The sequence below is a fragment of the Nerophis ophidion genome, linkage group LG09 (genome assembly GCF_033978795.1).
Source record: "Nerophis ophidion isolate RoL-2023_Sa linkage group LG09, RoL_Noph_v1.0, whole genome shotgun sequence".
In the NCBI taxonomy this organism is placed as follows: domain Eukaryota; kingdom Metazoa; phylum Chordata; class Actinopteri; order Syngnathiformes; family Syngnathidae; genus Nerophis; species Nerophis ophidion.
Window position 1 is genome coordinate 22,365,865 of NC_084619.1, and position 72,089 is coordinate 22,437,953.

Below are 72,089 nucleotides of genomic sequence, written 5' to 3' on the forward strand. Positions count from 1 at the left end.
CGGGAAAGACATTTACAGTAGTACTCTATGCTGTAATTTTTGTTTACAGTTGTTTCCATTTGCTGACACACCATTTTAATGATTGTGTTTCTTTTTTCAAAAGGATATACACACTTTTGCCAACACCACATTCAAGTTTATTGAATTCCTAAATTTGCAAAATGGCACACTTCGGTCAAAACAAACTATGCCCATTCATCAAAATAAATAACCACTTGAAAAAATGCAGTTTTATTGTCATCTCACTCATACAGACTTCAAATGATAAAATACTATTGAAGTTTGATCATATTACGCCTATACTGGCTCACCTGCACTGGCTTCCTGTGCACTTAAGATGTGACTTTAAGGTTTTACTACTTACATATAAAATACTACACGGTCTAGCTCCATCCTATCTTGCCGATTGTATTGTACCATATGTCCCGGCAAGAAATCTGCGTTCAAAAGACTCCGGCTTATTAGTGATTCCCAAAGCCCATAAAAAGTCTGTGGGCTATAGAGCGTTTTCCGTTCGGGCTCCAGTACTCTGGAATGCCCTCCCGGTAACAGTTCGAGATGCCATCTCAGTAGAAACATTTAAGTCTCACCTTAAAACTCATTTGTATACTCTAGCCTTTAAATAGACTCCCTTTTTAGACCAGTTGATCTGCCGTTTCTTTTCTTTTTCTCCTATGTCCCACTCTCCCTTGTGGAGGGGGTCCGGTCCGATCCGGTGGCCATGTACTGCTTGCCTGTGTATCGGCTTGGGACATCTCTGCGCTGCTGATCCGCCTCCGCTTGGGATGTTTTCCTGCTGGCTCCGCTGTGAACGGGACTCTCGCTGCTGTGTTGGATCCGCTTTGGACTGGACTCTCGCGACTGTGTTGGATCAATTATGGATTTAACTTTCACAGTATCATGTTAGACCCGCTCGACATCCATTGCTTTCGTCCTCTCCAAGGTTCTCATAGTCATCATTGTCACCGACGTCCCACTGGGTGTGAGTTTTCCTTGCCCTTATGTGGGCCTACCGAGGATGTCGTGGTGGTTTGTGCTGTGGTTTGTGAAGCCCTTTGAGAGACTAGTGATTCAGGGCTATATAAGTAAACATTGATTGATTGATTGAAGTGAATTACCCATAACAGTGATAAATACAAAACAAATCTGTAAAAAACTCTATTTTACTATAAGAAATCACATGTTTGGGGCATTTTGCCCAACCTTTTTAGCGTATGTGATGAAGTCAGGTAAGGTAAAATATCACAGTAGTCAACAATGTCATGCAGTAGAAATTTAAAATCTGAGACAAATAAAAAGGTTTGAAAAAAAATATGGCGATAAATACAAATGGCCGCATAGAGTATAGGCTACATGTGCAGACTAAGGCAACAGCAACTCTATGAAAGAACCTACTCAAAAGCCTCAGTTACCGAATCTAATCATCACCTGCCCGTCGAGCTGGATCAGGCCATAGTATCTCATCCCCATCACATGTGCAAGATGGGAACGTGTGTGTAAAGCATTTTGTGTAATATTTCGCAAAAACTGTGAAGCATAGTCCATTCCTGATATTAGGCAAATCTGCACAGTGGTTTTGTTTACTGTGTGTAGACTTTTAACTGTGTGAAAATGTAAAAAATAGTGTGTAAGCAATTGGAAAAAACTGTATTTACAAATTTTTTTTAAAACCTTTTTATTTGTGTCAGATTTTAATTTATATTGCTTGTCATTGTTGACTACTGTGATGTGTTACTTAGTACAGTAATCATTCATCACATATGCTAAAAAGGTCAGGACAAACGCCCCAAACGTGAGAATGTTTCAAAATTTCACCAAAAAAAATATGGGTTTTTACAAATGTGTTTTGTATTTATCACTGTTCTAGGTAACTCACTCCATTTGAAGTCTGTATGAGTGAGATGAAAATAAAACTGCCTTTTTCCAAATGCTTGCTTTATTTTGATGAATGGGCATATGTTTTTACCGAAGTCTGTCATTTTTTTCATGTTTTAATTTTCCTGAGGGAACTCTCCTGAAGGAATCAATAAAGTACTATCTATCTATTTAACAAATCTAGGAATTAAAAAAAATGTAATAAGTTGTTTAAAAAAGTGTGTGTATTGTTTGAAAACAGACACACAGTTAGTAAAATTGTATGTAAGCAAATGGAAAAAAATATAAGAGAGAGGTCCAGCTGTCACAAATGGTGGGTTTGTACTAGATTAAAACATGGACGTAATATATACCCATCCATCCATCGATTTCCTTCCGCTTATTCCCTTTTTGGGGTTGCGGAGGGCGCTGGTGCCTATCTCAGCTACAATCGGGCAGAAGGCGGGGTACACCCTGGACAAGTCGCCACCTCATCGCAGGGCCAACACAGATAGACAGACAACATTCACACTCACATTCACACACCAGGGCCAATTTAGTGTTGCCAATCAACCTATCCCCAGGTGCATGTCTATGGAGGTGGGAGGAAGCTGGAGTACCCCGAGGGAACCCACGCATTCATGGGGAAGACATGCAAACTCCACACAGAAAGATCCCGAGCCCGGGATTGAACCCAGGACTACTCAGGACCTTCGTATTGGGAAGCAGACGCACTAACCCCTTTTCCACCGTGCTGCCCCCATAATATATACATGTATGTACTGTATATTTTATTATTTAATTGTTTTCAATACCACTATATAATTGGTGTTACTCATACAGGCTTCGTACACCTTTTCCATGGCTAATTTCATGCACTTTTTAGGGACTTTCATGATCAATTTTCCAGTTTTCCAGTACCCTTCAAAAGGCGAAAACCAGTGTGAATCAATACTTAGCCTTGTTGTTTGAGGTTACCAAATGCTGTCCGTAGGAAAAATAAGGAAAATCTGCTAAAACCTAAGCCTAACATTGAACTAGCAGTTATCATTAACAGAATGGGACATAGAAAATTAAGCAGTGTTTCCGTAGTCTATTCAATGTCATTGGTGTTTGCAAATGTTGTTTACTTGTTTGTTTGTATCATCATCATACATGTATATATCATTCTTTATAAGAAATAACATTAAGTATTATTGTTTGCTTGTTTGTTTGTATCATAATTCATGCATACATCATGTTCATTAAAACGACAACCTCCCGGCATGATGGACCGATGCACCACTGTCCTCTTGGGGGCGACACAGAGCCTTATATAGATCTCTGGCATGACAACAACCTAATGTAAGGGCTCGTGCAAACCCAACAGATCAAGCGTGTAGCATTAATTTTTAAGGAAACTTATTTAATTTTTTTCCATTTTATAATCAGCCTATTGAGTCAGACTGCTGAGAAATATGTTGAACATTTCCATGCATTTACAAGCACTTCACCCAATATTCACGCATTTTTCAAACCTTGAAAATACAACATTAAAATCCAAGCATTTTCAAGGTTTTTAAGCACCCCTACGGACCCTGGTCATACAATTATGCCACATTAATTTTGTTTGCTGACTATTATAATTTTAAGGTCTGCCATCAGTTATTTTCACACTTTTTTCATTATATGAAACAAAACTTAGGGCCCGCGCAACGAAGGGACAATGTAGAGCACCGCCAGGGCCCTATGGAAATTCCTGTGTTTCTCCTTCTATACCAGGGGTCGGCAACCCAACATATTGAAAGAGCAATATTGGACTAAAAATACAAAAAACAAATCTGTCTGGAGCCGAAAAAAGTTAATAGCCTTATATAAGTGTTATAATGAAAGCAACACATTAGGTAAGTAAGTGTCTAAGAGGGTGAGATAACCTCTGGAAATTTCTGACTTAAAACTGTCAAAGGTATAGATGTGTGTGCCCATGTTAAAGGAAAGGACAAGATGTCTTCTTCTAATGGATTTAATACAATCTTTGCAAGCTGGGTAACATTTGCTGTGGTCTGGAACAACATGGCACACAATCAGAAATGCAGCCAAAATTACATACAAATAATGTGTCATGAAACATGCAAATATAGATTAAATACACAGAGGACATAAGTAAAGGAATTTAAATGAGCTTAAATATACCTGCAAACGAGGCATAATGATGCAATATGTACACACAGCTAGCCTAAATAGCATGTTAGCACGGATTATTACAACTCCATGCAAGTCAATAACATAAACAAAGCTCACCTTTGTGACTTCACGCACAGCATAAAACATTTGGTGCACAAACTGAGACAAAGAAGGAGTGGCATAAAACACATGTTTCTGTGGCAGCATCGGAGAAAGTTGTACATGTGAATAAACTACAGTGAGTTTAAGGACAGCCAAAATTAGTAGGACAAAACGGCGCTGGGCAAATACTGCCATCACTGGAGCATAAACACAAACATACTAAACAGTGAGCTTTTTAACAATACGGAAGGTTTGTGTTATGTTTCTCCTCCTACAGAAACATTATAAAAACACATTTTTATTTCCCCCCCCCATCCTTTTCCATTTTTAAAAAGCTCCAGGGTGCTAAAGAGCTGCATGCGGTTTGAGAGCAGCGGGTTGCTGACCACCGTTCTATACGTATGAACAGCTTTTTGAGGCCCTAAACATGCACCAAAAGTGCACCATATATTACAGACGCGTCGAGCATGGCGAAAAATGTTATATTTTTGGTGTCCCGAAAATTCAATTTAAAAATTGTCTCTCTAGCGCCACCTTTTAAATGAAAAAGAAAATCAGCCCCTGATACTACCAGTTTCACATATTGACATGAAAATTGCAGAAGACGTCTATCATAACAGGACGCACATGAAAATCTCAAGAACCCACCTGTAAACGAACAGGAAGTCAGACATTTTTCGGCATCAAAATGGGGTCCTTTTTTAACAAACTTCTCCTCGGGAATTTGACTAAAGGATTCACGGTTATAACTTCAGATTCTACACACGCAGGTGATGACAAATTGCGAACACTTTTTGCCTTTGCCATTAGATGTGGGCATGGCACAGCGCCAAATTTGCCTCTCATGGTTTTTGGCCATTTAACAAACTTCTCCCAGTGACTCTGACCAAATGAGTTGGGGTTAAAATTACAGATACAGCACATGGAGGTGATGACAATTTTTTTTTTACAAATTTTGCCCACGCCATAGGATGTGGCTTGGCAGGGCGCCAAAAAACATGAAATGTTAATTACTCTGCTCCACAAAATTATATATTGACCTTATTTGGTAGAAATGGCAATGATAACACGCTGATGGCTTAGAACCTTTTCCTACCTGCTATACTTTTTTTCATTTGCATTTCAGTTTTTGTTTGTATTCCATTCATTAGTGCAGTGGTTCTCAACATTTTTTCAGTGATGTACACCCTGTGAACATATATTTAATTCAAGTACTCCCTAATCAGAGCAAAACATTTTTGGTTGGAAAAAAAGAGATAAAGCAGTAAAATACAGCACTATGTCTTCAGTTTCAGATTTATTAAATTGTATAGCAGTGCAAAATATTGCTCATTTGTAGTGGTCTTTTTTTAAACTATTTGGAAAAAAAGATATAAAAATAACAAAAAAATAGTTGAAAAATAAACAAGTGATTCAATTATAAATAAAGATTTCTACACATAGAAGTAATCATCAACTTAAAGTGCCCTCTTTGGGGATTGTAATAGGGATCCATCTGCATTCATGAACTTAATTTTAAACATTTGTTCACAAAAAAAGAAATCTTTAACATCAATATTTATGAAAAAATATAGCTGTCAACACTGAATATTGCATTGTTGCATTTCTTTTCACAGTTTATGAACTTACATTCATATTTTGTTGAAGTATTATTGAATATATATATTTATAAAGTATTTTTGCATTGTTGCTATTTTTAGAATATTTTTTTAAAATCTCACGTACCCCTTGGCATACCTTCAAGTACCCCCAGGGGTACGCGTACCCTCGTTTGAGAACCACTGCATTAATGGTCAAACAATAGAATGTAGGGTCAAGGAGGATCAACATCTTAATTTCCCAGGATTCTTCTTGTGTGGTCAAACCCTGTCTGTGTGCATCAGTGTCAAATACTTAGGCCATATCATCAATGACCAGATGGAGGATAATGCTGACATGCTTAGACAGAGAAGAATGCTGTATGTCCAAGCCAATTTGCTGGTGAGAACATTTCACTACTGTTCTGATGAAGCGAAGGTGTACTTGTTTAGAGCTTACTGCACCCATAAAGGCCTACTGAAATGAGATTTTCTTATTTAAACAGGGATAGCAGGTCCATTCTATGTGTCATACTTGATAATTTGGCGATATTGCCATATTTTTGCTGTAAGGATTTAGTAGAAAACATTGACGATAAAGTTCGCAACTTTTGGTCGCTAATAAAAAAGCCTTGCCTTTAACGTAAGTAGCAGACGATGTGCGCGTGACGTCACGGGTTGTGGGGCTCCTCACATCCTCACATTGTTCATAATCATAGCCTCCAGCAGCAAGAGCAATTCGGACAGAGAAAGCGACAATTTCCCCATTAATTTGAGCGAGGATGAAAGATTTGTGGATGAGGAAAGTTAGAGTGAGGCACAAAAAAAAAAAAAAAGAAAAAGCGACGGCACCAGGCGGTGGCAGTGGGTGTAATTAGACACATTTACTAGGATAATTCTGGAAAATCCCTTATCTGCTTATTGTGTTAATAGTATTTTAGTGAGATTACTGTCATACCAGAAAGTCGGATGGCTGCGGTGAACACCAGTGTCTCTTAGAGAAGCCAATGGTGGAGCCAAGATCACAGCTGCCTTTTTGACAGCTACAGGAGGAGGTCCCATAATCCACTCAAGTCTCCGGTAAGAGCCGACTTAATATCACAATTTCCCCATCCAAAAACTTGCTGGTTGACGTAGAGAAACATGTTTGCTTGACCGCTTTGTGTTAAAGTTTCACAACAAAGAAATACCGGCTGTGTTTCGGCGCTAAAGGCAGCTGCAATCCACCGCTTTCCACCAACAACATTCTTATTTGACGTCTCCATTATAAATTGAACAAATTGCAAAAGATTCAGCAACCCAGATGTCCAAATTATTGTGTAATTATGCGATGAAAAGAGACGACTTTTAGCTGTAAGTGGTGCTGGGCCAATATGTCCGCTACAACCCGAGACGTCACAAACACGCATCATCATACGCGTCATCATTCCGTGACGTTTTCAACAAGAAACTCCGCGGGAAATTTAAAATTGTAATCTAGCAAACTAAAAAGGCTGTATTGGCATGTGTTGCAATGTTAATATTTCATCTTTGATATATAAACTATCAGACTGCGTGGTCGGTAGTAGGGGGTTTCAGTAGGCCTTTAAGCTGAGTACAATTACTGTGGCCCATACGGACCAGAGCTGAGAAACAGATATTTTTGGATGGCCCCACCAGGGGGCGCTCGCAGTCCAATTTTAGTGAAGGAACACAGTGATTCTCAAAGTGTGGTAAGTGTATGCCGGCTACATCTGATGGTGCACCAATAAAATTATTTGATTAAATATTCAAACACAGTGATACTGTTCAAACTGTGTGTAATGATACAGTGGCCAAAATATTAAATATACTTGTAAAATAAAACTTCTGCATTGTTTATAATGAAAATTATACGCGTTGGACCCGGGGGACGGCGTGGCACAGTTGGTAGAGTGGCCATTCCAGCAACCTGAGGGTTCCTGGTTCAATACCCAGCTTCTACCAACCTAGTCACGTCCGTTGTGTCCTTGAGCAAGACACTTCACCCTTGCTCCTGATGGGAACCTGGTTAGCGCCTTGCATGGCAGCTCCCACCATCAGTGTGTGAATGTGTGTGTGAATGGGTGAATGTGGAAATAGTGTCAAAGTGTTTTGAGTACATGCGAGGTAGAAAAGCGCTATACAAGTATAACCCCTATTAAGCCCCTATTACGCTACTGTATGTTAATCTTGGTCATTATGGTGGTACTAAAATCGGTGAAATCATCTCAGAGAGGAATATATATTTCAGAAATGGGAACTGTGAACACTCCCACAGATTCGGTCATGTTTAATTTAACATTATGCATATACCACAGCTGTAAGGTTTCCTCTTGTGCTGGATTGGCACTGCATATGATTTTATTAGAATGCCAAAATAAGCTCATATCCACCAGATTTATAGCCATATTGTCCTATTAAGGGGGATAGAATACCTGCCTTTGGAGGAGTTCTCAAACAGATTTTTTTTTAAATATTCTCTTTATAGCAAAAATAACAAATGCATATACCATGGAATTCGCAAAGCACGACAACACTTTCTAACAAGTGTCTAGTCCTTTAACAGATCATTCTTTGTGTTTGTTGGTTTGGTTTACCTGAGTACATGTATACATCAACTTGATTGTAGGGGCAAAAGATGAAGATTAGCCACTGGCTGCAATCTGACTTATCATATATGTGTTATTTAGCATGAACTGTTGAAGTATGTACTGTTTGTGTATTTTCCTGATCCAAATAATTTTCCAGCCAGTGCAGTTACAGAACTGCAGTATCCACTATGTACTATTCAAACAAGCCACTAGAGGTCAGTCTTGCAATTCTCAAAAAGGGAGTGCAATTTCAGGAGTCATGTTGAAAAGGACGTTTTAATTTAATATTTTGCCCTAAATGTTATATTTGCAGGAAGTTAGCATTTTCTGAGGTACATTGTTAGAAGGTGTTTGTCAAAACTATCAATTACATTTTCTGATGGTTTTGACTAAAAAACTGAAGATTATGTCCATATTGAAACATCAAAATAATGCACAATTTGGATGTAGTGTGTTGAAAATGACCACAATATCAGGCAATTACAGGCAACAATATTATTTATTTATTTTTTACATTTAAAGACTTACTTCAATCTGTTTTGTTGCATTTTTGTGCGACATAGTAAAGCAACAGCATGCGACTGTGAATTGTTCCTGTTTGCGGATGACTCGGCCCTGCTGGTATCCGGCAAGGACAAGTCTCCTTAATATGTGCACCTGGCTCGCTGACAACAAGCTATCCATAAACTTAGGCAAAACGGAATCCATCCTATTTGGGTCCCATATCAACCTTAAGAAAGTCAGTGACTTCACTATAAAAGTGGGTGACATTGTTATCACCAGGAAAGATGAGATCACCTACCTTGGTTCCATTCTAGAGGCTAATCTTTCCTGTGATAAAATGGCAACCAAGGTAATCAAAAAGGTCAATCAAAGAACGAGATTCCTCTACAGAATCTCCTCTCTGGTCAACAGAAGCACCTTGAAGATTCTAGCGGGAACTCTCATTCAACCCTTTTTCGATTACGCTTGCACCTCCTGGTACCCCAGCACCTCCAAAACCCTCAAATCTAGACTGCAAACATCCCAGAACAAGCTAGTCCGGTTACTTTTAAACCTCTACCCCAGATCACACCTCACTCCAACCCACTTCACCAAAGTGGGCTGGCTCAGGGTGGAGGACAGAGTAAAACAACTTGCACTGAGCCTAGTCTATAAAATCTGCTACACCACCCTGATACCGGAGTACATGTCAAACTACTTCCTTAACGTAAATGACCACCATAACCACAACACTTGGGGGAGCTCCACAAACCACGTTAAACCCAGATTCCGATCTAACAAAAGTCTTAACTCATTCTCTTTCTATGCCACATCAATGTGGAATGCACTCCTAACAGGTGTAAAAGTAAGTGCATCTCTATCCTCCTTCAAAACTGCTCTAAAACAACACCTCCAGGCAACTTCAACCCTTTACTAATACCCTCCCCCATTCACATCCCATCTCCCTGAATTGTAAATAACCTAATGTAAATAATCAAATGTACTTCTAATGTATATACTTGTTCTTATGCTATCTGAACTCACTATGTTCTCTGCTCGCTGTACATATCTTCCCAAGTAAGACCTACACTGTTTGAATGTCCATTTCTCTGTTGATGCAATTGTTGATGACTGAAGTACTGATATCAAACAAAGCTCCCCATCCCACCCCCGGATTGCAAATAATGTAAATAATTTAATGTATATACTATGATGATTAACTTTTGTGATGACTGTATTATGCTGATAGTATATATTTGTACCATGAATTGTTTAACGTGGACCTCGACTTAAACAAGTTGAAAAACTTATTTGGGTGTTACCATTTAGTTGTCAATTGTACGGAATATGTACTGAACTGTGCAAACTACTAATAAAAGTATCAATCAATCAATCAAAACTGTGACTGTCCACATGGGTTTTAATAGATCTTGATATTGCTGTATCTAGCTTGGTTCTTTTTCTAATCAAGACTGGGGATAGGTTGATTGGCAACACTAAATTGGCCCTAGTGTGTGAATGTGAGTGTGAATGTTGTCTGTATATCTGTGTTGGCCCCGTGATGAGGTGGCAACTTGTCCAGGGTGTACGCCGCCATCCGCCCGAACGCCGCTGAGATAGGCTTCAGCACCCCTGCGACCCCGAAAGGGACAAGGGGTAGAAAATAAATGGATGGATGGACTGTACTCATCTCAACTGTTTGGTAGTGATTAGTTGTTTTAATATTATTGGCAGAGTGTCATGATCTGAGCTGCCATCTGTCAGTTTTTTGTAGCAGTGTCTGGTTTCAGGGTCACGGGACAAAGCCACCACCGCGCACACCTGATTCCCATTTCCTTCTGGCTGCTTAAGCTCTCCAGTCCATTCACTCGGTGCAAGTAGATTCCTGATGGTTCACCCTTTCAGTCATCATCTCTTCTGCTTTGGCTCCACTCACGCTTCTCGTTCCTCTGACTCTGCCCTGCGCTGCGGTGTTTCCCTTCCACACATTTTGTGTGCATTGTCTCTATTTTTGCACCTTTTGTTGTGTACCTCCCTAGTCATTTTTCCTCACTCCTTCTTTAGTGCGCTTTTTGTTATTAGTTTTATCATTTATTTTCTGCTTTGGAGTCCAATTCCGGCAAAGCCCATCGTCACACAATGTTTTTTAATTTTGTTTTTGGCACATCTTATGCACGAAAGAAAAACATTTTTACCCAACACTGTTGGCTTTATTTGAATCACACTGTGTGTACAATTGTTAGTGCCATGGTTACAACACAAAGAAAATAAACTATGGTCAGTTCTAAAATGGCACATAATTCTTGTAGGTTTGATATGTTTTTCATAGCCCACAGGAGGATCATAGCAACATAATTACAGCAAGCAACATAATGATCTATAGTGAGGTTCACAAGAATATATTTCTCTTAAGTGGTCCCTCTGATTGTCTCGGCTTGTATTTAGAAACACTAAATAAGGAACAGCACAGCAGGAGTGTCTCCTTAAGCTACCATTTACTGTAGTTCTCCTCAAACTGCCCTTTAGATTGCTGAAATTCTAAATTGGGTAAAAATATGCAATTTGTCGCTGTCATGAATTAACTGGCTCACATTTTCAATTTCAAGGTACTGTATAATGTTGATACTTTTTTTTTTTACCTCCTGCTGCCTACCAAATACTGTAGATCAGTGGTTCACAAACTTGTTTCTCCATGAACAACCATATATTAAAATACAGCAGCACAGTACGCCTAAGTGGTCATTGAAAACAAAGCACAGGTTGTATTTAGCATTTGTATCTAATATTTTGGCCATTGTTACATTATACACAGTTTGAACAGTGTGTTTGAATACAGGAAAATGAAACACTGTGCTTAATTCAAGTGCTTCTTTGGTGTACCATTAGATGAAGCCCGCGTACCGTAGTGTTGAATGTACGCGTTTTTAAAAATTTTGGAGCTTATTGGGAGTCGGCTGATAGATCATGTCACCATTATGTTATGTTGTTATTTTCCGGGGTCTTTATTTAGAAAAAAACACTTATTGAAATATGGGGTAACTAGATTTATTATATATGTGTGTGCGCAGGTTCAAACCCAGGACCTTCTTATTTGAGGCGGACGCACTAACTTCTCTTCCGCCGTGCTGCCCTATACATACATATATATATATTTATATGTATATATTTGTACTGGTTCAGCCTTCCTGCTATCCTGAAGGGCTGGATGGACCGTGTGCTCACGCTTGGATACACCTAGTCTGATGCCAAGCGATACAGCCAGGTGTGTGTATATATATATATGTCCAAGGTGTACGCCGCCTTCCCCCTGAATGCAGCTGAGAGGCTCCAGCAATCCCCCTCCACCCCCCACCCCCCACCCCAAAGGGGAAAAGCGGTAGGCAATGGATGGATGGATGGCTATATACATGTCCATCCATCCATCCATCCATCTATGTTGGCTCTGCGATGAGATGGCGACTTGTGCAGAGTGTACACTTCCTTTCGCCCGAATGCAGCTGAGATAGGCTCGACCACCCCCCCGACCCCAAAGGGAATAAGCGGTAGGAAATGGATGGATGGATGGATATATATGTATATATATATAAATATATATATATGTCTTGATTGGATTATCCAGAGAATAGTGCTCGATACCGTGGTAGAGTGCAATATGTAGGTGTGGGAAAAAAAATCACAAGACTACTTCATCTCTACAGATCTCTTTCATGAGGGGTTCCCTCAATCATCAGGAGATTTTAATGGAAGCATTCACATACAATGGTTTATATAGAGCACAGAGTGGGTGGGTACAAGCAGGCGTAGGGTGTGGTGATTGGCTCATGTGTTACCTAGGAGGTGTTTCCGTCTATGGCGGCATGTTGAAATGATTTCACTGCGCTTGTTGAGAGATGATAGATCTGGATGATATATAATAAACAGTTTCTCTTTTAAGCATAGGTTGCATCTTTTATTACCACTGTTGTAAGGTGTGCTGGATGCAAGAATTTGCCATGTTATTGAATATTCAACATTATTGTATTGTATTATTGGTATTTACCGTGATGATGGACTGGCAGTGTGCCGCGCCTCGCCAAGGAGCAGCGAGAACACCAAGAAGCGCATATGCCAAATCTTCAAAGAAAACGGCCTACGGATCACGATTGAAGCCAACAAGCAAACCGTCAACTTCCTCGACGTCACTTTCAACCTGAGAAATAACAGCTACCAACCATTCACGAAACCCAACACAACACTCCAATACGTGCACCATGACAGCAACCACCCACCCACCACCACGAAAAGAATACATACCGGAATTAATAAAAGACTATCGATGCTGTCATCCAGCAAAGCTGAATTCGACCAAGCAACCCCCCCGTACCAGAAAGCACTTGATGAAAGCGGATACAACTTCACCCTCACCTATGAACCCACCCCAGGAAACCAACCAAAAAAGAGCAGAAAACGAAACAACATCATCTGGTACAATCCGCCATTCAGCAAAGACGTCTCAACCAACATCGGCCGCAAGTTCCTCACTCTGATCGACAAACACTTCCCCAAAGGCAACACCCTAAGAAAAATATTCAACAAGAACAACATTAAATTGAGCTACAGCTGTATGAATAACATGCAACAAATCATTTCAAACCACAACAAAGCAATTGCAAAAGGACTGCCTACCCCCAGACTAAACGACTCTGAAACCAATAATGAATGTAACTGTCGCAAGAAACCTGATTGCCCTCTCAACGGAAGGTGCTTACAGACATCAGTCGTTTACCAAGCAAAGGTAATACGCAAGGACATTAACACATCCGACACGTACGTAGGATTAACCGAAGGAGCGTTCGAAACAAGATGGAATAATCACAACGCCTCCTTTAGAAACCAGACTTTGCAGAATTCTACAGAACTCAGCAAACACATTTGGAACCTCAAAGACAATAATGTTGAATATTCAATAACATGGCAAATTCTTGCATCCAGCACACCTTACAACAGTGGTAATAAAAGATGCAACCTATGCTTAAAAGAGAAACTGTTTATTATATATCATCCAGATTTATCATCCCTCAACAAGCGCAGTGAAATCATTTCAACATGCTGCCACAGAAGGAAACACCTCCTAGGTAACACATGAGCCAATCACCACACCCTACGCCTGCCTGTACCCACCCACTCTGTGCTCTATATAAACCATTGTATGTGAATGCTTCCATTAAAATCTCCTGATGATTGAGGGAACCCCTCATGAAACAGATCTGTAGAGATGAAGTAGTCTTGTGATTTTTTTTCCCCACACCTACATAAATATATATATATATAATTTATTTTTTTCTACCACTTGTCCCTTACGGGATCCCGGGGGGTGCTCGAGCCTATCTCAGCTTGTAGAGATATATATATATATATATATATATATATATATATATATGTATATATATATATATATATATATATATGTGTTGATTGGATTATCCAGAGAATAGTGCTCGATACCGTGGTAGAGCGCAATATTTAGGTGTGATTGAGGGAACCCCTCATGAAACAGATCTGTAGAGATGAAGTAGTCTTGTGACTTTTTCCCACACCTATATATATATATATATATATATATATATATATATATATATATATATATATATATATATATATATATACGACGTGACCCTGTTGTTAGAGTGGCCGTGCCAGCAACCTGAGGTTCCTGGTTCGATCCCCAGCTTCTACCACCTTAGTCACATCTGTTGTGTCATTGAGCTAAGACATTTCACCCTTGCTCCTGATGGGTCGTGGTTAGCGCCTTGCATGGCAGCTCCAGCCATCAGTGGATGAATGTGGAAATAGTGACAAAGTGCTTTGAGTACCCTAAAGGTAGAAAAGCACTTTATTGATTGACACTTTTATTAGTAGATTGCACAGTTCAGTACATATTCCGTACAATTGACCAGTAAATGGTAACACCCGAATAGGTTTTTCAACTTGTTTAAATCGGGGTCCACGTTAATCAATTCATGGTCAACAATATACACGCTATACAAGTAAAACCCATTTACCATATACATACATACATACATACATATATATATATATATATATATATATATGTATATATATATATATATATACATATATATATATATATATATATGGGCTTCACGGTGGAAGAGGGGTTAGTGCGTCTGCCTCACAATACGAAGTTCCTGCAGTCCTGGGTTCAAATCCAGGCTCGGGATCTTTCTGTGTGGAGTTTGCATGTTCTCCCCGTGAATGCGTGGGTTCCCTCCGGGTACTCCGGCTTCCTCCCACTTCCAAAGACATGCACCTGGGGATAGGTTGATTGGCAACACTAAATTGGCCCTAGTGTGTGAATGTGAGTGTGAATGTTGTCTGTCTATCTGTGTTGGCCCTGCGAGGAGGTGGCAACTTGTCCAGGGTGTACCCTGCCTTCCGCCCGATTGTAGCTGAGATAGGCGCCAGCGCCCCCCGCGACCCCGAAAGGGAATAAGCGGTAGAAAATGGATGGATGGATGGATATGTATATATATATATATATATATATATATATATATATCCATCTTTGCACTGTTTCAAGACCGTACAATTTTTTTTTTTAAATGTTTATTTATAAATTTCAACAATTACAAACAGTAAGTCAAATAACAATACAAAACATTATACAACATTATGCAAACAGTACAAAACAGTGCCAGGGGGTTGTAAATTCAAATGAACAAAAATAGAATACAAACAAAAATATATGTATAATAAACAAAGTGCAAATTTAAGCCATACGCTCATTCAGATTCATTAAATAACTTTTGATTGATTGATTGATTGATACTTTTATTGGTAGATTGCACAGTACAGTACATATTCCGTACAATTGACCACTAAATGGTAACAGCCGAATAAGTTTTTCAACTTGTTTAAGTCGGGGTCCACGTTAATCAATTCATGGTAACTTAAATTTGGAACACAGTATCATCGTTTTCAAAGTTTTTTTGTTGTTAGAGGTAGAGAGCTTTTTAATGTAAAGTTCAACATCTTTTTTAAAGGCACAAAAGATAGGTCGAGTATTAAGAGTTCAAGACCGTACAACTCATAGTTTATATCAGGGACAGTGACGTCATTTCAGAAGCGGCGCGCGTGGGTCACGTGACACAATGCCGACCTCTCTCACTTCCTTAGCAACGCGCGGCTGTACCCGGAAGTGCTTGGAGACGTTTGTAACGAACCGGCTAACGTTGACAAGTGACAGTTGGAACTTTTACGAGTACAATCATCCTTCCTTTGTGCGCCGTGTCGCTTATGGAAGACTAGTAAAAGTAAGTAGGTCGTCGTTATTTGTGCTTTTAATGTCGGCAAACTGTTAGCTTGCATGCTATCGCAAGACAAATACTACAAGCTTCCCACGGTTGCTTACAGTATATTGTAATATTGTAATATGTAATATTGTAATGTGTAATATTGTAATGTCGTAATGTTGCAATGTGTAATATTGTAATATGCAATATTGTAATATCGTAATGTGTAAAATTGTAATAGGCCAGCTGGCTTTGTGTGGATAAAGACTTATGGCAAAGTGGTGTAAAACACGTGATTAATGTTGCACGCATTGAACGCTAACATAAAGTTTATCCACACCGGAGATGTGCGATGCATGTTTTAAAGCTTTGAGATGTCACTGTCGCCTATGATATTCATTATGACGAGTTGATTCAAATGACATTTATGATGTTGTCTTCACAGGAGTGCTTCCCCCCAAAAAGTTTTGCCACACAATTGTGTGTAATGGGCGATGACAAGTAATGCAGAGGATATGGAAAGTCCTCAGAAGACTGCTGCAGAGCAGCAAACACCATTATTCAAAGACACTTCATGGCACAATACACGAGACTCAATCCAGAATCATAAGCTAAGTGTCGGTGGATTTGTTTTAGTGCATGCAGGTAGGTATATGCACTCTATTCAGTCATGTTAGGAAAAAATATTTAACATTTGTGGTCTGGGTTGAAGGGGAACTGCATTTTTTGCGAAGTTTCCCTTTCATTCACAATCCTTATGAAAGAAAAGAACATGTGCATTTTCTTTTTTATGCACTCTTAACTAGTAAATACAGTGGGGCAAAAAAGTAGTCAGCCACCGATTGTGCACGTTCTCCCACTTAAAATGATGACAGAGGTCTGTAATTTTCATCATAGGTACACTTCAACTGTGAGAGACAGAATGTGGAAAAAAAAATCCAGGAATTCACATTGTAGGAATTTTAAAGAATTTATTTGTAAATTATGGTGGAAAATAAGTATTTGGTTAACCATTCAAAGCTCTCACTGATGAAAGGATGTTTTGCCTCAAAATTTTGGTATAAACTAAACTCGGATACAACTCAAAATGGATACATGGATGATACAGCAGAGGATTGGGAGAATGTCATGTGGTCAGATGAAACCAAAATAGAACTTTTTGGTACAAACTCAACCCGTCGTGGTTGGAGAAAGAAGAATACTGCGTTGCATCCCAAGAACACCATACCTACTGTGAAGCATGGAGGTGGAAACATCCTGCTTTGGGGCTTTTTTTATGCTAAGGGGACAGGACGATTGATCCGTGTTAAGGAAAGAATGAATGTGGCCATGTATTGTGAGATTTTGAGCCAAAAACTCCTTCCATCAGTGAGAGCTTTGAATGGTTGACCAAATACTTATTTTACACCATAATTTACAAATAAATTCTTTAAAATTCCTACAACGTGAATTCCTGGATTTTTTTTCACATTCTGTCCCTCACAGTTGAAGTGTACCTATGATGAAAATTACAGACCTTTGTCATCATTTTAAGTGGGCGAACTTGCACAATTGGTGGCTGACTAAATACTTTTTTGCCCCACTGTACATGCGAGCAATGGAGCCTACGGAAGTTAATTTGTTCTGCTATAAAGTGTTTTAAAAACATCCTAACACATCCATTGTCAAACTTGGACGTGGGTTGTTTTCCCAAGGTGCGAAGCAAATGGAGTGGAAACGGCGATGGCGTGAAGGTAATGACATCTTTATTTTAACACTAAAACTAAAAACAGGAACCAACAAAAAGCGCGCACAATGGCGGTACAAAAACTAGGCTATGAAAACAAAAGACTAGCACAAAGGCATTTAACTATTAACTATTAACAAAAACTTACCTGCCATGGAACTGTGAACGAGACATGGATCTTTGCAAGGTGCGTAGCAGGTGGTAAACATGAGAAGGTGATATTGCCAGGACGAAGAACATAAACAGAATGGCAAATAGCAGTGACATGATCATTGAAAACAGGTGAGCGAGGCAAAACGTGAGACAGGTGCGTAACAGGTGAAAACTAATGAGTAGTCATGGTAACAAAAACAAACCAGGAAGTGTCCAAAAAATAAAACATGACATGACCAAAACAAAACATAATCCATAAGCGTGACATCCATTAACATTGTATAACCAATGTTTTAAGTATATAGTAATGTAGTAATGTAGTAACAGGCACATCAGAACCAGAATCACTTTACTAATCCCCTAGGAGAAATTAAGATTTTCAGCACAATTCCATTCAAGAGCAGACAAAAATTACAGGGAGACAGAACAGGATCGCTGACGGGTCTGCCAACTTCCGGCGCCCCTTACAAAAAAGGTGAGAAACGGGTAAACGCAGGTAAACGGCGAGGCCAAGGGAAAAAAACTCATAGCCATAGCATACATAAACATGTGTGTAACAGGGAAACATCAAAGAACACAAAGGGCATTCAAGACAATAAAGGAGCAAAGCTGATGCGACCAGCTGCCTCTCCAGCAGTGCCACTTTTACGCACAGCCACAAAAGTAAAAAAAAACAAAAACATATATGCTGTGGTGGCCTCTGCTGTATTCCACGCCATCATCTGCTGCATGGCCAGAGACAGGAGCAGACCCAACAAAGCAACCAGTGTCCAGTCCGCATGGATGAGCGAGGATACGTCCGAGGAGACAGAGGTGTCCGATTCATGCTCATTCAGCCAAGACACTGTGAAGCTTGTCAGTCCCGGCGTTCAGCGCTAGCTCCGCAGCACTGTCTCTTTATCCCCATCTCCTCTGGTCTCTCCAAAAGAACTATGGACACACCAGCTGGTCTCCATGGTCAAACGGCTCCCGGGAGGCGGATCCAGAAGTTCACAAAAAAGCACCGCAGAAGTCACGAAAGTGCCACCCCTTGTCACACAGTCCCAATTCAATACATTCATAATAACATGTAGTATTTGCGTATTTTGGTCGTTTTAATCATACAAGAACACATTAATATCGCAAACAAATCACGGCGTTAGCTTTTTCCTTTAACAATCCCTGATTAATCACTTACTGTACAATGTCTGCTTTTACTGGAATGCCAAAAAGAACAGTCATTAGCAATCCTGGCGGAGAAAAAGTGGAACAAAGGGTCTTTTCGAATGTTTTTTTTTTACATTATCATACCTCAGTTTTCAGTTTAGAGGCATGATTTATAATCTAGAATTAACTTGCACAAGCTCCTAGGCGAAAAAGCAGCTCACCGGCGTATGTTGCAGAATGGGGAAATTGCCTTTCTGAACGATGCGCTGTTAAATGTAGGTTCTTCACATTAGCGCTTATAATAACAATATATTGCTAATACTTTGTTAATATTCAGGTCACGAAATGCAGATAGACTGTTGTTGTTGTTTTTTGGATGGTTATTAAGTGGGGTTTATGGTCAAAATAGCCATGAATACCATGAATTGATTAACATGGACTCCGACTTAAACAAGTTGAAAAACTTATTCGGGTGTTACCATTTAGTGGTCAATTGTACGGAATATGTACTATACTGTGCAATCTACTAATACAAATGTAAATAAATCAATCAATGACGTCATGACTCCCATTGGCTCCATTACAAGCGGACTTTTATTTACAAAGTAGAATGCATAAAATAAAAAATGTGTTACTGTGTCTCATAGGGATTGTGAAATATAAATAACATACCAAAAAAATGCAATTCTTCCTAAACTTCGACTTGGTTATTAGTCTATGAGGGTGATGTTAAGTTCAGTTCAGTTTCAGTTTATTTCGAACATGAATATGATACAATCTAATGCATCACATATTTCCAGTTTCATTACAGTGTGCTTGTTTGATGGTGACGAAATATCTGCAGGGCATATTGCTTTTAACCTATTGTTGTTTTGAAAAAGTAATAATTAAACCATTCATCCTTTTTTTTTTACCGCTTGTCCCTCTCGGAAGTGTGGGGGGCCGCACAAGTACACCTTAGACTCTGCGACCGCAAGAAATACAAGCGGTAACAAATGGATCGATTTTTAGGTCAGCGAGTTGATTAAATCAAGCACAGCTGCCACCAAGTTAAAGGGTTTGTGTATCATTGAAGCGTTTATAAAGACACAAATACCTGAAGTCCCACTGGCTCTTACAGCCCCCCGACACGTTATTACGCTCGCCAAACAGAAAGATTGCCCTAAACATAGTATACGGTAATTCTGTGTAAATCGTTTTCTTACATGGTTTCATATGGTTTCAGGTGCAGGATACCATTCAGAATCAAAGGCCAAGGAATACAAACATGTATGCAAAAGGGCTTGCCAGCAAGTAAGTGTATTGTACAAAACCCAAAACCAGTGAAGTTGGCACGTTGTGTAATCGTAAATAAGAACAGAATACACAGATTTGAAAATCCCTTGCAATTTATATTCAATTGAATAGACTGCAAAGACAAGATATTTAATGTTAGAACTGAGAAGCTGATTTTTTTTTTTTCAAAAAATCATCTTAGTATTTATTGGCAACAACACATTGCAAAAAAGTCGGCACAGGGGCATTTTGACCACTGTGTTACATGGCATTTCCTTTTAACAACATAAACCTCTGGGAACTGAGGAGACCAATTTTAGAAGGTTTTCAGGTGGAATGCTTTCCCACGCTTGCTTGATGTACAGCTTAATTTGTTCAACAGTCTCCGTTGTGATATTTTAGGCTTCATATTCCATCACACATTTTCAATGGGAGACAGGTTTGGACTACAGACAAACCAGTCCAATACCCGCACTCTTTTATTATGAAGCCACGCTGTTGTAACACGTGGTTTAGCATCGTATTGCTGAAATAAGCAGGGGCGTCCATGATAACGTTCCTTGGATGGCAACTTATGTTTCTCCAAAACCTGTATGTACCTTTCAGCGTTAATTGTGCCCGAGGGATCTAAGGTCTGTAATATCATTGTTTATGTGCATTGATTTCTCCAGAGCCTCTGAAACTTTTGATGAAATTACGGACCGTAAATGGGGAAATCCCTAAATTCCTTGCAATAGCTTGTTGAGAAATGTTATTCTTAAACTGTTGGATAATTTACTCACGCATTTGTTCACAATGCGCTGACCCTCGTCTCATCCTTGTTTGTGAATGACTGAGCATTTCATGGAAGTTGCTTTTATACCCAATCATGGCACCTACCTGTTCCCAATTAGCCTGTTCATCTGTGGGATGTTCCAAATAAGTGTTTGATGAGCATCCCTCAACTTTCTCAGTCAATTTTGCCACTTGTTCAAGCTTTTTAAAAACATGTTGCAGGCATCAAATTTCAAATGAGCTAATATTTCCAAAAAATAAAAGTTTTCCAGTTCAAACATTAAATATCTTTTCTTCGCAGGCTATTCAATTGAATATACGTTTAAAAGGATTTGCAAATCATTGTATTTTGTTTTTATTTACGATTTACACAACGTGCCAACTCCACTGGTTTTGGGGTTTGTACTTTGATCCTTTCACCAATGTCTGCGCAATTAAGGTATTATAGTATTTCCATTGAAGTAACATATTTCTTTCTTTTAGAGTAATTATTCTTTAAATAGTTTTCTGACATTTTGTTCCCTTAAGGTCTCACCTTTTGTTAATAATGTCTGTTAAGTGAAATTGACAACTATCATTTCCAGGCTGTGGAGCAGCTCAAATCAGGAGCACTTGCAGTTGAAGCAGTGGCTGCAGCACTGGTGGAGCTTGAGGTTAGTTAATTATGATCCAACACAACTTTGATTATTTTGATTCATTACTTAACAAAATATTGGGGACTTTAAAACAACATCCCATAACCCATCTCTTTAAATATTTACTGAACTTGAGACAACACTTTTATGTGTTTAAAAAAACATAAACAAAAACAACATTTAGGTTCTTAAAATGATGATGTATGAACACACATCCCAGTTAATGATGTATCAAGGATCTTTTACCTCAGGCGCAGGTTAGAAAAAAGAAAAATGGATTCAATGATTTCTGCAGCTGCATGGAATACCGGAGGATTTGCACGTGGAGTATGCACTTCATATTGAGCTCCAATTATAGAAGACCTTTGAACCACGTGTAGTTTTTCCTACATGTGGAAAGACGACAAAATGGATGATGGTTTTAATTCAGTCAGAAATCTGAGTTTACATTTATACCTTCCTCATACATACATAGACAAATGTTACAATACAGTAGAAAAGAAAGTGCAAAACATCATTGTTAGGGCTATATCAAAAGCCTAAAATGGGATTGATTTCCTTTCAAACACTTAGATTTGTCACTCCAATGTAAACTTTCTATCGTTGTTAAACTGATACAGCCTTTCCACAAGATAATTCTGCAAGGATGGCTGATTTAATAATGTAGTTTCTTTTTTTCCTTCCTGCACGTACTTTGTGTTCTCAGGACTCTCCTTTTACAAATGCGGGCACTGGCTCTAACCTTAACTTGTCAGGGGAAATAGAATGTGATGCCAGTGTCATGGATGGTAAATCACTGCAATATGGGGCTGTAGGTGCTATTAGTGGTAAGTCTATTACTATGATGGGTAATTTAAATTGCATTTTTCCCCATATTGTAATAGTTCCTGTTCCTTTAGGAATCAAGAACCCCATTATGGTTGCAAATAGACTACTAAGTGAAGCACAAAAAGGGAAATTATCAGCAGGAAGAATACCCCCTTGGTAAATATCATGGTTATCAACTACTTTGTCAGTAATGTGACTCTACTATAGCTTTACCTATCAATGTATTGTGATTTTATTTTGCAGCTTTTTAGTGGGACGGGGTGCACATGAGTGGGCTGTTGGCCACGGTGTCCCACCCTGTCTCTCTGAGAAAATGGCCACAAGTGAGTATTCCTGTAAAAAGTGACCATAACTTCATAACTCCTGTTGCACTTTAATGAGTGTATTTTATCGCCTATAGAATTTAGTTTGTCTGCCTACAAGCGGAACAAAAGAAAGATGGAGCTGGCTGAGAAAATGGATGCGGGGCGTAATCAAACAAAGAAGAGGCGACAATCAAGTGGAAACGTGAGCATTATTACATTAAATCGTTGATATACTTGTATAACCGAATTAAAATTAAAAACTTCACTCACTTTGAAAGTAGTTGCCACTACACTTGCTACTAATTCAATCACTGTAAAATGATAATTACTAAGAATTTAGTTTGGACCCCAATGGAAATGGGATTTTCCATCATGCTATCCTTACCATAACGAAAAGTGGTAGTAGTTGTGTGGAGTTTTGTATTATCAAGCAAAACACGTTTTAAAAAGCCAAAAACAGACATTCACTTGTACAATATGGTATTTGAGGGAGAGAAGATGGGAATAATGCTCATTAAGGGAGGTGAGTTCTACCATATAACGTCTCAAGTTCCTCCACAGAGGAAATGGAGTTAGCAGACCGCGGTGTCCGCTCCAAGAAAAGACGCATGCGTTGACAGTGGTTAGTGCAAAGTTTCAGTGCACCGAGCATCACAGCTGGCGACTGATTTGATGAGTTGAGCAGAAAGCAGCTGAGCAAAGATTAATTGTGCTCCCAACCCACAAATTGTGTTACCACCTCACAGAAGTGAGTGAGAGAGTCCATCTTGTTTTGGATCGTAATCGTGTTTAATCGAGTACAGCATGAGAACGACTACTGCCAGATATACTAATCCTACCAACCTCTTTCTAAAAAATATCATGGTCCGTTGAGTACAGTTATCAGTCTTCAATATTAATGACAGTTGTTAACTAAAGAAGAACAGTGAAGTCAGTTGTTTGTTGACTTAGCTGTTACATAGTGATATCTAATCACGTGATTGATTTGTGCATCAAATAGCTTGTTAGCTAACGAGTTGCAGGTTTACATTCTCATCTGTCTCTTCCATGTTTACATAAACTTTCATGATCTGATTGCAAGATTAATCAATGATTTTACTAGACATTTGTTTTCCTCTGCTAAAAGTCTTATGTATGTAATTGAACTCTTGCATCAAGTAAAATAAGGATTTATCGTCTTAAATTAACTGGTGTTTCATTCATGAGCTTTTTCCCCGAACATGCAGTAGTAAAAAAAAAAAACAATTAAAAAATACTTTGTTTTGTCGATCTTATTCTTACCTATGGTCATGAACATTGAGTTATGACCGAAAGGACAAGCTCACGGGTACAAGCGGCTGAAATGGGGTGCCCCCTTCAGGTGGCAAGGTTCTTCCTGAGAGATAGGGTAAGAAGCTCTCATTAGGGAGCGGCCAAAAGTAAAGCTGCTGCTCGTCCAAATTGAGAGGTGCCAGATGAGGTGGTTTGGGCATCTGGTCAGAATGCCCTCCGGACTCCCCCCTATGGAGGTGTTTAGGGTCACTCCGAATGGTAGGAGGCCACAGGGAAGACCCATGACACGGTGGAGAGACTATGTCTCCTTGCTGGACGAGGAATGCTTAGGTATCCCCTGGGAAGAGCTGGATGAAGTAGCTTGGGAAAGGGAAGTCTGGGCTTCTCTGCTTAGGCTGCTGCCCCCATGACCCGACTTTGGATAAGCGGAAGAAGTTTTTGCTCTGTTTGATTGTAAAACAGGACAGATTTCAGCGCGTATGTGAACGATAAGATAAATGCTGACTTCATGGCCGCCTCAAAGCACTGGTTTTCCTAGGCTTAAACCCAGTGGCCCCCGATTTTGACCGCGGAATGAAATTATTGGTGTTCATAGCTGTCAATCACAGACAGCTCTTTGTGTATGGGTTGTGTACTCTTTCTCTTGACTGCATTGTTTTAGTAAACCCAGGTCGCTAGTGTGAGAGTCCAGCGTCCGGACTACTGAATTAAATACACATGCAATCTCCTGCACCGCCAGCTTAGACGTGCCAATCGCAAAGGAGATGTATTCACAAAAAAGAAAACAAGTTTTTATTTTTGTATTGTTGCTGTTCTTTTCAGTAAAACTTAATTTTTTCCCCCAAACTTTTTTCAGAGGAGGGGTCTAAAGTTAAGGCGCCCCTGTCTACCTTATTCACGTTTTGAGAATAAGTCAGATTTCTGGTGGGATTTGGAAATTCATCACATGCCATTCTGCACATACTCACTGCAGGCCTAACTTAATTTGCAGTTTATAGCATGGTGGTTGTAGCAAATAATTTCTCAAGCAAGCAGCAACCCATCTAGGACTCAAATAGTAAGGGAATAACTTTAAATAGTAAGACAACATAATTAATAGTGCATGCTAGATTGTACTAATTTATTACTGCTAATCATTTCCTGTGATGTAGGAAAATGGTTCCGGGATCCTTGACACTGTTGGAGCCATTGTGGTTGACATGCAAGGTAATGTAGCTGCAGCAGTGTCCAGTGGAGGTCTGGCCATGAAACATCCAGGCAGGGTTGGCCAGGTAATAGCACTTACAGCTTTTAGTGGTATACCAAGAGTCCATAATCAATATACACTTGTTAGCTATCTGTGTAGACAGTCATGCATGTTGCGTCATATTTGGTTGGCCTTTATAATAACACAGTGGGGGAAAATGATTGCAGCTGTAAAAAATAAACAGTTTGCCTGACTGAAAAAAAAAGTCTGGGGTCATTGGCAAAGTGAAAGTTTACAGAAGAGAATGACGCACAATGACGCATATTCAAGTTACACCAATCACAGTATTTGATATGCACATTCATTGCAAAACGTCCTGGCAGGTGTTTCACTAAGTTTGTAACTCCAGTTTTCATTTGGTTTGTGATTTACAATTCTTCACTATTGTTGTAATAAGCAGTTGCAATATTTTTTTTTTGATTCTGGGAAAGTTGCTATGCCTGAATGAGGGCCCAACAGCTGTAAAGCACAAGTTTGATGTATTTTCAAAAGAAAATATGCAATTTGACTCCAATAGAGAAATTGTCCCATCCCTTGGTGAGACAGCAAATTGAACTAAATTAAAAACTTTTTTTTTAGCTAAACTCTGTTATGTCACAGGCAAAATGAATTTATATTTTTAATTCCTAATCTGAAAGAATCAACACAGTCTGAGGTGAGCAAAAAACTTGACGAAATATGCTTTAGAAAAGTATTCCAGTTTTCCAGGGAGTAGGGGAAGCTTCAACTACAGTATATTATGTAGTCTTTGAGGGTAGGGGAGATACAGTAATAGAGGCCATATTGTATAGCATTTTTTTCTTGACTATATATCGTAGTTATATACACAAGTATTATTAAAAAAAAATTATGTAGAGTCAAAGTTAGAGAAACACAACATTTGGTTACAACTCTTTCAAAAACATTTTTGGGCTGTTTTCTCTTTATTAGACACATTTATACATAAACAGTTAGATACACAAATGCTACAACATACACAAATTGAATTTGACTTTCAAAACTTCTTTTGTCAGGCTGCTCATTATGGATGTGGCTGTTGGGCTGAAAATGCTTGTAACATGAACCCTTACGCTACAGCAGTCAGTACCTCAGGTATAGTACTCCACATCTTCTACACCATTCTATACTTTGTGCATTAGAGCATACCTATTCTAATGTGTAACAACCACACAAGCCCTACATTTTTTGTTGGAGTCAATGGCAATCAGAACCAGATATTTGGACTGAGTCTGTTTTTTAGCCCCACTGTGTCAAGTTTTGAAAGGCCCGATAATTCTTTCCAATGACCTCCGACCATTCCTGCTGGCTGAGTGATTCTCATCAGTCACTTCCTCAGATGATTGAGTCATCTTTCTCCTCTCTTTGTTAGTCATCTGCACGCCAGGTGCCTTTCGAGGCTCTTTGAATATGCAATGACATTTGACAAGGGACACCTGCTATGGATAAAAACAGAGCCAGTGCAGAGCAGCATATTGTTGTTAGTTTGCTGTTCCGGATCCGCAAGCTATCTCAATCTATTCCCCCCGCGATTAAATTCTATATACATTGTGTGATGGATGGAGTTTTCTTGTCAACTGTGCTGTTCTGCTTTTTACTTTTTTTTTTTCTTCTCGATTGTGTCAGAACCAGGAAGACATAGGCAGAATAAGGTGGTGGTTGCTTCTCTTAATTGCAGACATTGGTACCCGAACTTAATATTGAGGTAACTAACTACACCATTGATTTTAATTGTAGCTTTGTTTAAAAAAAAAAAAAAAAGAAAATAAAATGGGCTAGAGTTGCCTGTCCTGCTAGCTTCGATTTCAGACATAACAGTGTGGAGCAGTTGGGAGAGTGGCTGTGCCAGCAACCTGAGGGTTCCTGGTTCAATCCCCACCTTGTAGCAACCTTGTCACGTCCGCTCTGTCCTTGAGCAAGACACTTCACCATTGCTCTTGATGGGTCGCCGTTAGGGTTTTGCATGTCAGCTCCCGCCATCAGTGTGTGAATGTGTGTGTGAATGTGGGAATAGTGTCAAAGCGCATTTCGTACCTAGAAGGTAGAAAAGCGCCATACAAGTATAACATAGTCATAAAATTGGTAGATGTACTTAATTGCAAAGAATAGCCGTCCTACAAATTAAAAACGTATTTATATGCTAAGAAGTGTTGAAGGAATTTTGATGAGGATCAACATTTAAATGCTTCTCACCGGAAATTGTTTGTGTTTTTAGCTAGACAGGTTAAACACGAAGACATATACGATTATTGGACATCTAAAATCTGCCTTAGCAGGTGATCAAAAATGTGAGGGCAATTTAAAGGAATATAGTTGAGATAGGCTCCAGCGCCCCCCGCGACCCAGAAGGGAATAAGCGGTAGGAAATGGATGGATGGATTGTAAAATAGTTTGACGATATCACAAGATGACAACTTTTAACAGGAGAAAGGACGCTACACTACGCTCCATCCACCATCATAAAACAAATGTAGCTTGCCATCATGCACATGCATTGATTTGAATGTAATTAACACATAAATGAGCCCAAAGTACATAAGATGACAGTTTGAATGGGTTTTGAACGCCTTTGATTGTCCATTGATTTTAATGTAAATAACAAATACATTCACCCAAAGGGTTTTGAACGCCTTTGATTAAAAATAACTACTAGACTTTCTTTCTTTTATGTCGATGTTATGTTCATCCAGTATCAAAGATGATGAAGTGTAAATTTACTACTGTATTTCCACCACATCTTATTTCCTTATAATGTGGCCACGTCTCTGGTGTTGGCTAAAAAAATATCTACATAAGTAGATGGAGCGCATGGAGCGCATTGTGTGTTCCAGTACATCACCTGGTTTTAATTTCCCTGCATGAAAGCCAGTCCCATCAAACGAACCAGGAAAAACAATCGTTTTCATCCTGACATAAGGGAAGCATGAGCTTCACCCTCGTCACCCTTCCTTACTCAGTCACCCTGACTAACTTCTATTTTGCTGCATGTTGTTTTATAATATGTCACTTAAGCTGTACATTTTTGTATCCACTAAATTGTTCACTTTGGTTGTGGTCTGTGAGCGAAAAGCCTGCGTATGTCAGTGTAAACTTTCGCTGTTCCTCCTGCTGCTGCTGGCTCTCCCAGATTCCTTGTGGGCTCCGTGTGATTCTTGTGGGGCTGCAACTCTAGTTCAGCTGTGTTTGTGCCGCTGTTATAACCACTTCTTGTACGCTTTACAGGTACACACAATAAAGGACCCAGTACCTGGCCAATATGACCTTTTAACTCTCAGTAGAAAATAACTTCATGCTCCAGGCATCTGGTTTGCACAGTTGCAGACTTTTATTTAGTTTTGTTGTAGACTCTTGATATTTTACGGTGCTTACAAAAAAGTGTTAAACCATTACGCAAGTGTTGACAAAAACAACACAGCAATGTTGTTACACTCCTTTCTACCACATGCATGCATTTTGTTTTTCAGGCTTGTCAGTTATGATCAAACATTACAACTTCGGAAGGACCACCTTCAAAATGTCTACATTGTGTATATATATATATATATATATATATATGAATAAAAAGCACACCTGCTACGTGTTTCCAAAAAAGTTATAAAGATTTTAATGTGAGACATTTGTGCAAGCTCTCTGTGCATTTTTTCAGATCCTTTCCTTAAAGTCTTTGCACTTTGTTTCTGTTTGCTTCCTTGGATGTGATGCCATACCACATGCAGCAACAGCTTCAAAATAATTCAGCACTTTTGGAAATAATTGCATGTTCACACTTTATACAAGTTATCCTGCAGATTTGGTTAGCTGTAATTTAAGAATAAGAAAATAAACAATGTGTCCGACTTTACAGATAAAGTTGTTAGTGTTATATTTGGCAGCCGGGTCACTCATGCTCACCCACATCTGTTTTCATTTAATTTCCCTGCTGTGAGCCAGTTGTGCCCTTGTAATAACAGTAATAACGATTCTTACATGTTAACCTATCAAATTCATACTTTTGTGTGCTTACATAAGATTCCAGTTTTCACAGTTTGCAAAAGCCCCTCTTGTAGATGCATTGAATTTTACCCAAAATAATGCAGTGTGCATGTGTTGGTCCAGCCTTGTTTCAACACTTTCAGTGGTGTCTTTGTGTCTCTTGCAGGCTGTGGTGAGCATTTGATTCGCACCATGCTAGCACGGGAATGCTCTGCGGCCATGCAGTCGAAAGATGCTCATCAAGCATTGCTCGAGGCTATGCAAAACAAGTTCATCAGTGAGTTGAATTTTAATGTCGCAGAAATGCCGGCCAAGAATGTGTTTGTGAAAAACACAATGATGTTCTGGTAGGATTACTAAACAGTTGTAACGAACAGATGTTGGTTTCACCCATTTAGAAGACCACAGTTTGAAGAAAAGTTGGATAAATCTTGCTCCTTTAACTTGGCCCAGAAATTCTTCATACGTCAAAGTTGAAAGTCGAAGATTATTTGAGATATTGTTGTTAAATGTTTAGGTGAAGATTTTATTTGTTTTATTATTTTAAAGGTTTTGCCTTACAATTAGGGCTGTCAAAATTAACGAGTTAACTCATGTGATTAATCACAAAAAAGTATTGCATTAATCATGTACACACTTAGATTAATCATGAAATGTATTTTGCGCGTACAACCTCTTTAACTGTAACTGCTATACAGTCAGTGATCAGATCAATGCATATGTCAGTAAAACAAAAGGAGTGAGGAGACTTCGAGTGGTGTTCTTGCTCTCAAATTTCAATTCAAAATACAGCCCTGAAGAACTTTGTATAAAACTGTTACCAAGTTTTGTGAAAATAATGACATGCATTTAGGTGAAACAAACAATAAAAATATTCCTTTATGACAAAAATCAATTCCTCTTATCTGCTCCAAACACACTTCTCCCAGCCTTTTCTCCCCTTTAAGGCCCCCACTTTGCTGGTCCCATGCAGCGCAAATTATTATGGGAGATGCAGTTCTATATTCAGACCGGCCAATGCAAAATGTCCAGAAAAAACTACTCACCAAATTTTTGTTTGACACCGTCACACGTCCCTGCATTACTGTGAGGTTTTAAAACTACAATACCCCGGTATCTATAATCCCGTTAGAACTCTACTTACATGTTGGCACCTGTTTATTTGTATTTGGGATCCCCATACCACCAGAAAATCCCAATTTAAACCATAGCAGTGTGGCAGAGATATTAAAACATTGTTTCCATGGAAAAATGAGCCGTTTGGAATTTGAAACAATTGTGCAGGTCTTTTTAAGCAAATTGTAATCATTCAAGTAAGTAATCACATGTGATTATTCATGATTAATCCAAATTCCAAAATGTGATCAATCTGATTTAAAATTTAAATCATTTGACAGCCCTACTTAGAATGTATAGTTTATTATTCCTGTAGCTCTGTCATCACCCTCTGTTACACTGGTACATTTGGCATGGCACCAGTTTAAATGAATTCAGTTTTTTTTTTTTTTAATCATTTTAACCATCCATCCTCTTATCCGAGGTGGGGTCGCGGGGGCAGCAGCCTAAGCAGGGAAGCCCGGACTTCCCTCTCCCCAGCCACCTCGTCCAGCTCTTCCCGGGGGATCCCGAGGCGTTCCCCAGGCCAGCTGGGAGACAGTCTTCCCAACATGTCCTGGGTCTTCTCCGTGGCCTCCTACCAGTCGGACGTGCCCTAAACACCTCCCTAGGGAGGCGTTCGGGTGGCATCCTGACCAGATGCCCGAACCACCTCTTTATGTGGAGGAGCTTCTCACCCTATCTCTAAGGGAGAGCCCCGCCACCCGGCAGAGGAAACTCATATCGACCGCTTGTACCCGTGATCTTATCCTTTCGGTCATAACCCAAAGCGCTCATGGCCATAGGTGAGGATGGGAACGTAGATGGACCTGTAAATTTGAGAGCTTTGCGTTCCGGCTTAGCTCCTTCTTCACCACAATGGATCGATACAGCGTCCACATTCGAGAAGACGCCGCACCGATCTGCATGTCGATCTCACAATCCATTCTTCCCTTACTCGTGAACAAGACTCCGAGGTACTTGAACTCCTCCATTGGGGCAGGGTCTCTCCGTCCCCGAGATTGCAATTTACCCTTTTCCGGGCGAGAACCATGGACTCGGACTAGGAGGTGCTGATTCTCATCCCAGTCGCTTCACACTCGGCTGCGAACCGATCCAGTGAGAGCTGAAGATCCTGGCCAGATAAAGCCATCAGGACCACATCATCTGCAAAAAGCAGAGACCAAATCCTACAGCCACCAAACTGGATCCCCTCAACGCCCTGACTGTGCCTAGAAATTCTGTCCATAAAAGTTATGAACAGAATCGGTGACAAAGGGCAGCCCTGGTGGAGTCCAACCCTCACTGGAAAATGTGTCCGACTTACTGCCGGCAATGCGGACCAAGCTCTGACACTGATCGTACAGGGAGTGGACCGCCACAATCAGACAGTCCGATACCCCATACTCACCGAGCACTCCCCACAGGAGTTCCCGAGGGACACGGTTGAATGCCTTCTCCAAGTCCACAAAGCACATGTAGACTGGTTGGGCAAACTCTCATGCACCCTCAAGGACCCTGCCGAGTGTGTGGATCTGGTCCACAGTGCCTTGACCAGGACGAAAACCACACTGTTCTTCCTGAATCTGAGGTTCGACTAACCGGCGTAGCTTCCTCTCCAATACACCTTAATAGACCTTACCAGGAAGGCTGAGGAGTGTGATCACATGACAGTTGGAACACACCCTCCGGTTCCCCTTCTTAAAGAGGAACCACCACCCCGGTCTGCCAATCCAGAGGCGATGTTGCAGAGTCTAATCAACCAAGAAAGTCCCCCAGCATCCAGAGCTTTAAGGAACTCTGGGCGGATCGCATCCACCACCAAGGAGCTTTTTAACTACTTCAGCAACCTCAGGCCCAGGAGCTCACCACAGATTACCCAGGAACTGCTTCCTCAAAGGAAGATGTGTTGGTGGGATTAAGGAGGTCTTCGAAGTATTCCATCCACCGATCCACAATATCCGCAGTCGAGGTCAGCAGAACACCATCCTCACCATACACGGTGTTGACAGTGCACTTCCTCCCCTTCCTGAGGCAGCAGATCGTAGTCCAGAATCGCTTCGAAGCCGCCCGGAAGTCGTTTTTCATGGCTTCCCCAAACTCCTCCCATGTCCAATTTTTTGCCTCCGCGACCGCTGAAGCAGCACACCGCTTGGCCTGTCGGTACCTGTCCGCTGCCTCCGGAGTCCTATGAGCCAAAAGAACCCGATAGGACTCTTTCTTCAGCTTGACGGCATCCCTCATCTTTCTAGGATTACTGCCACGACAGGCACCAACTACCTTGCGGCCACAGCTCCAATCAGCCACCTTGACAAGAGAGGTGTGGAACATGGTCCACTCGGACTCAATGTCGAGCACCCCCCTCGTGACATGTTCAAAGTTCTTCCGGAGGTGGGAACTGAAACTCTCTCTGATAGGAGACTCTGCTAGACGTTCCCAGCAGACTCTCACAAAGCGTTTAGTTCTGCCAGGTCTGTCCGGCATCCTCCCCCACCATCGCAGCCAACTCACCACCAGGTGGTGATTGGTAGAAAGCTCCGCCCCTCTCTTCACCTGACTGTCCAAAACATGAGGCCGCAAAACCAATGACACAACTACAAAGTCGATCATGGAACTGCGGCCTAGGGTGTCCTGGTGCCAAGTGCACATATGGACACCCTTATGTTTGAACATGGTGTTTGTTATGGACAATCTGTGACAAGCACAAAAGTCCAATAACAAAACACCACTCTGGTTCAGATCCGAGCGGCCATTCTTCCCAATCACGTCTATCCAGGTTTCACTGTCGTTGCCAACATGAGTGTTGAAGTCTTCCAGTAGGACAAGGGAATCACCAGGAAGAGCACTTTTCAGTACTCCCTCGAGTGTATCCAAAAAGGGTGGGTACTCTGAACTTCTGTTTGGTGTGTACGCACAGACAACAGTCAGGACCCTTCCCCCCCACCCGAAAGCGGAGGGAAGCTACCCTCTCGTCCACTGGGTTGAACTCCAACGTGCAGGCTTTGAGCTGGGGGGAAACAAGAATTGCTACCCCAGCTCGTTGCCTCACTGCGTGCAACGCCAGTGTGGAAGAGAGTCCACCCCCTCTCGAGAAAACTGGTTCCAGAGCCCTTGCTGTGCGTCAAAGTGAGTCCGACTATCCAGCCGGAACTTCTCCACCTTGTGCACTAGCTCAGACTCCTTTTCCCCATCGAGGTGACATTCCATGTCCCAAAGAGCTAGCTTATAGAGCTGAGGATCGGACCGCCAAGTGCCCTGGCTTCGGCTGCCGCCCAGCTCACATTGCACCCAACCTCTATGGCCCCTCCCATGAGTGGTGAGTCCATTGGAGGGGGGACTCACGTTGCTTTTTCGGGCCCAGCCACCTCGCCCCAACTCCGGCCCTTGCTCCAGAGGGGGGACCCGGTGACCCGCGTACGGGCTAGGGAAAACTGAGTCTCGGTTGTTGTATTTCCATAGAAGACTTCCAGCTGCTTTATGTCTTATCCCTCACCTAGGACCTGTTTGTCTTGGGAGACCCTACCAGGAGGTATAGAAGACCCCGGACAACATAGCTCCTAGGATCTGCTCCATAAATCCAACAATGTTTTTTATTAAGTGATGGCCTCTGACTTAGACAACATCCCTATTTTTCTTTAAATCAGCTTTTAAAAGTGTTTTTCATGAACGACAGTTTTAATTCAAGACATCTTTAATTAAATATTCCACAAATTCAAAAATGTATGGGTAAAGATTAAGGTGTTACATAATTTGCTGTTATACTATTAACGAGCATCAGCCTTTGCATTTAATCACACTTTGATGGCCTCTGACTTAGACAACATCCCTATTTTTCTTTAAATCAGCTTTTAAAAGTGTTTTTCATGAACGACAGTTTTAATTCAAGACATCTTTAATTAAATATTCCACAAATTCAAAAATGTATGGGTAAAGATTAAGGTGTTACATAATTTGCTGTTATACTATTAACGAGCATCAGCCTTTGCATTTAATCACACTTTGCAAAATAGACCTATACACGTTGTGATGAGTCTTGAGTGTCCACCATATTGGATGTTGAACAACTGCGCTCTAAATTACAGTAATGCAAGAAACAAGACTGGACTTCATTGTGTGCATTTTTACAAAGTTATTTTCGTTAATGCCTTTTATTCACACACACACACACACACGCGCGCACACACACACACACACGCTAATATATGTGGGAAACAAGTGGGCATCAAATACCTAAAATCGTAATTGTAAAGTCTTACCTGTTAAAAATGTAATCGCTAATTTTAATCGGTAATCGTTCAATTCCATGCAGCACATAAAATGAGGCATGTTCTCTGTTTGCTCTTGCCACATCCAATATGGCGGCGAGATGTACCTATGATTCACAGCTCAATGTGGGGTTTAGGTATATTAGTTTATGCCTCAGTTAGTTTTGTGAAGAATGTCTTTGAATGTAAAATGTGTCATTTTGTCAATTTGTCGTTCCCTTAGTTTAATCAATTTCTTTCTCCCTTAAGGCTCACCTTTTTTGGCAAGTGAAGATCGAGTTTTGGGTGGAGTAATTGTCTTGCGGTGCTGCAGATGTGTGGAACCTCAGCCATCTTCAAATATTCAGGGTGCACTAGGTGAGACATGAAACATTTAATTTCCGACTAAGGTTAGACAAAGGTTTTGCTGTTAATATTTAAAAATATATCTTCGTATAATTTGGACAAAAGGTGCGGTTCTTGGCGGGTGGTCCATGTTTTGACTTGCACAATCAGGCTCCAGTTTCACACCCTTCATCTCAGATCTCATGTAGACCTCCCACTATGGAATCAACTGCTAATCTTCAGACAAGCAGAGGCCTTCTGAATATGCCCTATTTTAGCTGATTGTCTCTGTACCTGGAGCTTCTAAAAAAGCTTTTCTCTTTTGCATTAGTTGGCTTACTTTGGTTGTACTGTAAACTTAGTTTGGTAAATGTCGCTTGACATTTTGAAGTATGTGTCATTGTCTGATCAACCACATGAGTCTTTATAGATCAAAGTAAAAATTGTATCAGTCTTTTTATTACGTTTTTTTAATCTGTGTCTTTACAGTGGAGTTTCATTGGAGTCACACGACAGAAAGCATGTGTATTGGCTACATGTCGGCCCAAGATAGCAAAGCAAAGGTGAGCTCTAAATTAAATTGTCTTGATAATAAATTTGGTTCCTCTGTTCTAGGTATGTAACAATATCAAAATCTCTTGGTTTGATATTGTCAAAGTATTGATTGAGGCCATGGTACAATATTATTGTGGAATTGTCAAAAAAAAGAAAAAAAATGGTAAAAACTAAATACTATGTAAAATTAAGTGGCAGGAATGTTTAGGATGAACCCACTTTAATTGAACACAAACACAATGCTCAAATGTTTTAATCACATTTATTACTATGAAAATGTATTTTACAATGCACAGAATTGTGCGGAAACATACACTGTTTAAGCAAGTATAAAAAAAACAACTTAAAGTTGAGTGTTTTTGAAATGACAATGTAAATAAATATCTGGTGTAACAAATTTATAACAATGTTCAACACCAACTAAAGTTGCGATGGAGTGTATTACTGTATCTTCATGGCCCGTGAAAAATTGGGTAGTAATACTTTTACTTTTTGAGGGGCAGTATCTTCTGCAGTGGACATTTTTTTCTCATTTTGGTTAGTGCTGTTACTCTGAAAATGTAACCTTTAATAATGAAAATACCTTAAAAAAAATTATGTTCATTGGCTTTAAATATATTTTCCGGGTGATAGTTTTTCAAGTAGCTTCTCATGTTTTCCATGGTGCGTATTGTCCGCACTCGCACCGGATGCTTTTCTTCTGTAGTGGTGTGCTATGACCCGCTCTGTATCGCTTTAAAAACACTCGGGACAAAGGTAGCGCTTCAGTACACCAACTTTATTACCTCCGCCAAAGAGGTTAGTATCATAACTCAAAAAGTTATGGATGAAAATGTTCAGGAAATGTCAAAGGTTTATTCCGAACATGCATACAATTACAATATTTATCATATATTTACAGTTTCACATTACAGCCTGTCTGAAAAGGAGTAGGAAGAAGCGCAGCTTATTTCCTCCCCCTTTTTGTATCATAGCAATTACTTAGGCATTTGTTATTACTCTTTCTGTAACACAACATTTAATAAATAAATGAGTAGATAAATAACTTGACAAATGAGTAAATACATTATTATTAAATACATAAATAACAATAAATGAAGTTCTCAAATAAATAGTTAAGTAATATATGACTCACAATATGTGATAAATAAGATTATCTCCTTTTTTAATAAGGTTTAAGATATTTATCAGGATTCTTCTTTTTTGTATTTTGTGAACACTTTAGTTTAAACAGTTTTTTTTAAGTGGGTCACATTAGTACATTGACCTCTTTGCTTAATCCTGACCATAATTTATTTACACATACTGATAGGCTCACATTCCTGCATGTTGTACTTGTGTACAAAGGTTTTAAATGACATTTATCTCTATGGTTATATTTATCCTATTTTATGGAGAAGAAATGTAGTATGTTCATGGGTAGCAGGTTATAGTTTGCTTTGTGCATAATTGTAGCTGTATGCAAATGAAACTAACGAATTTAAAAATGTTTAATTCAAGAAATAAATGGTGTGAATGTTCTGGATAGCCAACATTATGTATTCTTCCAACTGATCTTTTTTTTTAACACAGTTAGTGAATGAAGCATACTTTTGTAGTTATTTCCCCATATTTCTACACAATAACTCAGATATGGTAACATTAGCAAGCAGTAGAGGATATGGAGTGATTTTGGTCCAGTACATATTTGACTTTATTCATTACCACTTTATGTTGTGTATTTTTATGAGATTTCCACATCATTTTAACACCCATAAATGTGGTTTCTTATACGCTTTTAATATCTGCTCTATCTATTTGTGTTTGGGTTTGACTTACCCTTCTGTTACCAAAGTGCATTATTTTAGTTTTACTGAAATTCAAAAATGGCCTGTTTTTTTCATAACATCTATTTATTAATTTTTGTGTTTTATTATTTGTATTGATTTGTGTTTTCTCCTGAACAAAGCATAGTTGTGTAATCTTCAAAGAGAGTTAACTTTAAGTCCTTTGTAACTTTGTGTAGATCTCTGGGTAAGCCACAAGATATTTTTGCGCTATGGGTGAATGTTCGCTTGGTTTCACATAGTGCTTTCTGTAAGTTAAGTAGCTTCTTACCCAGTTCAGGATCAAACTATTGATACTGTTCTAATTTGTTGACTAAGATATTATGATTGTGTCCAATGCTTTTGTTCGATCCATTAACATTGCTGCTGCACACTGTTGACCATCTACTGCATTAGTAATCTTTCATTTCGATTAATGCCATAGATTTTGAGATGTTTGCTGTATAATGTATGCGTATTGGTTGTCTGCAAGTGTTCCACTTTTTAACAAATTAATTTGAACAATCTGTTAAAGCAATTTTTAATAATTTTAGAAAATTGTGGAAGTAAGGAAACTTGTCTATAGTTTGTAAATTGGTGTTTGTCTCTAGACTCATAAATCGGTAAAACTTCTGTTGGTCTCGTTTTTGTTTCTGTCTAATAATTGACTGTAATATTCTTTCCTGCATGTTCGTATGATTCTGGCTAGCTTGTTCTTACAGTGGGGCACCGATCGTGCAAGTTCTCCCACTTAAAATGATGACAAAGATCTGTCATTTTCATCATAGGTACACTTCAACTGTGAGAGAAAGAATGTGAAAGAAACAATCCAGGAATTCACATTGTAGGAACTTTAAAGAATTTTTTGTAAATTATGGTGGACAATAAGTATTTGGTCAGCCATTCAAAGCTCTCACTGATGGAAGGAGGTTTTGGTCAAAATTTCACGATACATGGCCCCATTCATTCTTTCCTTAACACGGATCAATCGTCCTGTCCCCTTAGAAGAAAAACAGCCCCAAAGCATGATGTTTCCACCCCCATGTTTCACAGTAGGTATGGTGTTCTTGGGATGCAACTCAGTATTCTTCTCCCTCCAAACACGACGAGTTGAGTTTATACCAAAAAGTTCTATTTTGGTTTCATCTGACCACATGACATTCACCCATGTGCTCTCTGGCAAACTTCAGATGGGCCTGGACATGCACTGGCTTAAGCAGGGGGACACGTCTGGCACTGCAGGATTTGATTCCCTGTCGGCAAAGTGTGTTACTGATGGTAACTTTTGTTACTTTGGTCCCAGCTCTCTGCAGGTCATTCACCAGGTCCCCCCGTGTGGTTCTGGGATTTTTGCTCACCGTTCTCATGATCATTTTGACCCCACGGGATGAGATCTTGCGTGGAGCCCCAGATCAAGGGAGTTTATCAGTGGTCTAGTATGTCTTCCATTTTCTGATAATTGCTCCCACAGTTGATTTTTCCACACCAAGCTGCTTGCCTATTGTAGATTCATTCTTCCCAGTCTGGTGCAGGTCTACAATTCTTTACCTGGTGACCTTCGACAGCTCTTTGGTCTTGGCCATAGTGGAGTTTGGAGTCTTACTGTTTGAGGCTGTGGACAGATGTCTTTTATACAGATAACGAGTTCAAACAAGTGCCATTAATACAGGTAACGAGTGGAAGACAGAAGGAGTTACAGGTCTTTGAGAGCCAGAGATCTTCCTTGTTTGAAGTGACCAAATACTTATTTTCCACCATAATTTACAAATAAATTCTTTATAATTCCTCGATTTTTTTTTTTCACGTTCTGTCTCCCACAGTTAAAGTGTAGCTATGATGAAAATCGGTGGCTGACTAAATACTTTTTTGCCCCACTGTATATGCGCGCAATGGAGCCTATGAGAGTTGATTTGTTCTGCTATAAAGTGTTTTAAAAACATCCTAACGCATCCATTGTCAAACTTGGACTTGGTCGTGGGTTGTTTTCCCGAGGTGTGAAGCGAATGGAGTGGAAACTGCGATGTTTTTGTACGTATTTTTAGCCTCTATAGATCTTTGGGATAAATGTAATGATCACAAGGCATCATGAAAGTATTTTTTTAAAATACCATATGCTTTGTCTACATCATTTTCACTCTGCACATTGTCCCAATTTTTTTCCCTCAGATGATTCTAAAAAGCAATCATACTCTTCTCTGTGCATCATCTTCAAAAGGTTTTTTTTTTTCCCATTCTTCTTCCTGTAGTTTCCATCATAAATGATGAAGACTGAAAGATGATCACTGATGTTAGTTATTAGTAGACCCCTATTAGTAGTAGTGAAGTGAAGTGAAGTGAATTATATTTATATAGCGCTTTTTCTCTAGTGACTCAAAGCGCTTTACATAGTAGTATCCAAATCATTGGTAAACATATTACCAATAAGTGTGGCGCAGTGTCCTTTGAATCTGTTTGACCTTGAGATTGTAGGATATAAACTCATGCTATAGAAGGCATTAATGGTCTTTTTCTTATTAGGGTTTAATGTTGCAGTCTCCACATAAGGAAATTATGTTTTTACTGATTTCGGTGAAGGTTGCCTTGATCCACCAATATTTCAATACTTACATGTTCTATACATAGAGTTAATCAATACATATTTTTTTGTTTTTTAATTTTATTTGCAAATGACATGATTTTTACTACATTTGTTGTTTGGATTCTTCATAACGTGCATCACTACTACTCCTTTGTTCTTGTTCATAATGTTGATGTAATTTAGTTTATGTCCTTCCAGATCTAAATCTATTCCCCCTTTCTATCATCGATCCATGTTTCGGAGATAGTGATCACTTTGAAAGGATCATTATATTTTTCCCAAAAAATGCTGCCTTTTGTAGTTTGCATACAAGCCTCTGCAGTTGAAATAAATACTTGACAGTTTTGTTGTCGGATTTAATCTTGCTATCATATTGTTCATCTGTGTAATAAAGACAATTATTACTGATGTGGAAGAATACATTTGTATCTGGATCAATATAATTCTCCAATTCAAGGTTTCAAGGTTTTCAGTTCCATATTTTCCTTTTGAGTAATCTCTTATGTTACTTTTATGTCCCTGAGAGTAGATTGATTTGCTGCTAAATCCAGGTCTTCAGTGGTCTCTTTGAACATAGCAGTGTTGATATTGATTGTAGATGTTTGTTATTGTTGATGGTGTTAATATCGACATACATTTTCTTTGATTGTAGAAAGTCTTGTTGCTCTGTTTTAGCAGCATCCGTTTTATCTGGTTCTCGTCTTTTGTCAACTGCTCTTGTATACGATCGAGGAGTGACGCGCAGCGCAGCCCTTCAATGATGATATTTGGTTATGTATACTGATCCATCTCTTCTTTGATGTTCTCCATCTTTCCCTCCATTTTCTACCCCTCCATTTATCCATCCATCATCTATCACTTGTCTCTTTCAGGGTACAACCTGAAAAAGTCGCCCGTTAATTGCAGGGCCAACACAGATGGACAACATTCACGCTCACATTCACACACTAGGGCCAATTTAGTGTTGCCAAGCAGCTGTTGGCACAGTGCTGCATTCTCCTCTTACAGAACCTTCAGCTCCTCTCACTGCTGTTGTTTCCTGTCTCACTGCTGTTGTTCCTTCTTGTAGGACTTTGACCTCATATCTCACTTCGAGGGTTTGCACCTGCAGTACTTTCATCTCTTTTCTAACGGCTGTGGTGTTCGCTCTGAGCTCTTAATTTCATAACTGAACTTATTCACACCATCGGTAGATGCTCTTCCCAAGATGTTGTACTGTTCATTTCGTTGTGTAATCTTTGATTGTAGAACCTTTTTTTCTGATTTTACCTGCACGTAAAACTCTGAAACTATGATTTTTTTTATTTTTTATTATATGATGTAATGCAAGCTCATTATGAAGAAAGGAGGAGAGCCGCATCCTAGGAGGTAGTTTTGTTTGCATTTTTAACTCCCAGAAAAAAGCACAGTTGCCAAATCCTCCAAAAAAACAAGTGGACACTTCCAGCCTTTGGAATAAAATCACATTACATTCTGTGTGACTGCGCTAACAAAATAAGGGTATCAGAAGAATTTTTGCATATTCACTGTTATTATTTTCCCCTTGAAGAATCAATAGTGTAATGCAATTTGCAGTGATGAAATGTTGGAATTTAAAGACACTTCCACTTGGGATTCCTTTCTTATTTTAAAATTGGCCTTTTCATACTTTATGCTGTCTTGTTTATAGTGCATATTTAAACCGATCAATTTAAAAGTTGGCACTTAATTGGAATTGGGGTTAAATCACCAAAATGATTCCCGAGCACGGCCACTGCTGCTGCTCACTGTTCCCATCACCTCCCAGGAACAAGGGGACGGGTCAAATTCAGAGTGTAATTTCACCATACCAATTGTGTGACCAGTGGTACTTTAACCTTAACATTTTAAAGAGGCTGTTGGTAACTTCTTCACAGTTACATTTTCAAAGCAAAAAATAAAAGAACACCACCGGCTAGCTTATGTTACCATTAGTGGTTTAACAAAACAAATTTGTTCTAAAGCTGTCAATATTTTTCAGAATTACTCAGTTTATGTAATTTTACCTGCCCGAAAAAATAGGGTTCACTCAGTCCTCCCCGTCAACACATACTCACAGGGAGTGCGTGCACACATACAAAACCAGTCCAAGCGAAGCAACAACCATTTTGCAGTAATGTTGCTATGATACATTATACATTCAATGACAACGTACGCTAACTATCCAATTTGCTATATTTAGCTAACTACACCAAAAGCTAATGTGCGTGTTCGTGTTACATACGTACCTTGTTACCTCTTTACATCCTAGATGTCATAAGCTGGCATGTTGCGAAGTGTTTGCGATTCAAAAGATGCGGAGGACCTCAGGCAGGGTGCAGGTAGGATGATTCTTTACTTCAAAACACAAGGCAACAATAACAAAAACTCGGTGCTAGTTTAGCGTGGTATTAAGATAACAAGAGTGAAAAACGTAAGTAGCGTGAAACTAACAACAAATCCAACAAACAAACCGTCGTCTGTAGCAAACGGCAAATAATGGACCAGCAACTAAGACGAGGAAAACCACCAGGTTATATTAGGGGCAGAACCAGTTGAGGATGCTGATCAATAAACAGAAAGCAGGTGCGGCTAGTCAGCCACCTAGCAACAAGAAGACGTAAACAAGGGAGCGAACGTGCATTGAAAACATTAAACTAAACTAAGAAGAATAATACTTAACACAAACACAGACTCTAACCTAGTGTGACAAAAAAGACGTAAGAAAGCGGGATATAGCGCTTAAAATAAATTGGAAAGTTAGCGCTTTCAAAACATGTTTATGGTGAAAAGAAAAAATAAAGTACTTTGTAACAGAGTTGAGACATTTTCAGTATTTAAGTGACGATCAAATCGAATCGTGATTAATCTATTTAAAACCTTTTGAATCATAATCGAATCGATTTAGGAAATTGGCCTTGATACCCGGTCCTTGTGATGGGTACTGTATAATTTGTAATGACATACCAAACAGATAATGATACTTAATCCATTTAAGTATAGGTTGTACTCAAAAAAGAAAAGTCTGTGCAGTATGAAATTATATTGGGGAAAGCCATACAACAGACAACATTCACCTAAACATCCGAAAACATACAAAGAGTTACCATGGCAACATTATACAAAGTAACAGAGAGTGCTATACAAAGTAACAGAGTCTCTCAATGGCAGAAATTTGGCAGCAGTTTGATATTTCCAGATGTTCTGTTCAAGCTCCTCTATAGAAGCAGGAAGACACATCCAAGGCTGAGAAGCAGCAAATACACAGAGCAGCAAAGGAAATACACACATCCCTTGGAATTACCACTGTCTTGCAGTCCATTCATCTTAGAAACCTGTTAGTACACTCAAACAGTTTGTCTACTACATAAGTAACACATTTCGTCACTGACAGCAAGTTTTGAACAGAGTTTGATAGGGATGTGCAAATAATTATTTACAGTAAAGTGAGAGTGCAGCGGATGCTCCTTGTTGAGTCAGTCACAATTCATTAATTGTGCATTTGATTGATGGTCCACCCGGTTAATGCTTAGCTTAGAACGCAAACGCTCATTTGAAGCTTTTTTTCCCAAGCTGGATGTTTGTTTTAGTCGGCTCGTTGCATTCATTGTTGGAGTGTGAATCGTTTTCCTATCAGTGCTGATTTGCATTTCAATAACCTTTTGGCTTTCAAGAAAAATTAAAAGTAAACTCAGTGTGATTTAATTTAGGAGCTTTTCCAACAACGATGTTGTAATATTGCAGCTTCATGGCATTGAGTATTGCTCACACAGATTTGTTTGGCTAATACATCTCTGTCACACTGAATGAAGAGAGGCCACTGTTGCTCAACTTTGGCTCAGATTTCAAAGCGTTTTGTGCTCTGTCCTGCTGAGCACGGACCCACCCCTCCTCACTTTCTTTGTCTCATGGTAAATCTGCCGTGATACAACCCCCCCCCCCCCCACACCCCCCCACTCAGCTTTTACCTGCATTCAGAGTATCAAAACATTTATACAAACTACAAAATACACTATATATATTATTTGCAGAATGTAACATTTCCAAATGGCTGGATAGTTGCATGATAGAATCATGCATAGTTGGAGTTGTAGCATAGATGATAGTTGTGCTTAGTAATTCATTACATTTGCATGATAAGATAATTCCCATCATTTCCATTCACAACAATGAACTTAACTGCCATTGAAACCCAATTTGAGGTTAAACACTAATAGAGCAACAAGTTGAAGGAGAGAGGCTGCAAAACTTGCATGCATCTGTTTCTTTCACCATCTGCATACCAGAGCAGCTGGCTGTTCAGTCCTTCAAGCCAACATTATGGGCGCAAAACAAAACTTGAGCTTTTGGTCTCGGCTGGGCCTTAAAACACTGCCAACAAATTCTCTACTGAATTAATGCCAAAGTGAAGGGCATCTGTTTCCTCAACAGTCTTAAGTCAAGAAAGGGGAGATTTAAAAATGTTCTGTCTGTCAAATACTGAAATACGATGTGGTCAAAGGTGTTTGAAGAAACCTTGGTGGATAATAAGGTTGCACGATTAATTGATATCGAATCGCCATCAAGGTGTTAATTAGTGCGATAAATAACCGCAAGAGGCTTGAGGGTTTTTTTTTCTGCTTTCACCGGCATTTGGGTGACAGACATGTTTGCCAATCAGAATTGTTGAGCCTCACCTTTTTTCCTGCTGCCTATTTCAGGGTTTCCGTGGGGCATTAAAAAGCAATAAAATTCATTAAATGGAGGCGGTAGGAAATCGATGGATGGATGGATGGATTTTGCAAAAATTTTAAATGTCATTAAAAAGTATTAAATGCGATATCCAGAGGCATTGAAAAAGTTAATACAATTGTAAGACCTGAAACGATGAATGAAAATTCACTTCAAAACATAACGGTCATCGATAAATTGCTACATCTGTCTTGTGTTTTTATTTTCTTCGACTTTGGCTTTCAGACAGGATACAAGAGGTGGCAAAAAAAACGCTGCCTCCATAGCGGAAATTCTGACTTTATGTCATGTAAATGAGGAAGCTTGTTTCATACACGACTCATTTATTTCCGATGTCTCCAACTCAACAAGCAAGCAATAACCTAACTAATTAGCAACTAATTGACACAGGCACCTCAAATGACTTATGGTGGCCTCTGATAGACAACCAAGGGAATTATCATAACAGACCACAACTCTTAATTTCTGACATTCCCACAATAAATGAATAATAGTCCCTTAAACTGCTTGACACTTTATACTTGCTGTCTAATATACCAATTTTAAACAACTGTAAGGGTGTAAAACACAATCTATTCAAGACGTTAGTTAAATTGACTCAGCTTATTTTTCATGTACCTCAAGTTGTTATTAGCATTTATTCAAATATTCCATGACATGTCTTTTTCTTTAATGTTTCAATCATCCATTACTGAACACATGCATCATTTGCATGAACAGAGGAGGTGGTCTGCGAAACCACTGGTCTCCCACATACAACCCTGTCCTTACCACCATCCCTAAACGACTCTGCAATTTAGCCTCCAACAAAGAACAGGAGTTAGAAACATTCTGGTTACAGTAAGTGACCAGAATGCTATTTGTGCCATTTGTTTACAGCTGAATAGAATGAGCGGTAGAAAATGGATGGATGGATAGAATGCTTGTGTAGGGGATTTCAGACTATTTTGGACTGGTAGTAGTCGATCCACAGCTATCATTCGGCCACACTATACCTCAATGCTAAAGAGGGGAAATTACCCTTCAACGGCTATTGTTGGCTTTGACAGTTTGGGGTTTTGGTACAAGATGCTGGATTAGATCTGACCAATCGAAGGATATGAGCACGAACTGAATAAGCCTACTCGGATGAGCGGCGAAATGTCGTCTAAGACAAATCAAACAGTCCAGTTGTGATTGATTGAATACCCTGAGATGACAATGAGTGGGATGAATGATAACATTCATAGACATGCATCATTAGCATTCTTAATATGGTGTTATTTTAACAATTTTTTTTTAAAAATTGTATCCTGATTAAAAACAACATCCTCCAGTTTGTGGCTATTAAAAGGCATATTTTCAGAAGATTTTTGACATATGTTTTAAAGAGATGCATTTTGAAAAAAGACTTTGGGTTATATTATATTAAACAACTAATTCAGAATTGAATGTTTATTTAGAGGGCTTAATAATTTTGATTGACGGTACAGTGTGATGATTGACAGACAGAACCTTTTAATTGGCTCTTGTCTATGACCTCTGCACAAAGTCAGTACACCGAATGTTACTACAAAAAAATAAATCAATAACAATAAATTCCCAGATGAAACAATCTTGCGAGCCAATTTTATTTAAAAAAAAGTGTTTATGAAAAAGCACATTTGTGTGCGGTGCAGTGGAGGAAGCCAGTACGCTTATAACAAACACCACTTGCTCCTTGGAAAAAGTTAAAATGGTGACGAGGCCTGTGCTGATAGTCAATAAGTCAATCAATCGAACAATAAATAAAAGTTAAGGCAAAATACTTTGCGGGATTTGATAAACTGCTATTTCCATGTGTTTGTTTTCTTAGGCAAACAGGGAGAAAGAGGTCTCATTCTTGTCATCGCTCTCAGCAGCTGTGTGCATTTATTTAACAGTAGAATTAACTGAACAGAGTGAGCGCTCTTCTGTCGTTCACTCTCCGGTGCCAGCGTGTCGCTGCGGGCTGCTGCTGTCCAACACCCGACCGACTGTGCTTGAGTCACGGAAAACATTGTTACAGCGATAGGTGGCGAAATGGTCACCTAAATTAACAGAAGACCTCACAAATATTAATATAATTATATAGCATTAAATGCATTGGCGAAAAAGTGTCCTTAACTTACCATATTTTTCGGACTATAAGTCGCTCCGGAGTATACGTCGCACCGGCCGAAAATGCATAATAAAGAAGGAAAAAAACATATATACGTCGCATTGGAGTATAAGTCGCATTTTTGGGGGAAATTTATTGGATAAAATCCAACACCAAGAATAGACACTTGAAAGGCAATTTAAAATAAATAAGAAAACTGTACGTTATATGACACATAAATAATCAACTGAGAAGGTGTCTGGTATGTTAACGTAACATTATGGTAAGAGTCATTCAAATAACTATGACATATAGAACATGCTATACGTTTATCAAAAAATCTGTCACTCCTAATCAATAAATCCAATGAAATCTTCTACCTCGATGTCGCTTCCAAGCAACCCTGCCAACTCCAAAGGTATGGGCCGCTTCCTCTTGTCATTTTCTGCTGCATATTTCACTACATCCAGCTTGTAATCTGCAGTACATGATTTCCCTTTCGGTGCCATTTTTGTTCAGCCCTTAGTTTTTATAAGTTTACCGCCAACGATGAAATGTACAGCAGTGGCATATAGCAGTGAGCATTCCATGATCCACAATGCACTGCTGCCATGACCCTCCCCCGCCAAATTCTTATTGGCTGACGTGTGTGTGACGCTTGCTGACATTTTCTTCCGTCTCTTCGGCGAATGAGATAAATAATATTATTTGATATTGTGTAATCTGCAGTACATGATTTCCTTTTCGTTGCCATTTTTGTTCAGCCCTTGTCAGTTTTTATGAGTTACCGCCAATAATGAAATGATCCATTTTAATAGCTACGGCAGTAGCATATAGCAGTTAGCATCCCATGACCCACAATGCACTAATGCCATGACCCTCCCCAGCCGAATTCTTATTGGCTGACGTGTGTGTGACGATAGCTGACATTTTCTTCGACTCTTCCGCGAATGAGATAAATATTATTTGATATTTTACGGTAATGTGTTAATAATTTCACACATAAGTCGCTCCGGAGTATATGTCAAACCCCCAGCCAAAATATGAAAAAAACTGCGACTTATAGTCCAAAAAATACGGTAATCTTTTTACATTGTTGAAATCAGATGCTGTCAAAGCCGGAACGGCCACTCCTGTGTGTCGCCAAAGTATTTACGGCCTGTTGATTTCGCTCATGACATATCACAACTTTGCCTTGAAAGAGGGCATACGGCAGGTTTTTGTGCGAAGGCAAGCTTAATACATGAGGCCCCTGTTCTTTTTCTGGCCATCATGAGGACATTAAAGCTTTCACTGTGTTATCTAGGGCCACATATGGCATGCAATGTATGCCCCTTTGATAATGTCTACTTTTTCAATGTGACAAATGTCTTTCATTCTTACACATTTTGTTTTTGTTATCCATTTTGTGTGGATAATAAAAAGCACATGATTTAAATAAAGAATGTGAAAGCCACAACACAAACTGACATAGCTGGAAAGCTAAAAGTGTCTTTTGCAGTATTCTATGCAGTTAGCGTGTGGCTTTGCGCCCCTCTAAAAGCATTTATGAAGTTGTTTTTTACTCACAAATTCAGAACTACTAGGTTTTTTCATGTACCGTAATATTTTGACCTGGCCCTTGTCTTCTGATGTGGTTGCTTCACTGAGTGACAATTTGATGGCAAGGATCCTTTTTGTTTGTAGATGTTCCTTTTAATTGCTAGTGTGTGATTTATTTTCTGGCCTTCAAATACTTTTGATGCATTCATATATGCAACACTTTGGTAATGTGTACTGTGTTTTACTCTTCAACAGACCATATACAAATAGATTGTGATTTTAGTTGTAATGGTTACTTTTCTGACACATTCCGCCGTTACTATAGGTATTTACACTTACGACTATGGCAGACTTATTTACTGACTATAAATACGTACTCATCCTCCTGCTCGGACCACATAAGTAGAGGTTAGCAACCAGCAACATTGTGTCAGCATTGTGGTGTGCTTACTCACTGGCTGGATCTTACCTAACCAGTCACTATAGATATTGTGTCAGGTCGCAACATAAGTGAAAGTCTGAAAATGTGATACAAGGGTTTCATATTGGTTTTATCCTACAGTGATTAACCCCTTACACTCTTACACTGCTGCAGCTTTTGGTTGATAGTGTACATTTATATTCATATTAAAGTGAGTTATATATCTGAAAAACAAAAAAAAATTGCACGATTGGCTTTTACCATACGGCACCTTAAGTTGATTAGGACTCAAAGCCTTAAGTTGATTAGGACTCAGCTTTGAACCTTCACTTCAAACAGTTTTGAAATGGCTGTTCTCAAAGCCCATCCCCAAAAGATGAAGGGAATAAGATGAATATTGAAGGTTGTGTATCAGAGGCGTAATAACCCCAGAGAGTGTTGCCATGTGTGTGTAGACTCGCCTGGGTGTTGTCCCAGTCTATGACAGTTGGCCCCGGGGTACCTGGGGCCTTAGTCCAGCCCTTCACTAAAAGAATGTTCTCGAGATGGATGCTTCTGCAACTGGAGATGTGATGTCTAGCCAATTCAGTGGTCTGTTGTTTCTGTTTCACTGAGTTCTACGATACATTATATATATATATATATATATATATATATATATATATATATATATATATATATATATATGTATATATATATATATACCAAAATGCATACATATACACACACACATATATATATATATATATATATATATATATATATATATATAATGTATACCTTTAGGACTACGCACATAACCCCCCACAAATACACCACTCGTCCAAATGTAATTTTAAATGTCCAAAAAGACAAATGGAGATAAAGCGTTATGTAATGTTTCAGATCAAAAACATTTGCCGCTGTCAAACAAATTGATCAAACAAACGCTGATTTGTGCCTGGACCGATGTGCAGCAGCTGTCTGCAGATGGAACTAAAGACCGCAAGACATCAAACACATTGCATTTTGTCCGATTAACATTTGACTGTTTTAAATGTTCACAGTGGGCACAATTTGATTAAAAAACTCGACTGAAAGTAATAAACTTAACTTATCATTATTATGGGGACGGCGTAGCGAAGTTGGGAGAGTGGCCATGCCAGCATTCTGAGGGTTACTGGTTCAATCCCCACCTTCTACCATCCGAGTCACGTTAATTGTGTCCTTGAGCAAGACACTTCACCCTTGCTCCTGATGCGTCGTGGTTAGCGGCGCGCATGGCAGCTCTTGCCATCAGCGTGTGAATGTGTGTTTGTGTGAATGGGTGAATGTGGAAATAGTGTCAAAGCGCTTTGAGTTCCTTAAAAAAAAGGTAGAAAAGTGCTATACAAGTACAACCCATTTACCATCAGGCTTTGCACTTTTTCTTGTCATCTTGTTTTTCTAATATTGAGTTAATCTTTTGACCAGTGGACCATACAGTATGTCACCCTGGTAACAAACTAGCCTTTTCCCACCAGTTACCTCTATGTCTGCTCTTGACCTAATAATTTAGGTTCACTATGGTTTTCAGTCTTCCCCTTGTAATCGCCGTTAATTGGTAGCTGTGATTAAATCGAACTGAAGACAAATACTGCACTGTAATACATATAATACATTCATATAACTTAATTTAAGAACTAATTTAGGACAAACAACATCTAGAATGTGCTGTTAAAAAAGTTAAAAAAAGAAATCTACAACATAGAGAAGCAATATTTGAAGTGTGATGTAGTGTGGGACCACTGTAGGGAAATTTAAATTGGGTTTGATTTTGACTAACTTTTTTGCCTCATCGTTCACAACTTTCAGATCAACATGATCACTATCATTTCTTTATTAGTGTTGCGTAATTTTACAGTAACAGGACATTTGTTTCCTAGTAAAAAAAAATTAAGGGTCACACTTGAATCCCACTTCCTAGACCAGTGGTTCTCAAATAGCGGTATGCCAAGGGGTACATGAGATTTTTTAAAAAATATTCTAAAAATAGCAACAATTAAAAAATCCTTTATAAATATATTTATTGAAAAATACTTCAACAAAATATGAAAGTTCATGAACTGTGAAAAGAAATGCAACAATGCAATATTCAGTTTTGACATCTATATTTTTGGTGGACATGTTCCATAAATCCATCCATCCATCATCTTCCGCTTATCCGAGGTCGGGTCACGGGGGCAGCAGCCTAAGCAGGGAAGCCCAGACTTCCCTCTCTCCAGCCACTTTGTCTAGCTCTTCCCGGGGGATCCCGAGGCGTTCCCAGGCCAGCCGGGAGACATAGTCTTCCCAACGTGTCCTGGGTCTTCCCCGTGGCCTCCTACCAGCTGGACGTGCCCTAAACACCTCCCTAGGGAGGCCTTCGGGTGGCATCCTGACCAGATGCCCGAACCACCTCATCTGGCTCCTCTCGATGTGGAGGAGCAGCGGCTTTACGTTGAGCCCCTCCCGGATGGCAGAGCTTCTCACCCTATCTCTAAGCGAGAGCCCCGCCACCCGGCGGAGGAAACTCATTTCGGCCGCTTGTACCCGTGATCTTATCCTTTCTGTCATGACCCAAAGCTCATGACCATAGGTGAGGATGGGAACGTAGATCGACCGGTAAATTGAGAGCTTTGCCTTCCGGCTCAGCTCCTTCTTCACCACAACGGATCGATACAACGTCCGCATTACTGAAGACGCCGCACCGATCCGCCTGTCGATCTCAGGATCCACTCTTCCCCCACTCGTGAACAAGACTCCTAGGTACTTGAACTCCTCCACTTGGGGCAGGGTCTCCTCCCCAACCCGGAGATGGCACTCCACCCTTTTCCGGGCGAGAACCATGGACTCGGACTTGGAGGTGCTGATTCTCATTCCGGTCGCTTCACACTCGGCTGCGAACTGATCCAGTGAGAGCTGAAGATCCCGGCCAGATGAAGCCATCAGGACTACATCATGTGCAAAAAGCAGAGACCTAATCCCGTGGCCACCAAACCGGATCCCCTCAACGCCTTGGCTGCGCCTAGAAATTCTGTCCATAAAAGTTATGAACAGAATCGGTGACAAAGGAAGCGGACTGCCACAATAAGACAGTCCGGTACCTCATACTCTCTGAACACTCCCCACAGGACTTCCCGAGGGACACGGTCGAATGCCTTCTCGAAGTCCACCTAGCACATGTAGACTGGTTGGGCAAACTCCCATGCACCCTCAAGAACCCTGCCGAGAGTATAGAGCTGGTCCACAGTTCCACGACCAGGACGAAAACCACACTGTTCCTCCTGAATCCGAGGAAGCCTGAGGAGTGTGATCACACGATAGTTGGAACACACCCTCCGGTCCCCCTTCTTAAAGAGAGGGACCACCACCCCGGTCTGTCAATCCAAAGGTACCGCCCCCGATGTCCACGCGATGCTGCAGAGTCTTGTCAACCAAGACAGCCCCACAGCATCCAGAGCCTTAAGGAACTCCGGGCGGATCTCATCCACCCCCAGGGCCTTGCCGCCGAGGAGCTTTTTACTACCTCAGCAACCTCAGCCCCAGAAATAGGAGAGCCCACCACAGATTCCACAGACACCGCTTCCTCAAAGGAAGACGTGTTGGTGGGATTGAGGAGGTCTTCGAAGTATTCCCTCCACAACATCCGCAGTCGAAGTCAGCAGAACACCATCCGCACCATACACGGTGTTGATAGTGCACTGCTTCCCCTTCCTGAGGCGGCGTATGGTGGTCCAGAATCGCTTCAAAGCCGTCCGGAAGTCGTTTTCCATGGCTTCCCCGAACTCTTCCCATGTCCGAGTTTTTGCCTCCGCGACCGCTAAAGCTGCACACCGCTTGGCCCGTCGGTACCCGTCCACTGCCTCCGGAGTCCTATGAGCCAAAAGAACCCGATAGGACTCCTTCTTCAGCTTGACAGCATCCCTCACTGCTAGTGTCCACCAACGGGTTCTGGGATTACCGCCACGACAGGCACCAACAACATTGCGGCCACAGCTCCAATCAGCCGCCTCGACAATAGAGGTTCGGAACATGGTCCATTCGGACTCAATGTCCCGCACCTCCCTCGTGACATGTTCAAAGTTCTCCCGGAGGTGTGAATTGAAACTCTCTCTGACAGGAGACTCTGCCAGACGTTCCCAACAGACCCTCACAATGCGCTTGGGCCTTAGTTATTTTTTTATCTTTTTTTCCCAAATAGTACAAGAAAGATCACTTCAAATGAGCAATATTTTGCACTGTTTTACAATTTAATAAATCAGAAACTGATGACATAGTGCGGTATTTTTAGTTCTTTATCTCTTTTTTTCAACCAAAAATGCTTTGCTCTGATTAGGGGGTACTTGAATTAAAAAAAAAATTCACAGGGGGTACATCACTGAAAAAAGTTTGAGAACCACTCCTAGACTAATCAAACTCCTAAAAATGCCATCAAGGCATCTTGTAGTGTATCTCAGTAAGATGTATTGCCTACACATACCTGTCTGCAATGTCTGATGGTTGATTAAATTTAGGTGTAAGTAACGGACGGGTCATTCAATCGCATCAATGCCTTTGTTGTTGTAGCTACATGTGCATTCATTACGCACGAGCAGAACTGTACTAGCACACCTGTTGGTCTGTTGGCTAACACACCTGTTGGTCTGTTGGCTAACACAACTAACAGTGTAAGTAAATGTCATGCACATGGTTGAGCTTCCAGCTATGTTACTTTTGAAACCGGGTAACTGATATAACATGATTAAGAGCTGTTCGGATCCCCACTTGTTTGCCCACATTCTGAGAGGTCTTTATGATAATGTTTCTTACCTCGAATCCCTTTGTACATCATTTTAGACCAATTACATACAAGGTTTCTGAGCGAGGGCTGACAGGTTGTGGCAGTCCACATTTTTTTGGTAATGGCCCGCCACAGAAAGAAGTAGAAGTGTGATTGAATTGTAGTTACAATGTGATTATTGTGTTTCCTTGATTTTTGAGCAATGTTTTACTAAATTTCAAAAGGGGTAATTAATTATGATTAGGCAACGATTCATGAACTAATACATAAAACTTTCATTCAATGTAAAATCAATGTTCAAATTGTATCTCATGTTGTCGTCTTCTGTGGTGCTTCCAGACACACATATCCAGATTACCACCTGGGACCGTTCCTGGTCAATCCTTGGCCATCGAGGGAGGGGTTTGTCGCCTGATGAGCATGGCGGAGTGAATCTCATTTCTATTTTCATCTTCTAAAGCAATACTCCAATACACCCGTGTGTTAGTGACACAACACAACATGCTTGGGTGTTTCGCTTGTAGTTTGCGCACTTGCAGGACTTCCATATGCTGGAATATACTTGATACACTGTTGCCTTTTTTGTGCCACTTCTCTCTCTTTTCCACAGATGCTTTTTTCCTATTAAGTGTAGATAAGCTACTGTAATCTAATAAGGTAAACAGGGTGTGTTGTTTTGTATTGCTCCACTTATGAAACTATTTTTGAACTTTAAGGGATGACTGTAAAAAATTGAACTTTAAAATGCTTTTCAAATGTAAAATACAGTCTTTACTGTATATCTAAAAGTAGGCTCTGACATTGAGCATTTGCTAAGTGATAAATACACTCACTTGGTGTTGACGTCTCACAACTAATTGTCACACATATTGTACAATGAAGAATGACATGCTTCTTAGATAACGAGACATACGGACTATGTTTACACTGATTTTTGCAGTGTTATATACGGCAAGTAAAATGTGATCTTTATCAGACTCCAGTATAAACGCGCACAGGCCCCATTCTGGCCTCGACGTCACTCGCATGCACAGTTTGATAAAGTGATGATGAAGGAAGTTGACCGAACTCTAAACATGGAAGTTGCTACTACTACTACTGTAAATTCCGGAGTATCAGACACTACTTTTTTCTTACCCTTAGAATTCTGCGGCTTATAAGACTATGCGGTTAATTTATTGATTTTTCTCCGATAAAAGCCATAATAAAAAGTAAAAAGAAACGTACAAAAAAAAAGCAAATACACCTAAAAAGTGTTTTATTGTTTGTGCTATGGCACCATCATATGGACGACTTTGTTCACTGCAGGTGTCCCTCCATTTAAGGGTAGTGCTTTTTTTTTCCCCACCGGAGTGCTGTTTGTCTTCCAGCCTTGCATAGCGTTTCGACTCTCATGGATTCTTCCTTCATCACTCCAAGCAACGTTTGTAAGTTTTACAGTACAACTTAAACAGTAGTAGTGTTTTCATGCATATTTGTCATTGCTATCCTAATGTAATGACGCTAGCGTCATTAGCATGAGCTAATATGCTAACACATTTACCACTAGAGCTGCGTTTCCATTGCAGTTTTCGCAAAATAGCGTTATTCTCGTAAAATCAGCATAATTTGAAGAAGATCATGTGGCAACCTCTGAGGAAGGCAACAGTTGTAGCTGAAACCGTCAGGTACGGAAATGAACACACAGGTCTGGCTATAAGTAACAAATTGTACTTGCTATAGCGGCCAACGCTGTTGCCGTGATGTCAATAGAGGGCGATTGCTCAAAGGCAACATCCTTATGGCTCCCTTGTGGGTACTGCTACGAAGGAACCCACCAGACGGCCTGATTTTGATTTAACCTTTATTAGTAGATTGCACAGTACAGTACATATTCTGTACAATTGACAACTAAATGGTAACTTCCAAATACGTTTTTCAACTTGTTTAATTAATGGGAGATGTCGCCTTGCTCACCTCCCGGCCGACTGATCGGAAGGAAGCAAGACAACCCGTCTCCTCTAGTTGTACTGCGTTGACGCCATACAGGTTCAGTGTTTAGGTTTTTTATTATGCTTTTGCGAAGCACGTCAATATCAAAACGTCTCAAACACCCCCTCATGAGCGCGCACAAATATTTTAGCGATATTTGAATGTTTTTTCGAAATATGTTTGTTTCCATCGTTTTTTATTGCAATATTTAGTATTATTAATGTACAATGCCATCATTTATAATATTGTTTCAGTTTCACAAAATCCTAAGTAAAATCACCAAGAAGCCGTCATGGAGTTATTGAGTTTGTTTAGCTGATTGGATAGCTAGCTTTCGCAACTTGTATTTTGTTTGATCAGCCGTTTTACTGCTGTGTTACACACCATTTGGAAACAATTAAAACGTATGTAAATAAACATTTGCAAAATCTGTGTAAATAACTAACTGCACAACATATATTTCTGTGGCTTAAAGTAAGGTGCGGCTAAAATATGAATAAATGTGTTTTTAGTGGGTGCGACTTATATCCTGGTGCGCTCTATAGTCCAGTAAATATAGTACAATATAAAAGTCGCCACACCTAAAAAAAATGTTTTTTATGTGAAAATGAATTAAAGCAATATAACATAAATGGACATATATTGTGCAATATATTTGAGAGGGTTCTGTTTTGTATGGCTGTTAGCAGAGGAGACACGGACAGCAGGGTGAATCTGTTTATGCTTTATTTTTCGACACAACTTACGCATGTATGTAACATCTAAAAAATACGCCACAGTGTACATGTTGATCCCACTCCTTCAACAATCGCTATTTCTTGTTAATCAAAATATATACTATATATATCTTCATATGTTGCATATAGCCTAATATTCACGCACTATTGACAAGTGATGCACCAAAAATTTTGACCACTGAAAAGATACTTTGCTCACCAAAGGATGATGTATCCATTTCCGCTGGCGGTCGGGTTTCCTGCGCACACGAATGGCGTAGCTCGCCCAAAGATGCCGTAAAAGTCGCAATGTCGCATTTCTGTTTAGACTGCAGTCACATTTGGAAAGATCAGATTCCAGTCAAATTCAGACCACGTCCTGATTTGGCCTAAATCTGATGTGAAAAGATCAGATTTAAAGCACTTTGGAGCATTTGAAGCGACAAAAAATATATCTGTTCACTTGAGGGCAACAAAATCAGATTTGGTGTACTGTGTAAACGAGTACTGTCAGTCTTTTAAACCATGAAATAGGTTAAACAAGTAACTTAGGAGTGCATGTATACAGTATAATCTCCCCTCAATCACAAAGAAGCAGGATGCATACAGTATTTCCTTGAATTGCCGCCAGGGCGCTAATTTATTTAAAACCTCTTTTCACCCCTGCGCTTACCAAAGGCATGCGGTAATAGTAAGCATGCGCTAATTATTTTAAAACCTCTTCTCACTCTGGCACTTACCAAAGGCATGCTGTAAAAATTTGAGTGTGATGTAAGCTGGGACCTTAAATCCTACTGAATAGCTCTTAATCTTCTGTTTATGCAATTTCCAATTACCGGTATTGAAATCAGCCTCCTCCATTTTGAAAATGTTGACAGGGGAAGTGTCATTTGTGACGTCACAAGTTTTACCAGGCGGTAATACTAAGCATGTGCTAATTATTTTGCGAAGCAAGTTTGACCCGGCAGTAATTCAAGGCAGGCACATACTATATACCCTGCGGCAATTCAAGGAAATACGGTATATGCACTTCAATTGCTACGCTAAATAGCACTGGAGTAGTAGTTCATATATCTACTCCAAAGAATGACTCTTAGCAAAACCATTGAAATAGTGCGTATTTATGTAGTTACTTTAAGAGACACATGTATTTTGTTGAAAGAAGGGTAATTCAAATCTAATTTATTATAGGGGTGAAGTTGCTAGATAAAAAGTAGCTAGTAAAAAGTCTTAGGAAAATTATTTGAATGTATTATTGTTTCCTGACAATGCAGCATAAAACTGTACAAAATGTTAAAATCCTAATGTGCACAGCTCTACACGCAATTAAACTCTTATGTTACTGTGTAACTGTGTCCAACTCCAGTCTGTTTACCTTCAAGACTTTTTCTTAGAATTGTAGTGTTTCTTCTACAAGAAAGACATGCATAGCTATTTGGAGAAAATATTTCCAGGCCTGAAAGACAGCATTATATTCTGAACTGTGGACTGTCAAAAATGTATAGTCTGGGAATAAATTACATGCTGGTTGGAAAAAAAACACAGCAGACGGTTTCCAGTATGCTAAAACGCCTATGAAAGTATATTGAGGAGCTGCAATTTTTACTTTTTTGGATTTTTACCTCATAACATACTTAGTTTTAACTATATTCAAACAGATGTGGTGTTTAATGAGGTTACCGTGTCACTTGCTCAAATTTCTAACAATCTGACTTCTGTGGCAAAACAAGATCTAAGTAGAACTGCACTTTTTTTTATGGAATTTTGCATATCGTACGCCTGCTGTATGTGCGATTAAACAAGTATTTCCCTTTGTAAAGCATTCTAAATATTGAAAAACTGAGTATGATGAGGCTACCAATACAGGTAATGAAAGTCATCCAGTTACATGTTTTGATTTACATACAACCCTTGGAAAATTTTGGAAACACCAGTCTTGGAGGATGCTTATTCATTGTTTGTTTTTATAGGGAAAAAAAAATCACAAGACACGACACATAACTAGTAATTTCAAATTAAACTTGAATAAATCCTGGAGAAATAGTAATTTCAAATTAAACTTGAATAAATCCTGAAAAAATAGTAATTTCAAATTAAACTACAATAAAACCCGAAAATAATTTGTGGTCGTCTGTAAAAGTATATTTTTTTCATCAAGCAAGAGTTAAAAAAAATCTTACGGAATCACCCCTTTTTGAAAATATGATGAAAAACAAACCGTAACACTACAACACAGCATTAGTACTTTGTTGCACCACCTCTGGCTTTTATGACAGTTTGCAGTCTCTGAGGCATGGACCTAACAATAGACACAGAAATCATCATCCATCGTGCTCGATCTTTCTCTGATTGCTGTTGTCAGACCAGCTTTGGGGCGGTATAGCTCTGTTGGTTGAGTGCCCGTGCCAGCAACTTGAGGGTTCCAGGTTTGATTCCCGCTCTCGCCATCCGAGTCACTGCCGATGTGTCCTTGGGCAAAACACTTTACCCACCTGCTCCCAGTGCCACCCACACAGGTTTAAATGTAACTTAGATATTGGGTTTCACTATGTAAAGCGCTTTGAGTCACTAGAGAAAAGCGCTATATAAATATAATTAACTTCACTTCACATTTTCCACCACTTTTCCTTAATAATGTTGACAAAATAGTAGAATGATAAATGACACAATATGTTACTGCATACGTCAGCAGCTAAATTAAAAGCCTTTGTTTGCTTACTTACTAATAAAAGACAAGTTGTCTTGTATGTTCACTATTTTATTTAAGGACATTCTTGCAATAAGAAACATGTTTAAAGTACCCTTAAGATTTTTTTGTTGAATTAAAGCCAAAAATGCAATTTTTTGTGGTCCCCTTCATTTAGAAAAGTACCAAAAAGTATGGAAATAATCATACTGTTACTTGTTCTTGTGTATTTTAAATAAATTATTATTTAATGACTTTGCAGGAGTTTCCCACATTGCTTGTGGATAAAAATGCAATTGGAAAATGTTCTCCAATGAGTTAGTTTAAAAGCACATTTTTGCAGGAGAGCAACAACATATTGACATCCCTCAGTTTGATTTTCAGGTGTAAGAAGTCACAGTCCTGTGAGATCACCAACGCCCAAAATGTAGCTGACAGGTCAGGAGAAATGTCAAAAATAAGAGGGTTGGGTGGGTGTGGGTGTCTTCATGTGTTGGTGTTTGCTCCCCGGGCTCCCGACCCTAGACTGACCCTGCAGGGTCCGTCGAAGAAAAGAGACGTTTGTTAGCTTTTCCCTTCCCAATAGTCACACTTGTCACCATTAGCTTGATTACGGCCATTACAGAGCATCCACTTTTCATCAGAGCAAATCTGCGTTGCCGGGAGAGCCTCGAGCTAAAATGCATCTCTGAAACCTTGCCCCTCGAGCATCAACCTTCTCTGCCCTGAATCCCCTTCTGCTTTGAAAAAGGATCCTGGATCTTTAAAAAAGTGGACAAGGTCCTAAGCCGTTCAAGGTGTATCCAATGCCGGGTGCTCGGCGAAGCTCTTAAATGCAAAACAGACGGTGGAGCAAATAAAGATCAAAGGCAACGGGCCGGCCCTCTGTCCTCACATGCCAAACGCCGCTGTCACAATGAATCACGGCCATGCGCCTTCCCATGCGAAATCTCCCACCTCAGAGACGCCGACCTTCTCGTCACTGTCACTGTGTCTCACATCCACACGCAGTCAACATTACACCGTGTACAGGCTGCTTAGAACTGGACCATTGTGAGGTGGTTACCTTTTTAGAGCTAGAGATGAGCCTATTTGTCTGAAGTGCATGTAGAATACAGTCGTGGTGAAAAGTTTACATGCACTTGTAAACATAATGTCATGGCTGTCTTGAGTTTCCAATAATTTCTACAACTCTTTATTTTTTTGTGATTGAGTGATTGGAGCACAAAAAAAAACTCATGAAGTTTGGTTCTTTTATGAATTTATTATGGGTCAACTGAAAATCTTTGATCAGGTGGCGACTTGTCCAGGGTGTACACCGCCTTCCGCCCAATTGCAGCTGAGATAGGCACCAGCGCCCCCCCGCGAGCCCAAAGGGAATAAGCGGTAGAAAATGGATGGATGGATTGGTCTACTGAAAATGTGACCAAATCTGCTTGGTCAAAAGTATGCATACAGCAATGTTAATATTTGGTTACATGTCCCTTGGCAAGTTTCACTGCAATAAGGCGCTTTTGGTAGCCATCCTCTAGCTTCTGGCAGAAATTTTGACCCCTCCTTTTGACAAAATTGGATCAATTTTTTTTTTCATCTGACATCACATGGACAAAGATAAAAACCCTTCTGGAGGAAAGTTCTGTGGTCAGATGAAACAAAAATTGAGCTGTTTGTCCACAATATGTAACGCCGGTTCGGCATCGTGATACCGGGTTCGATTCCCGCGAGGATGCGTCAAACGAAGAACACAACAAAGGTAGGATCTAACAAATGTAATAACAAAAAGTGAGCTCTGAACAAAAACACTGGAGCTAATAAAAAGGGAAACAAAAGACGCTAGCGTGAAAGCTAGGAAATATAAAGATCTAAGACTTGGCACGATGGCACAAAAAGTAAAAACAAAGATGATTAGCATGTGAGCTAAAGATGACAATAAGGCGGCTTAACTAATCTGTGTTGGCCCTGTGATGAGGTGGCGACTTGTCCAGGGTGTACCCTGCCTTCCGCCCGATTGTAGCTGAGATAGGCGCCAGCGCCCCCCGCGACCCCGAAAGGGAATAAGCGGTAGAAAATGGATGGATGGATGGAACTAATGAGCTAGCAAGAAAAACATACCTGACGTTACTTGTTGCATGTGAGCAAATTAGAGTCCCAGAAAGAATAAACAGAAGAGGCTGGCTTATAAAGGAGGGTGATTAGCTGAAGCAGGTGTGCGGACCGAGTGTAGCAGGAGAAATAAGGAGTAACCATCCATCCATCCATTTTCTACCGCTTAATCCCTTTTTGGGGTCGCGGGGGGCGCTGGCGCCTATCTCAGCTACAATCGGGCGGAAGGCGGGGTACACCCTGGACAAGTCGCCACCTCATCGCAGGGCCAACACAGATAGACAGACAACATTCACACTCACATTCCCACACTAGGGCCAATTTAGTGTTGCCAATCAACCTATCCTCAGGTGCATGTCTTTGGAAGTGGGAGGAAGCCGGAGTACCCGGAGGGAACCCACGCATTCACGGGGAGAACATGCAAACTCCACACAGAAAGATCCCGAGCCTGGATTTGAACCCAGGACTGCAGGACCTTCGTATTGTGAGGCAGACGCACTAACCCCTCTCCCACCGTGAAGCCGAGGAGTAACCATAGTGATGGACAAAACAGGAAATAAACGGGTCAGACGGAGAATGAAACAAAGATGGAAAAATAAACAATATGTGAAGATCCAAGTCACGGATCTCAACACAATACCCAGCAATATGTTTGGAGGAGAAAAGGTGAGGCCTATAATCCCAGGAACACCAAACCTAGCGTCAAGCATGGTGGTGGTAGTGTTATAGTCTGAGCCTGTTTCGTTGCCAATTGAACTGGTGCTTTAAATGGGACAATGACAAAGGAGGATTACCTCCAAATTCTTCAGGACAACCAAAAATCATCAGCCCGGAGGTTGGGTCTTGGGCAAAGTTGGGTGTTTCAACAGGACAATGAGTGGTAAAGTGGTAAAGGAATGGCTAAGTCAGGCTAGAATTAAGGTTTTAGAATGGCCTTCTCAAAGTCCTGACTTAAACATGTGGACAATGCTGAAGAAACAAGTCAATGTCAGAAAAACAACACATTTAGCTGAACTGCACACATTTTGTCAAGAGGAGTGGTCAAAAACTCAACTAGAAGCTTGAGGATGGCTACCAAAACCGCCTCATTGCAGTGAAACTTGCCAAGGGACATGTAACCAAATATTAACATTGCTGTATGTATACTTTTGGTCACATTTTCAGTAGACCCATAATAAATTCATAAAAGAACCAAACTTCATAAATGTTTTTGTGACAAACAAGTATATGCTCCAATAACTCTATCACAGAAAAAACAACAGTTGTAGAAATTATTGGAAACTCAAGACAGCCATGACTTTATGTTCTTTACAAGTGTATGTAAACTTTTGACCAGGACTGTATTTTGGAATTCATCACTTAGTTCCATGAAAGAGTATGGGGTCTTCCCCATCAGCAGCTGTGATCCCCACCTGGAGGACTACAGACAGGGAACATTATGAACCGCATCTTACAGCTGTAGAATTTATAACCAGTCATGACATTTATTAACAGCAGAACAAGTTTACAGGCGGGTCAGCCATCTTCTGCACTTTTGTCTCTGCTCCCTTTATCTAACATACCGTAATAATGCTTCATACCTTTTCTTCTTCCCTGCAGGATTTTGCAGGCTTTTTTTATGATTTAGCGGCCTAACATGCCTGAAATTTTTTATAAAAATGCAGCAAAATTTGCAATGTTCTGAGGTTTATTTTTTTTCAACAACATTGAAATTACTGTATTTTTTGCGCTGTGGATGCAACCACCAAATTATAAAAGAAATAAATATATTTACATACGGTATATGAGCCGCAATGGACCATTGGCCACAGATACAGTCGTGGTCAAAAGTTAACATACACTTGTAAAGAACATATTGTCATGGCTGTCTTGAGTTTCCAATAATTTCACAAGCTTCTGGTTGAATTTTTGACCACTCAAAATGTGTGCAGTTTAGCTAAATTTGTTGGTTTACTGACATGGACTTGTTTCTTCAGCATTGTCCATTGCCAGGACTTTGGGAAGAGCATTGTAAAACCTTAATTCTAGCCTGATTTAGCCATTCCTTTACCACTTTTGACACATGTTTGGGGTCATTGTCCTGTTGGAACACCCAACTGCGCCACAGGACCCAAACTCCAGGCTGATGATTTTATGTTGTCCTGAAGATTTTTTTCATTGTCCCATTTACTCTCTGTAAAGCACCTGTTCCATTGGGAGCAAAACAGGCCCAGAGCATAATACTACCACCACCATGCTTGACGGTAGGTGTGGTGTTCCTGGGATTATAGGCCTCACCTTTTCCCCTCCAAACATATTGCTGGGTATTGTGTTGAGATCCGTGACTTGGATCTTCACATGTTGTTTATTTTTCCATCCTTGTTTCATTCTCAGTCTGACCCGTTTATTTCCTGTTTTGTCCATCACTATGGTTACTCCTTAGTTCAGCTGCTACGCTCGGTCCGCACACCTGCTTCAGCTAATCACCCTCCTTTATAAGCCAGCCTCTTCTGTTTATTCTTTCTGGGACTCTAATTTGCTCACATGCAACAAGTAACGTCAGGTATGTTTTTCTCGCTAGCTCATTAACTAAGCCGCCTTATTGTCATCTTTCCATATTGGTGGGTATTGCGGCCAAAAAGCTAAATTTTTTTTTAATTTGACCACAGAATTTTCCTCCAAAAGTTTTTATCTTTGTCCATGTGATGTCAGATGAAAAAAATTCAACAAAAAATGTTTGTTTACTTACCTTAATTGTTTCCAAACAAATGTTTCCATATATTAGCCACACTGGAATTTAAGCCACAGATATATATATGCTGGGAAATGAGTTATTTACACAGAAAGATTTTGCAAATGTTTAATTACATATTTTTAATTGTTTCCTAACGGTGCCTGCAACACGTCAGTAAAACAAAACAGAAGTCATCGTCATGGACCCACTAGCTGCAGAGGTTAGCTCTCCAATCAGCTGAACAGACTCCAATGTGACGTTTCGGTGAGTTTACATAACTGAAACAATACAAAAATGATGCCCTTGTAAGGTAATAAAACAAACACACACTTGTAAATGTGATTGCATATCCACTAGTGGCAACGACACTGGCATAATTACATTACAATAGCACGTACAAATATGTATTAAAACACGCCTATCACACATGGGGCTGTTTAGTAACTATGACTTGTTATTGTTTTTATTATACAATACTGTGTTTTTCAACCACTGTGCCGCGGCGCACTTGTGTGCCGTGGGAGATGATCTATTTCACCTATTTGGGGTAAAAAATATTTTTTGCAAACCAGTAATTCTAGTCTGCAAATGATGTGTTGCTGTTGAGTGTCGGTGCTGTCTAGAGCTCGGCAGAGCAACCGTGTAATACTCTCTTCCATATTAGTAGGTGGCTGCCGGTAGCTAATTGCTTTGTAGATGTCGGAAACAGCGGGAGGCAGCGTGAAAGTAAAAAGGTATTTAATGCTTAAACAAAAAATAGATAAAAGGTAAGTGCCCCGAAAAAAGGCATTGAAGCTTAGGGAAGGCTATGCAGAAACTAACTAAAACTGAACTGGCTACAAAGTAAACAAAAACAGACTGCTGGACAACAGCAAAGACTTACTATGAAGCAAAGTTGGCGTCCACAATGTACATCCGAACATGACATGACATTTGACAATGTCCTCACGAAGAAGGATAAAAACAAAGTACCGGTAGATGCGGGAAATATCACTCAAAGGAAGACATGAAACTACTAAAGGAAAATACCAAAAAAAGCGCAAGACAAGAACTAAAACATTTCACACAGGAAAACACCAAAAAAACTCAAAATAAGTCATGGCGTGATGTGACAGGTGGTGACAGTACACCTACTTTGAGACACGAGCTATCGTGATGCTTGGTTATGGTTTAAAGTCATATCCAACAATTTCGACAACGACCTCTTTACTGTCAACTGAGTGTCATTTTTAAACATTTCTGCTGTTGGTGTACCGCCGGATTTTTTCAACGCAAAAAATGTGACTTGGCTCACAAGAGGTTGAAAAACACTGATATAGTAAAACTTACAAACGCTGCTTGGAGAAATAAATGAAGAATCCTATGGACGAATACTTCTGATTCAAGAAACGAAACAGGAAGTACATTTTTAACGCCTGCGTTGAGTGAACTCGCCCAAAAGATGTTGCCATGGCACAAACAATAACACACCTTTTCAGTGTCTCTGTCTGCCCTCTATGAAAACTATTTGTTGAATAGAAAATATAATGGTCGTTAACGAAGAAATTCCATAAATTAGCTGCATCGTTTTATAAGCCGCAGGGTTCAAAGCGGTTTGTAGCCTATAAGATATGGTACTTTTGATTTGATAAGATTTGTTGTCAATGTTTCAGTGTTCCTTGTAACCTTAACCTCAAAAGGCACAACATTGCCACAAAAAACACATTTTGTATTGACGTTTTACTGGTTACATACCACACAGACTTAAAAGTAGACACTAGATGGCAGTAAACACACATACGCAGTGCTCATTGTTAAATGACAATCTTAGTTCAGTATAACTAATAGTAATAATTATAATTATCAAAAAAAACACAATCAGAGGCTTCCTTATTGTGCAGACATTCCCTGTGTATGTTTCACAATTGGAGCGTGTTTGTTCATTGTAAACACAGAGCATTTGTGAACTGTTGAGAGCGATTTATGGCTGTGAACTATGAAGTGAGGACACTGGTATTTTGCAAAATCTTTACACACTACATCAACCATCTTGGCGCAATGGACAGGAGCCCGAAGTAGGTCTGAGCTATGCGCATACTTGCCAACCTTGAGACCTCCGATTTCGGGGGGCGTGGTCGGGGGTGGGGCGGAGGCGTGGTTTGGGCTGGGGGCGTGGTTAGAGGAGAGTATATTTACAGCCAATTCACCAACTCGAGTATTTCATATATATTTCATTATATGTATGTATGAAATACTTAACTTTCAGTGAATTCTAGCTATATATATTTATTTTATTATATATATAAATAAAATAAAAAGTTGAATTTCAGACGGCACTTATTGTAGCTGAGATAGGCTCCAGCGCCCCCCGCGACCCCGAAAGGGAATAAGCGGTAGAAAATGGATGGATGGACTTATCAAATACACAGTAATAAAAACACAGTCGTTCTACTAACTGTACTGTGCTTGCTGGTTACTAAAAAAAACAACAACACTTACCTTTCACTATTTGAGTAACGTCACTTCCGAGTTTCCAGATGATGGCGCCAGTATGTGCTTTGCCCTGCCGTCTCTCGCTGTCAGCTCTGTTCGTTTTTGTGTTGTTTGCGTCTACTTTCGTCTCTGTCAGCTCACTGCTTGTGTATGACCGCCAAACACTTTTGGATCTTTGCCCCTTTCCCACTAATATGGTCAATTTCGACGTTGGTTTTTCGACGTCCCAGTCAGCTTTTTCACCTGGCCGGATTCCTGCCTTCCTTTCCCGCCTTGTGGCTCCTCTCCCCCGCCACCTGCGGGCTGTGTGTCTGGCCCCACCTGGATTAGCTGCGCCCTTGGTTGTGATGCCCCTCGCCAGGTTCGGTCTTGTGAACGCAAGATCTTTGACAAACAAAACGTTTATCCTGAAGGATTTCTTCACTTCCAGCGGACTTGACTTCCTCTGTGTGACGGAAACATGGCTGACAGCCGGTGAGTTCGCCCCTCTTAATGAACTTCTGCCTCCGGAGTGTTCCTACTTTAAGAGCTAAGTTAACACAGTAGTGAGTAAACCTGACGACGACGGCGAGGACAATCAAACACAGAGCCAAGCACGCCACAGTCAGCCTTCAAGAAAAACAACTGATTGTCACAGAATTCAAAGGCAGTAAGATCCATCCATCCATCCATTTACTACAGTAGGATGTGTTGACAAAAGCCACCGACAAAAAGGATGCGGCAGTGAAAGTTAGATTTATTGTGGCTCTTGCTTCAAAGTCTTTTTCTTCTCCGCGGTCGTCCGGTCGAAAAGGAGGAGGATTAGCATCCATCCATTATCTACCGCTTATTCCCTTTTGGGGTCGCGGGGGGTGCTGCGCCTTTCTCAGCTACAATTGGGTGGAAGGCAGGGTACACCCTGGACAAGTCGCCACCGCATCGCAGGGAGGATTAGCAGTCGTTTTTAAAAATGACTTTAATGCTTCGAACTGTGCATGTTTGAGCTGGAGGGGGCGTGGCCTCCAGCTCCAGCTGAATTTCGGGAGTCTCCTGGAAAATCCGGGAGGGTTGGCAAGTATGGCTATGCGGGAGGATGACAATCTTGCCGTTTAATCAACAGAGATTTGATATATTTTCATGCCGTGCTGTTCCCGTTTTGTCTACAGAACAAAAACAAAGTTGAAGAAAACGCCGCTCGGAGACAAATTGTATTGGCGAGAATGACGCTGTTTGGCCTAAATGTGTAAGGAAGTTGCGGGCTTTGCGGACAAAGCCATCATTTTCGGTTATTGGTTGAATTTTGGCATTGCAAATTCCTGGAGGCACCGAATAAATAAATCAAAACCTACAGTTGACACTGAAATGGCTTGATACTCATCCGAATAATATATTTTACTTTTCAATTGGGCTTAAAATAAATAGATATATTTTAATTACCTCAGTTAAAGTGGGCAAGACAACAATGGTGGTCCCCTAAATCTTAATTTTGTTGCAACCACTGTAGTTATAACCTACTGACAGTTTCTTAGCCGGTGGACCTTAGACTGTGACCAAACTTTCTGTCACTCGGCAGTACATTTGTTCGGTTGAATTTTCATTGTATATCAAAGTTTATTTATATAGCCATTAATCACAGGTGTCTCAAAGGGCTGCACAAGCCACAACGACATCCTCGGCTCAGATCCCACATCAGGGCAAGAAAAAACTCAACCCAATGAGATACAATGAGAAACCTTGGAGGGGACCGCAGATGTGGGGAGCCCCCTGGGCGATCCGTGCAATGGACGTCGAGTGGATCTAGTTAATAGGGATAGAGTCCAGTCCATAGTGGGGCCAGCAGGGGATCATCTTGAGTGGAGACAACTCAGCAGCACAGAGACGTCCCCAGCTACTGCACAGACGAGTGGTCCACCCCAGGTCCCGACTTTGAACAGGTAGCGCCTCGTCTGTGGTCACCTAATAACCCCTCTACACAGGAGAGAGGGGTAGAGCAGAAAAGAGACGGCAGATCAACTGGTGTAAAAGGGGGGTCTATTTAAAAAAAGCTAGCGTATACAAATTAGTTTTGAGATGGGACTTAAATGCTTCTACCTGGGCCAGACGCAACCATTCAGCCCCAGAATATACTGTAACAAGCCACAATCCTATCTCTGTATCTATAAATGAGCCCTTTCAGACACATAATATTACAACATTAAGAGAGTATTTTGCAGTCTTTGAAACCTTCTAGTCAAGAATTCTAAACATAGTAACACAAAAGTGAGGACAGACACTCCCCACAATTCAACACAGCCTTGTTTTCTCTCTAATTTGTGTCATACTGCTGGGCGTGGAACATATTTATTCCATTATTTGTCCAAATACTCCATGAAAATATCTCCTAAATGTACTTGGGAAGAGTGCAGGACTTGTGTTTGTGATCAAAGTATTGCTTTTTATTGGCCAAATTGTGGGGGTTGAGCAAAATGTAATGCAGTACATCTTTTTTTGTGACGCGGTTAGTGAATTAAGCGCGCTTTTGTAATTATTTCCCCATATTTTTACACGGTAACTTTTATGGTAACACTTGCGAGCAATAATGAATATGGAGCCGGAACATATTTTGCTTTATTCATTGTGGAAATGCTCCAAAGCATTCCCGCGGATGGTTTTCTACACCAAAATGCATTCATTTATTAAACTTCTTCAAATTCTTCTTCTGCAGATTTTGCCGTGTTCTCCCTTCCACATTTTTCAACCAATTCAAACTGTTCCAACTTCAAACTGTTCGGCCTATTCGGGAATCGCAGGCTTTTCCTTGAAAAATTCCTCAAATTCCCAGGATTCCCAGAATTCCAGGGTTTGCGGGACATTTTTCCCATTCAAAATGATTTGGCCATTTTTCAAATGTTGCTATTTCCACATTTTTCAACCAATTCAAACTGTTCCAACTTCAAACTGTTCAGCCTATTCAGGAATCACAGGCTTTCCCTTGAAAAGAATCCCAAAATTCCCAGGATTCCCAGAATTCCAGGATTTGCGGGACCTTTTACCCATTCAAAATGATTTGGACATTTTTCTAATGTCATTATTTCCACATTTTTCAACCAATTCAAACTGTTCCAACTTCAAACTGTTCAGCCTATTCGGGAATCGCAGGCTTTTCCTTGAAAAATTCCTCAAATTCCCAGGATTCCCAGAATTCCAGGTTTTGCGGGACATTTTTCCCATTCAAAATGATTTGGCCATTTTTCAAATGTCGCTATTTCCACATTTTTCAACCAATTCAACACTTTCCACCATCCTGTAAATTCAAACTACCCTTTTTCCAAGTTCCAAAAAATTCTGGGATTTTTCAGAATTGCTGGTTTTCCAAAGCCCTATTTCCGCCCTTTTTTCTGGCGACTACTCCTCCCACATTTTTCAACCCACTTCCACTGTTCCAACATCAAAACATTCCTCTTAATGAGGACAAAAAACAAAGTTGTTTTTTGAACTGGAAAATTTCCCGGTTTTCCCCAAATTCCAGGAATTCCTCGATACCATTTCTCAATTAAACATGTTACGACTTCAACATTTCTCAACCGATTTGAAAAAATTAAACATCAACCATTTCAACTCATTCAGACTATTTAAGTTTGTTTACCATTTTCCCAAAAAATCCTGCTTTTACTGAAATTCCCAAATTTTGGGGGGAAATTCCCATTTAAATCAATGGGACATTCTTCAAAGTTTTACAATTCCCACATTTTTCATCCAATTCAAACCGTTCCAACACCAAAATATTCAGCCTGTTCAAAATTGTGTGCTCTCCTTCAATTGCTGGATTTCCAAGAATTCCCAGTTTTCAGGGACATTTTCCGCATTCAAAATGAATTGCCCATTTTTTTTTTTAATTCCACAATTCGCACATTTTCAGCCTATTTAAACCATTCCAACATCAACACATTCAACTCATCCAAAAAGCACTTTCCCAAGTTCCAAACCAAATTCCGTTTCTCCAGGAAATTCAAACTTTTCAAGATCCAAATCATTCCAACATTCAAACTATTCTTACATTCATACTACATTCTGTCAGTTCAACTAAAGCATTGGAGCATTCACACGCAGCAATTCCTTCAGGAATTGCCTCATCTAGTTATTAAATTATTTCTTATCACCTTATGTTGGACGGTTTATGAGTTTTCTATTTATCTTATTTATTATTACACCAGGAAATGTGGTTTATTTTACCCTTTCAATGTCTACGTCCGTTGGTATGAAGTTTCTCTGCGTCTGTTGTGGAATAGTCATAAGACTATTCCGTAGTAGTTTTACTGAAATTCGAGAATTGTCTGTTTTTGTCAAACCATCTCTATAAATGAATGAATTTATTTTGTTATTATTTGTATTAGCTTCGGTGTGTTCTTTCCTAAACAAAATAGGTCTGCCAATAGCACTAACTTCACATCCCTTGTAGCTCTTCACATGTCGTGTATATAGAGAATAATCCATTTTGATCGCAGTATTGATCAATGAGGTAAATATTTAGGGCTGTAAACGTGTGTGCGCACAGTGTCATGTATTGCTTTCTGTTGGTTGAGTTTTTTCATACCCAGTTCCAATGCCTTGCCATTCTAATTTGTTAATGAAGATATTGTGTTTGTGTCAAATACTGTTGTGAAGTCCATAAACACTGCAGCTGCACACTATTTACAATCACACTCACAAGAGCCCAGAAAACATCATAATGTTTTTTTCTGACGTGCCTAAAGCGCGTGCACTGCTGCACTAAATGAAACCAACACTCCTTTAATTATACTCATTTTATCATCAACACAATTATATATTACATGTGCAGGGAAGTAGGGCTTCACGGTGGCAGAGGGATTAGTGCGTCTGCCTCACAATGCGAAGGTCCTGCAGTCCTGCGTTCAAATCCAGGCTCGGGATCTTTCTGTGTGGAGTTTGCATGTTCTCCCCGTGAATGCGTGGGTTCCCTCCGGGTACTCCGGCTTCCTCCCACTTCCAAAGACATGCACCTGGGGATAGGTTGATTGGCAACACTAAATTGGCCCTAGTGTGTGAATGTTGTCTGTCTATCTGTGCTGGCCCTGCGATGAGGTGGCGACTTGTCCAGGGTGTACGCCACCTTCCGCCCGATTGTAGCTGAGATCGGCACAAGCACCCCCCGCAACCCCAAAAGGGAATAAGCGGTAGAAAATGGATGGATGGATGGATGTGCAGTGAAGTGTAAATTATCATTAAACTCAACATCAGTGAGTGTAGCGGGATTGGTCTTTTCAGCAACTTGGAGTGAAAGTAACGGTATATTCAGGTGTAAACATATGATACGTCGTCTTAATATGTTTGAAGTCCTACTGAAATGAGATTTTCTTATTTAAACGGGGATAGCAGGTTTATTTTATGTGTTATACTTGATCATTTCGCGATATTGCCATATTTTTGCTGAAAGGATTTAGTAGAGAACATCCACGATAAAGTTCGCAACTTTTGGTCGCCAATGAAAAAGCCTTGCCTTTACCGGAAGTAGCAGACGATGACGTCACCCGTGGGAGGGCTCCTCACGTCCTCACATTGTTTATAGTGGGAGACTCCAGCAGCAAAAGCTATTCGGACCGAGAAAACGACAATTTCCCCAATAATTTGAGCGAGGGTGAAAGATTTGTGGATGATGACATTGAAAGCGAAGGACTAGAAAAAAATAAAATAAAATAAAGTATTAAAAAAAGGCGATTGCATTGTGAGCGATTCAGATGTTTTTACACACATTTACTAGGATAATTCTGGGAAATCCCTGATCTTTCTATTGTGTTCCTAGTGTTTTAGTGAGATTAAATAGTACCTGATAGTCAGAGGGGTGTGTCCACGGGTGTTTTGACGCCAGT

The 72,089-nt window shown here is 40.0% G+C and overlaps 1 protein-coding gene across 1 annotated transcript; it reads left to right on the plus strand.

The window, feature by feature from the left end:
• Window positions 1–15,924: 15,924 nt before the first annotated feature.
• Window positions 15,925–59,109, plus strand: tasp1 (taspase, threonine aspartase, 1). The gene is made up of 14 exons (XM_061910571.1): window positions 15,925–16,083; window positions 16,508–16,707; window positions 20,313–20,380; window positions 21,721–21,789; window positions 22,478–22,598; window positions 22,671–22,755; window positions 22,843–22,922; window positions 23,000–23,106; window positions 25,328–25,447; window positions 26,436–26,514; window positions 29,558–29,668; window positions 35,001–35,108; window positions 35,565–35,638; window positions 53,922–59,109. Exons 2-14 carry the CDS (start codon window positions 16,557–16,559, stop codon window positions 54,012–54,014), a joined length of 1,266 nt encoding a protein of 421 aa, XP_061766555.1. The 5' UTR covers window positions 15,925–16,083; window positions 16,508–16,556; the 3' UTR covers window positions 54,015–59,109.
• The last annotated feature ends 12,980 nt before the right edge of the window (window positions 59,110–72,089 follow it).

Coding starts and splice junctions, on each gene's coding strand:
- tasp1 (XM_061910571.1), top strand. CDS start 16,557: ATGACAAGTAATGCAGAGGATATGGAAAGTCCTCAGAAGACTGCTGCA. Junction 16,708..20,312: donor ATTTGTTTTAGTGCATGCAG/GTAGGTATATGC, acceptor ATATGGTTTCAG/GTGCAGGATACCATTCAGAA. Junction 22,923..22,999: donor CTCTGAGAAAATGGCCACAA/GTGAGTATTCCT, acceptor TATCGCCTATAG/AATTTAGTTTGTCTGCCTAC.